This window comes from Vulpes lagopus, chromosome 14 (genome assembly GCF_018345385.1).
Source record: "Vulpes lagopus strain Blue_001 chromosome 14, ASM1834538v1, whole genome shotgun sequence".
Classification (NCBI taxonomy): Eukaryota; Metazoa; Chordata; class Mammalia; order Carnivora; family Canidae; genus Vulpes; species Vulpes lagopus.
The window spans coordinates 24976708-25046986 of NC_054837.1; the positions used below are offsets into that span (position 1 = coordinate 24976708).

At 51.0% G+C, this 70279-nt stretch overlaps 1 protein-coding gene across 2 annotated transcripts; it reads left to right on the top strand.

The window, feature by feature from the left end:
- Nucleotides 1-25572: 25572 nt before the first annotated feature.
- Nucleotides 25573-40246, top strand: TBX3 (T-box transcription factor 3). Of its 2 annotated transcripts, XM_041729001.1 has the most exons (8): nucleotides 25573-27321; nucleotides 28984-29251; nucleotides 30258-30317; nucleotides 30611-30757; nucleotides 32746-32822; nucleotides 33899-34056; nucleotides 35667-36340; nucleotides 38122-40246. In XM_041729001.1, the coding sequence occupies exons 1-8, from the start codon at nucleotides 26933-26935 to the stop codon at nucleotides 38560-38562; spliced, it is 2214 nt and encodes a 737-aa protein (XP_041584935.1). In that variant the 5' UTR covers nucleotides 25573-26932; the 3' UTR covers nucleotides 38563-40246. The 2 variants fall into 2 exon arrangements, with proteins under 2 accessions (XP_041584935.1, XP_041584936.1); XM_041729002.1 differs by lacking the exon at nucleotides 30258-30317 and having other exon boundaries at nucleotides 25580-27321.
- The last annotated feature ends 30033 nt before the right edge of the window (nucleotides 40247-70279 follow it).

Genomic DNA, 70279 nt, shown 5'->3' on the forward strand with positions numbered 1-70279 from the left:
CATAGGAAACCAGTATCTCCAGATAAATATTTATGTGATAATAACAGTTTGGATTGTCTCCCCACCCCCACCCCCTGCCAGAGCATGGGCATAGTGTGATCTTGGGAAATACAGTAATTAAACAGATTCATGAAAAGAGGTGTGCATGTGAGGTGGGGAGGAAGAGAAGAGAAGGAGCACATTATATTTTACCGTATACTTTAAATATTTCAAGGCCGTCCAGACCTGCAGAGGCGCACCCCGGGGACAGCCCCGCCCTCAGCACCCACCGGGCCCCTGCCCAGATCTGCTGGGATCTCCTCGCCCCTGCCCACCTCCCCGGGATCTGCCCCCACTGCACCGAAGTCTGGAGCCCAGGGCAAAGGCAAGCTGACCCCATCCCAGGAGAGTGGGGTGGGTGGGGGTGGGAAGGGATGGGGAGGATCCTCAGAAGGAGACCTCAGACTGAGCAGCCCACACTGTCCTCACGCTGTTGTGTTTTTGTCCTTCCCCCTCTATAAACAAGTGATTAATGCCTCGCAAAGAGCAAAGAGGCACAGACACCCCTCCCCCGCAGCAAGCGCGCCCTGCCAGATTCCCCAGCCTTAATTCCGCTGTTAACACTCAGGCAGAGGGGTGAAGAGTAAATCCCCTCCTTCCCGGAGCAGACCTGCGGGCAATGTGGTTTGTTTAAAGTCTCTCTGCTGAGCGATTGACCTGCCTCCTGTTTGCTCCGAGGGAGGGAAGATTTTAAAATTAAAAATTAAACACACACACACACACACACACCTTTCTCTAATGAGGTTCTCCAGTTTGTCAGTTTGTCAAGCCTAATTGCAGAGGGCCCCCCCCCCCCAAGATGGACCCAGCAAAATCTCCCTTTCATTCTCCCACCCAGCATCAAGGGACAGTGGGGAGACGGGAAAGATGAACACTGATGGAGTTTCCACAGGCTCCTTTCTCATTGGGCTTGCAAGAGATGCCCTGACTGATCTCAGAAAAGAATCCTTGGGAAAGCGGGGCACCCCCCTGAATTGGGCAGACACACAAGTGCCAAGAATTTCCATGCACAGCCAAGTTTTAAAGATATCTTTAATTTCCATTTTAGGGGATCCCTGGGTGGCTCAGCATGTTAGTGCCTGCCTTCTGCCCAGGGGGTAATCCTGGAGTCCCAGGATCAAGTCCTGCATCGGGTTCCCTGCATGGAGCCTGCTTCTCCCTCTGCCTGTGTCTCTGCCTCTCTCTCTGTGTCTCTCATGAATAAATAAATAAAATCTTTAAAAAAAATTTTTAAAAATTTCCATTTTAGTGCAGCTAACAATACAGAATATGTCAAGTCTGCAGAAGAGGTACATAAATTAGAAATTTGAGGATGCATAGATATTGGACGTTCTACTTTAAGATTTTATTTATTTGAGAGAGAGAGTGAGAGAGACAGCATGACTGGGAGAAGCAGACTGCCTGCTGAGCAGAGAGCCAGACATGGGACTTGATCCTGAGACTCCAGGATCATGACCTGAGCCAAAGGCAGATGCTCAACCGACCAAACTACCCAGATGCCCCTTAAATCTTAGTTTTTAATGATGCAGAGTCCTCCAAAGAGATTTGAAAGTATTCCATCAATAAATGAAGAAAAAAAGAAAGAAGCGAAATCTCACCATCTTGCAAACCCCTCATGACATAATGGGTCTATCTGGAAAAGGGTCTTCAGAAGCTGCTAATAAACCAAGAATGAGAAGTACAAGTATGCACCCCCTGATGTGAGCGTATGCTGCCATCTCTAAAGGGGGCTTGCCAAAAGAATCAATGCTGAATCCTCAAACATCTCTTTCTAACCACAGGTTGCAGGAAATATAAGGGACAGAAAACACCACCAATGGACACCACCTGGATGCAAACAGTAAGAGCCAGAATGATTCCATTATTTCAACTTAAAAATTTTTGAAGGGAAAAAAATAAGTGGAAGGTAGATGCATGAGATTCGTTACTCAAACACAGCGCTGACATCTTGTCCTCATTGTGACTGGAGCAAGCCAACGGTCACGAAATCATAAGAAGAGCGGAGACAATCAGGGAACATCGAGAACTAGCTGAATATTTCATAAGAGTGTGCAATCACGGTCCTTTGGGGTGTGTGTGTGTGTGTGGTTGTGGGTTTGTTAATTCATTGCTATCTCGTGGAGTTACATACTGAAGTATTTACAAGTGAAATGATAGGGTGTCTGGACTTGCATTAAAACAATCCACTGTAGGGGTCTATGACACAAGATTGGCCCTGAGTTGATGATCATTGAAGCTAGGTGGTGGGCCTATGGAAGTGAACGTTGCCAGTCTCTCTACTTTTTTAATGTTGGAAATGCTTCATTAAACAAAAAAAAGGAAAGTGGAGCGCCTGGATGGTTCAGTTGGTTGAGCATCCATCTCTTGATTTTGGCTCATGCCATGATCTTGGGGTCATGAGATCAAGCCCCATGTTGGGCTATGCACTCAGTGCAGAGTCTGCTTGTCCCTCTCCTTCTGCTCCTTCCCCCTACCCTCAAGTAAATAAATAAATAAATAATTAAAAAAAAAAAAAGGCTTTGAGACCATTAGCATAGACCATGAAAATCAGCAGATACTTCACCTCCACTCTGGACCAAATGCTGCCAAGTAGCAGGTTGGCTGAGGAGGAATGAAGAAATCTATTTCTTGGGCACTAACTCTGTGCCAAGCATTAGCATAAATTCTCTTTCATGAGTAAGTTGTCTTTCCTGTTCGGCAATTGTGGAAAATTAATATGATTGGTTTGATCATTATATGACCATTTTATAGATAAGGAATCTGAGGCTTGAGGAACTAAAGCAACTTGCCATATGATGCCAAGATTTAAAAAAAAAGAAGAAGAAAAGAAAAGAGCCACTGATAGGCTAGGGCGCCTAGCTATTAAGTTTTTCTCTGTGACCTTAAGCAGGTATTTGTCCTCTCAGGCCTCTGTTTCCCTGGCTTAAGACTGGGCTAACGACTCATAAAAGTAAATTTTACTCTTATGTTTTCTTTTGCCATTCTTCCATTCCCTTCTCATTTCTTCTGTCTTCCCAGGAAAGTGTCCCAGGCAGCCTGGAATAGAAGAAAGAGAAACTGGGTCCTGGGTTCAAATTCTTGTTCTGCTTTATGATATTAGAATGACACTCAACCGACTGAGCTACTCAGCAAGTCGCTTAACCTCTCTGACCCTCAACTATCCCAACAATAAAATAGGGAAGAAAACAGTATCTACCTGTGAGCACCGCTAGAATGATCAAGACAGCAGGTAGAGGGGCTCCAGGGTGGCTCAGTGAATGAGTGTCTGCCTTTAGCTCAGGGCCTGATTCCAGGGTCCTGGGATTGAGTCCCACATCCAGCTCCCCACAGGGAGCCTGCTTCTCCCTCTGCCTATGTCTCTGCCTCTCTCTGTGTGTCTCTCATGAATAAATAAATAAAATCTTAAAAAAAAAAAAAAAAGCAGATAGAGAGTGCCCAGCTCAGAGTCCAGTTCAGAGCAGCTGTTCCAGTAAGGATGGGTGTCTTGCACCTGCCTCCTCTCTTAACGCTTCCCTAGTCATCCCTAGGGCTTAGTCCCACCTCCCCAACCCAAGGGGGTTGGCTGAAAGGTCACCTTCTCAGTGAGGCCTTCTCTGACCACCCCTTAAAATGAAACCCCACCAGCCCCACTCATAACTCCCTTTCCTGATTTACTGTTTTCCATATGACCCACCACCATCAAACATTTATTTTACCTGTTTGTTAGCATTCTGTCCCCCACTCAGAGGTCTTTGCAGACAATCATTTTTGTGTTTGGCTCGCTGGTATCTCCTTAGCCTGAGACACACAGTAGGCCCTTGGTAAACATTTGTTGAATGAATAAATGCATACATGAATGCATGAATATAAGATCTGGCAGTGGTACCTTGAAGAGAAGCGAATAACAAAGCGTAGGTCTTACACAAAGTGGCTGATCCATAAATTCTTTTGTGCTCATTTTGTTGGAACCTTGGAATCCATTGAGGTTATTCTGTTCACTTTAAGCAACACCCAGTTCGCTTGAGGGAGTTCTAACAAGTTTCCAGCTTTCTTCATTCTGGCTTTCCCTTAAATCGTCCTCCAAGTACCTGTCCCAGTAGCTCAGAGGTCTTGAAACTGTATTTCACCAAGGACAGTGAGTGCCACTGTCCTGGGGCCATTTGCAACTTCCCTTGCCTGAGCACAGATGTTTGACTAAGTGCTTTGTTTAAAGGCAGATAAATGTATCAGCTCCCCGACTTAATCTTTATGAAGGGATTGCCCAATGCTGATGTAGGACTTGTCCACAGATCCTTTGAGGGGAAAAGAGCTGCAAATGTATGTGGTATGGTCAGAGAGACGGAGGCAGGCAAAGATCCTTCATCCAGGTGAAGCTCTGAAACTGAGCTTTCAGAGGGGCCAGAGTTGCACAGAATGTGCCCCCAGGGGAGGAGTGTGGGTGAGTGTGGGTATGTTGGGATGGGGGTATTGATGGATACTTTCAGGAGAAGCTTCCCTACCCAGGCACTCTCTCTGAGCCAAAACTGCCCCAGGCCAGACCTCACTCCTTCGTGGGCCCATTGAGAAATATCCCTTGAAATGTGGATCTTGACTTTCCTCTCTTCCCTGCTTGGAGTACCAGCAGGTTGTGCCAGCTTTCAAAGCTGAGCTTGTTTCTCCTGGGAACCTTCCTCTGTCCCTACAGAACCCAAGAGCCCAATTCATTGCCTCTATATCTCAGGGATTCTTGTCCACGTGTCCTTAAAGCAGACTCCTACAGGAGCACGGGAGCCCATGGATCAGAATCAGGGGTCTGTGAACTTGGGATTTCATTCAACTTTCATGTTTCTTCAACTCAAGTGAAATTAGGATTTTCTTCCATTATCAGTGCAGGTGACCACACCCAGGAGGATTCGCAGTCACTGCAACTTGGTCGCCAGTGAAACAACAGGTGTTTATTCTTATATTGCATTACAGGTGTGATGAGAAACGCTGCTTGCTCATCCCGACTTCAAAAGTAAGACACTAGAGGGATACCTGGGTGGCTCAGCGGCTGCGCGGCTGCCTTTGGCCCAGGGCATGATCCTGGAGTCCTGCTTCTCCCTCTGCCTGTGTCTCTGCCTTCCTCTCTCTGTGTCTCTCATGAATAAATAAATAAATAAAATCTTCAAACAACAACAAAAGCGAAGATACTAGAACCGTTGCTAGAATGTGTTATTGAATGCACTCATGAGGAGCACGTTACTATACTTTGATGTTTAATACCACTTTTATTTTAAAATTGTAATGCTTTCTATGCCTTTAAAAAATTATTATGCATGGCACCTGGGTGGCTCAGTGTTTAAGCATCTCTGCCTTTGGCTCAGGTCATGATCCAAGGGTCCTGGGATCCAGTTCCCCATTAGGCTCTCCACAGGGAGCCCAATTCTCCCTCCACCTATGTCTCTGCCTCTCTCTCTGTGTCTCTCATGAATAAACAAAATATTTTTAAAAAATCTTTTGCTGGGGAGGCATCTCTAGGCTTCACCAGGTTGCCCAAGGGGTCTGTGGCCCCACAAAGTGGTGAAGTTCTTCCTGGTGATGGAATAATTGAAGCAAAGCCTTGACCATGGTCGAGAGGAAGACAGGAACTGAGCCCAGAAACTCGAAATGACCATTAATGCTACTATATTATTAAAACGCTCCAAGAAGGCACATTGAGCGGTGCTCCCCAAAATGTCCAAAGGGGTACACATGTAGGAGCAGAACATGGCTTTGTATGGCTCTGAATCACGGAAAACAAGTTCCCTCTCAATCTTTTCCCAGAGTTTCCCATTAAGTCCAGTCTGGGGGGGGGGGGGGCGGTGCTAGCCCAGCTTGAATGTCCTTCTAACAGCAGACCTGCATTATCATTATCAAGGAGAGAGTGGGCCCCCAGCTCAGAGCCCTTAGCATTGCTTTGTTTTCGCTGCTCATCACATTCTGGTTCCTTCCACTTCTGGACAGTGAGGTGGGAGTTCAGTTACACTACCTAGGTAAAGATTGCATTTTCAACAAACCGGGTGTTTTGAAAAAGTGAGTGGATTATAAAAATACATATTAAGGAAATAGTTGTGAATTGGCACCAAGATCTGTAAAATGTGAGTGTGCTATGTCTCAATGCCCCCTCCCACCCTCAGTTTGACCAGGAAGGGAACTGAGGGCAGAGACGGGCCCAGGGCCTGTTCATTCCTCAGCAGAGCACAGGGCCTTTCCCCGTGGCTTTCTCTGGCAGCTGGTGGCCTGCCGTCTGCCCCTTCTCCGCCTCCTAGACCTCTGCAGGGCCCCGGGGTAGGAAGCCAGGGACTCCGAGTTCCCAGAATGGGTGTCAAACATGCCTTCTGAGTGTCCTGGCTCCAGGGTCCCCCGTCCTGAAGGGCCCAGTTGAGTGGGGCTTTCATCAGCCTCTGAGAGGTGGCAACAAGTTTCAGGGCAGGATGTCTGCTGCCCATTGCCCCCACTTCTGCAGGCCAGGCAGAGTGCTGGGAAGACTGGGAGCAAGATTCCAGAGGCATCTGGGTATCATCAGTCACTCAACTGCCTGGCCAGTGGGGCAGGGTGGGGCTGGTGGCAGGGGGCAGGAGCTGGCCGGAGGGTGGAGTTAGAAATCCCACACAGATTCCTGGAGCTGGACCCAGCTCCTGGGACGAGGGAGGGGGGAGGAGGGTGGCTGTGGATGCGTTGGCTACAAATCCTGCACCCTGCCCAGCCCTCATTAGGCGGCAGGACCAAAGGCAGCTGAGAGTCAATGATGTATTTGTCTGACAGAGGAAATGAGGAGGGAGGGGCTGCTGGGCAGAGAGGGATGAGAGAGGCAGCCAGACTCCTCCACTGGGCAGCACTTGAGGACAGCAACAGGGTGGTGGGGAGGGGAGAGGGGAAGGGGGGGGAGTGGCAAAGCTTGCCCTGGGTCCACTTGAGGATTCCTGCTTCAAAACTAACCCTGATGGCTTCCAGACAAGTCGGCACCAAGGGTCACTTCTGGAGGCTGTAAGTGTTGTTGATGGCAGCTGTAGGGACAGGTGTAAATCTGTCCATGCATTCTTTCCCAATACCCCTCCCATCTTTCTGCACCTGAAGCAGGTCCCATTTATTACTGCAAGCCTGCTCAAGAGGCCTAAACACACACACACACACACACACACACGTACATGCATGCTCACAGTTAATGCTTGGCCTGCCCTGTGGGTACATTTTTTTTAGCTCCCTTAAAGCAAACTCTATCAGCTGTTTGTTAAAGCAAAGCAAACACAAGCCTTTGCAGGAAGAAAAAAAAAAAAGAAAGAAAGAAAGAAAAAGAAAAGGAGGGGAAAGAAAAAGAAATCCCTTTATTTGCTACCATTAAAATGTTCTTTTAAAATACCTTTCTGGGCAGACTGGGAGGCCAGTTGGGGAGGAGGTAGGGTTACAGGGAAGAGGAGCTGTGGTTTATTTGCACCACTTGGAGGGATGAGTCTGGGAGGGGGGCCTCGCACTTCCTCAGCCTCCTCCTCAAGTCTCACAGCCCTTCCCCACCCCAGGAGCAACAATCGGCCTTCCCAGGAGTAGTGGCGGCTCCTCCCCACCCTGCTCACCCCATCCCTCTCCAAAGAGAGTCTCTAGGAAATTGCACTGCTTGTCTCCATCCCTTCAAATGCACTCTGGGAATCTGGAGGCCTCCAGAGGAATACCTCCTCCTTTTGGCCAACTGGACCCCACCAACCAAACCCTCTTTGTGGGTTCCCATAAGCTATGCGCTGGGGGAGGAGCCAGCTGGCTGAGAGGAGAGCCAGTGGCTTCCCCCAGCCCACTTGCTGGCTCCCCACCCCCCACACACCCCCAAGGCCTCATAGGGGGTCCCTAGAAACCCCTAATGAATGATAACCTATCTGCTAATGTTGCTGGTATCTGATGCTTTATATGGTTTTGAAAACCATATTCCCTGAGGGCTGGAGGCTACTTCGGGAACTGGTCAGTTGGAGCAGCTCAATCATGATTTAATGGAGGCATTTATACGGTGCTAGATAATCTCCGAATGTTAAGTAATACAGCAGGAGGGTGGCCAGGCTGTGGCGGGCTGTGGGCTCCCCAGCCACATCTGGTGTCTTCCTCTCCCCGTGGCCCTGCCTCCCCACCTTCACCTTCCTTGGCTCCCATGCACCTTCTCCCTCTCTCTCTCTGCCTCTCCTGGCTTCTGTGTCCCTGTCCCTGGTCCCTGTTGTCTGTGTCCCCCCTGAGCTTCCCTCTATCTCTGCATGCAGTTCTCTCTCTCCCCCAAAGACCCCAACCCTGCCTGTCTCCTGTCCTTCTGCCCCGCACCGCCTCCCTTCTCTTCCCTGGCTCGCCTCCAGGTCCCTCCAGGTGTATAAGAGACTCTGTCTCTGGTGTCTGCCTGTCTTTCTCTGTTCTCTCCTTCTCCCTCTCTCCCCAAGCATCCCTTCTCTCCTTCTCTTCCCGCTCTCCTTGTCCAGTCCTCCATCTCTCCATCCTGCTTTCTCTCCTCTCTTCTCTTTCCTCCCCCACTGCCCTTCCCCACCCAGAGTCCTCAGGCAGGTTTGCAGCCCCCGCCATGGTTTACAGGGCCCCAGAGCACTGGGGAAGAGAACTAGATGGTGGGCTCCCATAGCTGATGACAAGTCTGGGCCTGGGAGTGGGGAACCAACAGTGCCCCACCCGGAGCCTAAAATGCCTTCACAGGCAGCCTGCCTCACCGAGGGAATGCAAGGCACCCAAAAACGTTCCTTCGTCCTCCACAAACTCTTTTTCTTGGACAGATAGGAGAAATATTCCCTCACCCCAGGGGGCTGGAGAAGCCCTGGGGCCTGGGGCAGGGACTGCGGTGGTGGCAAAGGCCTTGGATTTGAATTCAGGTCATCTGGTCTTTAAGCCCAGCTGGGACCGGGACCCTCACTCCCCGGCCAGGGGAGGAAGGAAGCTGTCTATCTTTGGGATCCCTTGCAGTTTTGAGATCCCAGGATTTGAGAAGGGGGCCCATGGGGGCATTAAGCTTTGAATGGGAAGCTTGTGAAAGCATCTCACTGCAGTATCTACCTGGGAGGAGAGCAAGAAATGCAGCTTTGGGCAGAGCTGGGAACAGAACTGGGCAGGAGTAATACAAATAGAGACACAGCTTAATACACGCTAGGTAGTCTTCTAAGATTGTACAGATAAATACTTCTGAGTACTTTAAATATATATGGTACATATATAAGTACACGTATATGATTTATACTAAGTATATACTAAGAGTCGATGAGGCAAATAGATCAGACACAGAGAATTTAGGGCGTCCAAACAGCTAATGTTTAATGAGCACTTACTATATGCCAGAGTGTGGCCAAGTAATGTACACACTTGATGTCCTTTACCCCCTGCCATGTCCTCTGTGGCAAGACCTGTTATCCTGGTTTTTGGAGGGGGTAACTGAGGCTTAGAAGGGCTAATGGACTCATCTGAAGTTCTGCGGTTCTGATAGGCCACCTCTGGAAGCTCAGGAGAAGATGTGTCAATACAGCCCCAGTGAACCACAGTTACGTCTGCAAATGTCTCAAGGCCAGTAGCAGCAGCCCCAGCAGAGCAGGCAACCACACAAGAAACCTGCTCTCTGCACACACACACACACACACACACACACACACACCAGCGTGCACCTGCTAGCTGGGACCAGGCTTGTCCTCGCCTCGGGCCTGGCACACCCACACTGCCAACTGAGCTCAGGCAGGCTGTGGGCAGCCCTTAGGGAAGACTGGGGTCGTGGCGTTGGTGGGCTCCATTCCTAAGGTGGGAAATGAGACCACAGCAGCGATTCATCTCCTCTTCTGTGCTTGGAAGTGGTATAGTAAAAGTCCGCAGTGAAGGGGAGCGGTAAAGGAAGCATGCTTCGTCTTGACCTCCCTTCGCACACAGCAACCCTGCTCCACCAATGGATCCATTCGCCATTCCTCCTCCTCCAATGGCATGACTGTCACTTCTCCAACCTCAAAGGACTGGGGAAACTGAGGCCCAGGTCAGTCAGAGCCCAGCACCGGCAGGAAGCTCGCCAACCCATGGCGTGCGTGCCAGGCAGGGAAGTGGCGAGCAGAAACCACAGTCCTGGTGGTTGCGGACTCGGCCTCCTGCGAGAGATGCGGGAGCCAAGCCAAGCAGGCGGCGCAGGCACTTCTGCGCCTTGAGTGGATCCAAAGTCGGCCAAGTCCGCAAAACAAGGAAGAAAAAATGCAGTCGGGGCTGCAGTCAGGACGGCGCGCACTGGCCACAGTCGGGCCGCCTGAAGCCAGGACCTGGGGGAAGCAGGCGGTGTGGGGAGGGCCTGCGGTGGGCACAGCAGGGAGGGCGTGGGCTGCACTCGGGTTTGCTTCTGCAGCTTGGATCCTGGAGGGAGGCAGCGGATGGATGCTCGGACCTGACTGCAGAGTCCGGTTTCCACGTGCAATTGAGGGAGTGAGAGACGAAAGCAGACACAGAGCTAGAGAGACAGAAGGACGAGAGGCAAATACAGAGAGAGCCCGAGAGAGATTTGGGCCCTTAGCACCAAGCTGGAGGAGGCAAGATGATCGCCTTAACGACCCTTGTCCTGCCCAGAAACATTCCCAGCCAGGCCAGGCCAGGCAGACAAAAGATCCGGACACCCAGTGCCTCCCTAGGGGGTGGAACCCTCAGCCTCGCCTCCCCTTGGCCGGGTGCCTCCAGGAAAACCACTTCAACTGCTCTGACTTCCATATCTCCATACCTTTAGTTTGGGAAGCTGGCACGGGGCGCAAAAAGACCTTGAAATAATTAGGTTTATGGTTTGTGCCTCCCCCCTTCCCTTCCCTCCAACAGAACTGCTTTTGAGGAAAGCAATCTGGTTTTCCCTGCCTGGGTTGACAGGGAATGACTAGAGATGCTGGAGGAGGAATGTAAACAGCAGGTGCCCAATCATTGCTCACGGGTTGCAAGTCTGCCTTAATTCTAAGTCCCCATCTTATGGAGACACAGATGAGCATTACCAAGCCCTTTCTTTCTTTTCTTTTTTAAAGGTTTTATGTATTTATTCATGAGAGACAGAGAGAGAGAGAGAGAGAGAGGCAGAGACACAGGCAGAGGGAGGAGCAGGCTCCATGCAAGGAGCCCGATGCGGGACTCCATCTGGGGATCCCGGGATTACGCCATGAGCCAAAGGCAGACGCTCAACTGCTGAGCCACCCAGGTGTCCCACCAAGCCCTTTCAAAGCCACCCTGAGGGCTCCCCTAACCACCTGTAAAGAGCCCCCACCCAAGGTGCCCAAGGATGAAGAGTAGTGCCCACGGGAACACACCGCAGGCCTCAGGGATGCAAAGCCAGTGCTCATTTCCACCCGTTCTCCCTAAGTCAGGGATCCTCAGCATCCAGCGCTGTCCCCAAACCACCCAGCTCCAGATCATACTAGGCTGAGGCTGGGACTTTAGAGAGAGACCTCGGGTCCCGGTCCCAGGCGGAGAACCCCGGAGGAGCGACCCTCGAAGGGAGAGGGGAGGCGAGAGCAAGGGTGGGAAGCCCAAGTAAAAATCTGGGAGCTGGAGACAACCGGAGGCAGCAACGGCGCAGAAGGAAACGGGGGACGGAGTCGCGAGAGGGGAGACACTGAAGCAGAGGACGGAAGCGGGAGCCCGGGGGAGCGCGCGAACCCGCTCCGGGCGCAAGGCGCCGGGGCGCACGGGGCCAGAGGCGCCCGGCTCTGTTCCCCACCGCGCCGTCCCGGCCCAAGGGGAGCGCCCCACCGACCAATTTGGCTTCCACAAAACCCGCGCCCCAGGGGCCTTGGCCAGGCCGCTGGGGCTTGATTCATTTCTTGACTAATTAACTGGAAGCTACGTCGCCCCTTCTTTCAGGGCCCAATTAATTCGCCGCGGGCGGTGGGGCGGGGGCCGTGAAGCCGAGGCGCCCGCCTGGAGCCCCTTTGTGAAGGGCTGTCTGGACCATATTGATTCCACACACACACACACACACACACACACACACACACACGCATGCACGCACCCTCCTTCCTTCGTACCCAAAAAAAAGAAAACTCTTGAAAGCCCTGGATTGCCAGAGTTTAAGAAGGATTGTCAGACTCACACTCTCTCTTCCCTCCTCCCCCACCCCCCACCGCCGGACCAATTGCATTTGCTTCCAGAAGGAGAGGACCCACCGGCCAACGCAGTTTTCAGATAAGCCCTGGAAAGAGTTAAATGCAATTTCTCCCCCATAAAGTGCAAAGAAGTAAAGGAGACAGGTGGCCACTGTGTGCCTACTGTGTGTGTGCGGGGCGCCTCCTGTCTCGCCTTTATTTTTTTTTTATTTTTTATTTACTTATGATAGTCACAGAGAGAGAGAGAGAGAGAGAGAGGCAGAGAGAGAAGCAGGCTCCATGCACCGGGAGCCCAACGTGGGACTCGATCCCAGGTCTCCAGGGAGGCAGGCGCCAAACCGCTGCGCCACCCAGGGATCCCCTGTCTCGCCTTTAAAAGCCAGACAATGTAATAGTCCCCGTGGAATCCCAGCTCCGTAAGAGCCTAAATAGCTGTGGGACCACCGGCCAGTCTTTGTATCTCTCTGCATGACTCAGTTTCCTCATCTGGAGAATGGAACTCATTGAGAAGGCTCTTCCCTCCTTGGATTGTTGTATTTGATGAGCTGATGGGTGGGAAAGTTCTTAGAGCATTATCAGCCACCTGAGCGTTTCACAAATGTTGTCTTCAATAGCGTTTCATAAAAACCCCCGTTTCGCAGCCGAGGAAGCCAGGGCTAGGGAGCGCAGACCTGCTGCGCAAAGCCCCTGGTGCTCGATTCCAAGGCCAAGGCGCTCCAGAACGAAATCCACCAGCGGGCTTGTCGGAGGGGGGCTCTGCTGGCGGGTGCGAGTGGGGAGTGCCCTCCCCGCCCAGTGGACTCAGAGGCTTACTCCGATGGGCTAGAGCCTTCTTCCCACCCACCCACCTGCCCCCATCCTCCCTCCAGTTCAATACTGACTGCCGAGATCGAGAAACTCCAAATCCTGAAAGCTTCTGGTTGGAACCCAGCGCGCCGCAGCAACGGTGATTTCCCAGCGGTTGTGGGGGACCTCATTGATTGTACTGACCTCAGGGTGGGTCAACTTGTCTCCTTCATCGATCAACTGAACGAAGTCTAGGACTAAAATATAGATGCAAGGAAATCACAGCCGTCTTTGTAAAGGCAATGGGAAGTGGCCCTGCAGCACCAGAAGGAGCGGGTGACTCAAGGCGGCCCCACCCCCAGGCAGCGCTTGGGGACACTGAGCTTCTCACCTCACTCCCCTTTATTGGATCACTGTTTCATTTTTTAGTTCTGTTCTATATTTAAAACAAACAAGGATTAGTTTATCCAATCAACAAACAATTGATGAACGCATTCAAACGTGCCGGACTGCGCTGCTCAGTGCGGCTCTGATGAGGGAGGGCGTCTGCACAGAAACATAAAATCCTGGCGGGAAGCGGGTTGTAAAGGCTTCTTTGCTGTCACTTTTTAACAACGCGACCTTGGGTGAGACTCCCTAGCTGTCCGTCCCACAGTTCTCTGTCCGTGAAGGGCAAGAGCACGGTCCAGTCCTAGGCAAGGTGTAGACGCTGCCTGGAAGAAACGGATGGGAGAGTCTAGAGGTTACATCCTTCTGCACAGCCCCGGGCTCGGAGCTGAGGTGAGCAGATCTGGACAATCCTTTGCCAAACCTCCACAGGGTGTAGACTCCTAACTGCTGAAAATTGCCAGGCACCTTCGATGATCTGGAAGGTCATTGGGATTTTCAGGGTTCCCAGTCGCTGTTGCGTCTTCTCAGGAATAAAAAATCCACCCGGTTCTACCTCCCCTAGCAGGCAGAAACACTGAGGCTGGACTGTGTTTGGCCTTTCTATCTGAGACCTTGGATGGAAGCCGCCTTCCACCCAACCCTTCCTGGGCCTCGACTTTCCTCATCTTTAAAATGGAAAGTTATCTATATCATCGCAGTGAATAGGGCTCAACACAATGAGCCATCAAGCCAGCCAGGATCCAGTGTCTCCAGTGCTTAGCAGAGTAACCAGACAGAGAAGCTGTCAGTATTTGTGGAATGACTTAGTGGATGTTTCTAGCCATTATTCCACACTTCTCTTTCCACTGCCATACTTTCACTGTTTCACTTTACATATCAGAATCTGTTTGGGGAGCAACTAATAAGTCTGATACAAGCTTTCTAAGAATGCACTTTGGGAGCCGTCATTTGTTTCCAAATGCACGGAGAAGCCCCTTTAGTCTTTCTCCCCTTCTTCGTTGACTTTTATTCCTTTGTAGAAAGATTATTTACTGACTACCTACCAATTGCCAAGCGCTGTGGTGGTAGCTGGAGATAGGATGAGTCAGTCCTCTCCTTCCAGGAGCTCACAAAATAGAGACCTAATATTAGACTCTCCTAACTGGACCATGTGGTCAATAAACCTCTTTGGTTATGGCTGATTTTTTTTTTCTTTTTCCTTTCTAGCTCTTGAAGTAACTTTTGACCAGATCATCAAGCCTAACGCAGTGCCTGGTACACAGTAAAGCTCAACAAGTGCTGGATGAATTTATTCTTCCCAATACTGGAGCCACAGCTCCTCCTTTGGCTGCGCAAGGGGTCTTCCGCGCCTTCAGAGACGCTTCCAAATGAGGGCTCCATTAGATCGGGGTGCAGCTCCAACCCTGACATTCCCAATCCCAGGGACCATTCAGCCCCTCTGATTTCAGGCGAGCATGTCCGGGCGGGGGCTGCGCACCGGATTGGCCTTTGCCAAAGGGGGCGCGCGGGACTGTGAGGTTCTGCAAACAGTGCACGCGTTTTGCATCTCCACACCTTTCCGGCCGTCCTCCTTTCCAGACGCCCGCTCCCCCATACACACACACACACACACACACACACACACACACACACACCTTTCCCGTTCAACAAGAGCTGGTACGTCTGTGGCGCCTAAGAAATGAGGCGCTAGTTTGCTCCAAGAGCCCCCTTCCCCGCCCTCCCGGTTCCTGCCTGGCCTCTCTGGATCCAACCTCCAGGTTTGGCCGACTGGGAGTGACCCTCTCCCGCCCCGGCCTCCAGGCACAGCTTCGGCCTCCTGGTGCATCCGGAACCGCCACTGCGGAAGCTCCAAGCCGAGGTCCCAACCCCGCGCGCGTCAGCGGAGACGGGCTCTGGCCCTGCGGGGCCCTCGGAGGATGGCTGCGCGCGTCTCCCCCGAGCGCCATCCAGCGGCCACACGCAGGGGCACCCTCCGCGGAGGACCCCGGGCGAGCTTCTCCAGGAGCGCGGGGCGAGCGCAGGCTTCCAGGCGGGAAGCAGTCAGTCCCTGCCCCCCCATCCCGCCCCCCGACATTAGGGCACATCTATCTCCTCTGCCTCCCCACGTCCTTCCCGCGCTGCTTCAGGCTGATTCGGGTTCACCCGGCGTTCAACACCGCCCTCCCCCTTTTATTTATGCCCAACATATGCACTGGACAGGCAACGTTTTAAAGGCGAGCAGAAAAAAAAGGAGGAAGGAGAAAAAAAATGGAAAAGGCGTTTGCACCGCCATTGCCTGGAAACTTCCCTGTGGCGGCTCGGGGGGTTTCATCACGGGCTGGGTGACGCTTGCTCTGCCTTCGCTGCGAACGAACGGACGTGTTAAGTCCTGCCTCCCTAATTCTACACCTATGACCTTATCCCGGTTGGAGGCAGGCGCTTTGACTCCCTGCCCTTGCAGGCAACTGAACCTGGAAAACCTCCTCCCCCGCATTCCCCGTGGGCGTCCGTCGCCCCCCATCGCCCGGAGATGGGTGCCCAGGGTGACAATTTAGCGCGCACCGAATCCTAAATGCAGAGGTAGAAAAACACCGTTCTTTATACACCCGGAATGTTATCGCTAATTTTTTGGAAAAGTGCCTGTGTACACACATATTACATATATTATTGAGCGGGTTAGTGCAAGACTAAGAATACCGAACAACAGTGTGTGTGTGTGGGGGGGCATATTCTCCAATTCCTTGGTAATTTGTAACAGACAGACTTTATTGCTCGGAGAGAAAAGGAGTAGCTGCGTAGCTGCAAAACAAATTTAACTCTGTCTATATTGATCAAATGGGAGTCTGCCCGTGGGGTGTGATTGCAATGCATTTTTAAATCTGAGATTTAATTTCATATTTGGGGCTACTTGGAATGTCCATATGTACACACTTGTACCCACATAGGACGTTTTAGAACCACACAAGCATATTCTATTACGTTTCGATAATGTAATGGAATATAGCCTTAGAGTTGGGCCCATACATGGCTCAGCAAGTTCCCCCAAACATTAGGGAAATCTACAGTAAAGCCCTAGAAAGGGTGGTGGCTCTGTTCTCAGAAAGCCAGGGCCTCCTCTCCACCAGATTCAGTTTGGGGCAATCTTCTGATATCTCAACTAAAGGGGGTTTCTTTCACCCCCTTACCCCTTCTTCACCTAACAACTAAAAAATTTATAATAATTCAACGCCAATATCCCTGTTATTGAAATCTGTCTCATTCCCTAAAAATAATAAAAAAGAAATCATAACCCATACTCAAAAGGCCTTTCAGTGACTCCAACAACTCTCACAATGTAGATGGAGAAATGACATAGGGGAGTTGCCCTGGTTATTCACGACATTAATACACGGATATAAAAGTGAATGCAACATATTTTACTTGTCTAATAGAAAAATCTTAACTCTGTCCCAGTATTTTTCCTCTTCCCCACTTTTCTCTGAAGGACTAGAATCTTGGAGGGGTGGGAGTTGACGGTGGGGGGGGGTGGTGGTGAAATGAAGTCGCTTGGAAAGGGGGAAAAAAAAGCAGCAAGGCATTATTTACACCTGCAGACTTGGATGGCTGTATTCGGCCCCAATTGGCTTAATTGTAAATCTTTTCCTCATGGCCCCAATTCCTGGACGGAGCGTCTGGGTTTAATAATGCACCCCAGCAGGGCCGGGCTGAAAAGAGAGAGAATCCCCCCCCCCGCCCACCCCCACTCAGCGTAGAGGTAATTAGAGCAGCCCCCCCCCAAACCCTGCTTGAGGTACCAGAAGACCAGAGTCAGACATGTGGGGAGCTCATATTTTACCGTCTGAAGACAAGAGGAGCTATTTCAAAAGCAACTGTACCCTCCAAGTCAGAAGTGGGAGGTAGCGCTCCCCCCCCCCCACTCCCCGCCCGGGTCCCCAGCGCGTTTGGCTTGTAGGGGGGCGAGCGGGGAAGCCAGGCGTCTGCACTCGTAGCCAGACGCAGCCTCCAACTCCCTCGGCTGGCAGTGTAGGGCTGACCTGTTTATAGAACTTGCTGTTAAGAAAACATGTAAAAACACACCCCAGCGGTGGGAGAGTAGAACGCTCCCTCGCACCCCACCCTCCCTTTGTACGCGAAGATTCTCTCCGGACTCGGCGAGGTTGCCTTGTTTTTCTCCCCAGGAGGCTATCTCCTTGCAATGGTTTTTCCAGCCAGGGAGGGCTACATTTCTCCCCCTACGCGCCCCCCCCCCACCGCCCCGCACCCCCTGCGCTGAAGGTCTATACTGTCCACTCCGGATTTGCCCTTTGCCAGCAGGGTGGAGGGGGAGGTAGGAATCCCTGCTGTAAAAAGACAACTCCGAGGCTGGGTGTTGGGGGAGGGGGTGCTCCTCGCCGAACCCCCGCAGCCCCGGTTTGAGCGCTCCGAAAGCAAAGGCCTGCGTTGCGCGCACCGGGCCGGTGCGCTCCGAGCCTTCGCGCCGGGACCCCGCTCCCCCCGCCCCGCCCCGCCCCGGTGGCTGCGGAGGGAGAGCAGGTAACCCGCGCGGGGAGCCGACGCGCGCGGACCGGGGGTGCCCGGGCGACCGGGCCCGTGCGGGGCCCCTTTGCCACCCCGCGGGCCGGCGCGGCGGGCCCGGGCCAGACCCGAGCCTGGACCCCCGCACCGCCGGGCGCGGGTATACTCCGGGGCGGCGAGCGTCTCCGCGGTTCCGCGCTGGGCCAGGCCTGGAGCCGCACGGAACGCGTCCAGCTTCCGTATTTGGAACCCGGGTAAGGCGGGTGCGGCGGTAGGGGAAGCACCCCGGGGCGGAATCCACCCCCAGAGGACCCGATGGGGCGCTCTGCGCTGTGGCCTCACACTCCTTCCTTACAGCGGGAGGGGAGCCCCCGCAAGGGTTCCTTTTCCAAGGGAAAGTTGGAAAGGACATTGCCAGGAAGGCTTCCGAGATCTGGAAGGCCGCTCCTCTCTGCCCTCCCGCCTGCCTGCCAGAAGGATTTTTAATATTTGGCTTGGAGATGAAATGAACTGAGGTCTGGGCGCCAGCAAAAGCAACTCTTTTAGGAAAAACGCTTTGACGACTTCGAACATTCCCTCTTTCTATGTATGTGTGTGTCTCTGCCTCTCTCTCTTCTTCCTCTTAAGAATAAATAAAAATTTAAGAAGAAAACAGAGAGGGAGACTTCTCTAGCCTTCAGGTATTCAAACCCCAAGCTGGCAACTTTTAAAGGCTTCTGTGGGGTCGCTAAGGTCACAGTGTCACCCAAACCTGGAACTCAGGTTGGGGGACAGAGGAGTCCCTCCAGCTCCACCCTTGCCCCCATGGATCTCTGGACATTCTACAAGACTCATCCAGGATTTGTTGTGTACTATTTGGAGACAGGGGTGATTAGTTTGGGAGCAAGGCATCTCAGACTTAAAGACACATTATTGAGGCCTCACGTTTCTTTTACCCACATGGAGGAGGAGAGGCTACCCAGATGGCCAGGTAATGAAGACTGACGCTGGGGTTCAGTGACATCCACCCGCCCCCCCAAAGCACACTTGTTTTCTAAGTGGCTGAGGTCCAGGGTCAGTGATCACAGAAGATGGAGCGGTGGAGGGGCTGGGACTCCTTTCCAGATTGTGAGGAGCCAGTTTGCCCAGAGAGTTTCCCTGGGCGTTGGGCAGCCACTTAAGGACAGACCAAGGCCTGGAGTCAGGATCCTAAATCTAGGGCTCCCACCATAGCCTTAAGGACAGGTTTCTGAATCCCCTACCTGCCCAGCACGCCCCCGAGAAGCAAGTGAAATCACTCACCACCACCCTGTGCTCTACCACAAAAAAGTTCAATATTCCATAAGATTGTAGAAGAGAGAAGGGGTTTGAGTGGCTTTCAATGTGACAGTGAGACTTGGAACCATAAATGCTCAGACCCCTCCAGTCCTTGAAACCCACCGCGCACTTAGGGAAGGCAAATCCCTCCTCCAAGCCACAGCTCCCCCCAGGGACAGCTACATCCTGGGGGCTTCGCTGAACAGGGAAGAACCTCTGGGTGCATTATCTGCTACTGGGTTAGGGAGACATGAAAACATTACTTTGGGAACACAGGCCGTCTGTATGGCTGGCAAGGAGAGCCACACACGCACACACACTTCTGTGTCCACTGTTCTTTTTCATTTATCTCCTGCCTCCCCTCTCTGCTCTCACCCTCTTTAATTGAAACCCAGTACGGGAAATAGTAATGGATATTGTGCTCCGATTGAGAAAACGTGTCTGTGGCTATGAGGGGACAGTTAGTTCAGCAGATTTGGAAGAGCCGATCTCTCTTGGCCCTGTCAACCTTCCTGACGGTAGCGGAATGTCATTAGCCATGCCCCCGTTGCTTACACATCTCCCGGTTCCCTGGGCCCCCTCTGCTGTCAGAGGGCAAGACCCGACTGCCCCCACGCTGCTGGCACCCAGCAACACTACCAGTACTTGATCATGGGGAGGAGCATGAGTGGAGAACCGCGGGGCAGATGGAAGCTCTCCCGTTCAGAGGAAACCCCCAATGTGCATTGGAGATTGTACCATAATAGTATTTTCCTCCACTTTTAAAAAGTATTCTGTCCCTTAGATGCCCCCCCTCAAAGCCAAATTCCTGGCACAAATGGCTAAGGGACGATTTACACCCTTACCTGTCTCCACTTAAAATCTGGAAAGAGGATGTTGCATAAAGAAAGGTGTTGGGTGGTCAAAAGTGCCTGAGGCCCAAGCCAGCTCTGGCCTGCATCTTGCTGATTCTGGGTCAGATAAGACTGGAGGAGAAATTCCCCAGCCTCTTGCTCGGGAATTCATTTCTGCTGGACTAAGAAATGTCCATGCATTATCTTTTTTTTTTTTTTTAAGTCACTGGGTAAAACACAGAGAACATTGAAGATGCAGACTGGTTTGAAATTAGGAAACCACAAGTAGTTCCTTTTCCTGAGAGAGAGAGACAGAGAACTCTTCACAGATGTATAAAAGGCACTTTCCCCAGACACACACACACACACACACACACACACACACACACACACTTCATTTCCACCCCCCACCCTTGTTTCCCTTCCAACTTATCTAAATCACTAGCCATGTACAAATTTGCCATTTTCCAGGGCGACTGGCTTTGATGAAAGGTAGGTGCTAATAAGAATAATGCAGAGGGTGAAATCTTTCCATTTTTGTTTCTGCCAAAACTATATTTACATTAAAAGGAGGTACGATAAGCATGGATTAAGCGAATAACGGATGATGCTCTAGAAACAGCATAAACCAACTGGCGCCAAAGTGAGCCTCCGTGTACTAAAAATACTGCTTTCCCAAGCTAGACAACTTCGACAATCTCTCTCTCTCTCTCTCTCTCTCTCTCTCTCTCTCTCTCACACACACACACACACACATATACACACACACACACACAGGCTTCAGACTCTTGTACTGAATCGCCCTGATCAATAATTTAGAGGGCTGTCAGAGGACAGGGAAATGTGCCTTACAGGAAAGCTGTGTGCTGGCTCCAGGGTAGATGTGCCTCCTCTCACCCAGGGCTCCTGCCTTCGAAAGGGAGGGGGAAAAGACTGATTTTGGGGATCCAGATGGAGAAGGTGATACTTCTCACCTACACAAATGGGCCCAAACCCATTTCTCTCTCTCAGGACACCTTATCTTCTTCCTAGCCAAGGGCGTGAGGGGGAGGTGCTGGCTTGCACCCCAAGAAGAGGTAGCTCCAGCCCATCTTGGGTTACTGGCAAAGATGCAGGGGAAGGAATACAGAGGCGATCCAGAAATACAGAGAAAATCAGGAGAGAATTCAGAGAGGGCCAAGAAAGCCAGAGAAACCAGAAAGGGAGAGAGAGAGAGAGAAGAGGCAGAAAGAGTGGGAAAGACAGTAAATCAGAAACAGAAGGAACAAGAGAAGTTAAAGGCTGAGGGGGTAGAGACAGACGAGAAGGGGAAACAGAACAAGACAGATGCAAGGGAGAGAAGAGAAAGTTCAAGGAAACAGGCAAAAAAGATCATACCTATCTATGGTCACAGGGACCTGAAAGATGCATGGAGAGACAGGGACACCAACAAACAGAAAAGAGAAGAAACAGAAGATAGGTGATCTGTCTGGTCCAACCAAGAGGCTTGTATCTGCCCCCAGAGGGAGGAAAGATAGGGAGCTAATTCTCCATCAGACTGAATGATCCTGCAGCCTCCTGGCCAGGGAGGAACGGATCTCTTAAAACAAAGTTTGGGGGGGGGGGGGGTGGCCGGGGGAGGTGTGCAGTGCATGTAAAGCTCCAAGAGGAAAATCTAGCTTCCCTGGTCTCTGTAGAGGTCCTCCACTGGGTTCAGAGCTGCATACAGCAGAGTCGAGGTTTGGGGTCACATCGGAGTGCTAACGTGGGGAGGAGGGTGCTAGCAGTATTTTGCAGGAGGGATCACAAACAGTAAGCCAGGCACCCCCCGGGGCGGGGGTGAGGTGGGTGGGTAGCAGATTCCCTGGGATCCCCCGTTAAGAAAATGAAGTCTCTGAGGAGGATGGGAGCCCTAAGGCAGACACTTAGTTTCAAAGCCGGTCAATTAAAAAAAAAAAAAAAAAAAAAAAAAAGGCCTAGATCCAAAGGTTGGGGGAGGGGTGGGCAGGAATGGGACCCATCGCTACACTGCCAAGCAACCAAAGAACTCCTCCCCAGTAAAAGTTTATGTATGGACCGACCACCGTAGGAAACTTCTTAATTAGGCCTCAGACCCCTGGAGAAACACGGATGTCCTTATGTCAACAGAGTTTCCAATTTAGCAACACCTCGGACTGGAAAAAGCTCCGCGGCAAACGGGGGTGAAAGTTTAAGAGGGAATAAGCGTGTAATAGTCCCTCGCCAGACCTCACACATGCTGCAGAGAATATTTACAGCAAACTTGCCAAAATAAACCACCCCGCCTGCCCACCATCCTTTTCCCCTCCCCCCCCCTTTTTTGTAAACTGCAGATAAACACCATTCGGTCACCAAAGGGTCGCTTGGTCCCCTTTAGAGTTTGAGACAGGCAGTGACATAGGGAGAAGCAGGATAGAGCAGAGGCTTCCCCGCGGATTCTTTGGCAAGCCTAGCTTCTCGGCTACATCCTTGGCCTGGGCGGGGTGGCTTGGTTTCGCATTTGTGTGTGTGTACGAAATTTGTTCTGAGGCTCCTCTGCTCCCTCCCCAGTTTACCATTTGCCGGGACACACACACACACACAGACACACACATACGGCTTGGCCTTAAACACTGCAGGCATTACAGATACGCAGAGGTGGGTTATTTAACAACAACAAAAAAATCAGGCCTGCAAAGAAGTGAAAACTCTTTGCAAAAAGGTGCAGGAATATCTGAGGGACGGCAGAAGTTCTGTGCGTCCTCTGCGATCCAAACTTTGCCCCCCTCCCACTGCTCTCTTCTCCCGCCCTTAAAGCAGGGCTCCCCAGACCCCGCCAAGGGGCAGGCTCATTCTGTGTTTCCCCGAATGTCTTTTGTTGAGCGCAGCGGAGGGCAAAGAGACACTATCGAGGGGGGTCTGCAAACAGAGAGAAAGCCGCGTAGACTCTGCGCCTGGAGCCTAAAGCCGCGGGCCTGGGGGGTGTGGGGGGTGCCGCTGGCCTCGGCGGTTCCCCCCGGGCAGCCGGGCCTGGCACAAGTCTTCAGAACGCGCTGGCCAACGTTTCACCCGAATGCGATGGCCACCAGGCCGCTTTTGTTTGTTCGCAAATTAATCACCCAGCGCACGGCCGGCGCCAGAGTGGGTTTATCACCCACCAGGAGGGGGGCGCGACGGCCCAGCAGAGACAAAGAGGAGTTCGCACCTTCTCGCTTTTGATCCCAAGTCACCGTGGCCTCCCTGCAGAATACGAGCCTCCTGGGGCCGAATCTGGGAGGTCAGTCATAATTGGCGGAAGTTTGCAGACCATTAGCAAGACGTCCACATTTCTGAATCAGAACCCCACAAACTTTCCTCTATCCCCCCCCACCCCACCCTTTGTGCGCAAGAACGGGAGTGGGGCTCTGGAGTGGCAACGGGGCTGACCCCGGGGTTAAGTCGCAGCCACGGGGCGAAAAGAGGCATTTGAGGGAGGGGGCAGCCAGTGTGGGGACCAGAGATCCCGCTAGGTCCGCTGGGCGGCCAAAGGCAAGTCGAGGTATTTTACAAGTGAAATTAGCAAGCTCCCCTCCCACGTCCAAGACGTACGGACTCGGTGAAAACGTCTCTTTGCCGAGCATCTGGACGCTTGGGGCACCGAGACAGTGAGGAGGGGGATCAGTCACATAGCGGCAGCAGAACTCCCTTCCCTCCACCCTTTGCCGCGCGCTGGGGCCGAGATGGGCTGGCGAGTGCAGGCACAGCCAGCTCGCGGGGATGGGGGGACGCTCCTGAGAGCGCCGCGGAGCAGCCCGGGGCTCAAGCTGCGAGCGCTGGGGGGGAGGGGGTGGGTTTGAGCCTCCAGAGACTTGGGAAACCCTGCGGTGACCTCGGTGGAGGAGGGCGGAAGGCCTGGCCTCTCGCACCCTCCGGGATCGGGCCGCTGGGGACACGGGAGGGGGCGTGTGAGCCGACCCCCTGGGCCCCGGTGGCCTCTTCCTTTTCTTCCCCTCTTCTAACCACGGGGCAGAGAGACCCCGAGAGGACGCCAGAGAAAGGCCGAAAGGGAAAGAAAGGGGCGAGAGGGCGAGCCAGACGGGAGTTCGAAGAACCACTCCATTCTCTCTGGTGACTTCAGGGAATTCGCAGCGCTGGCGCCAAGCGCTCTTAGCCATGTGCGTCAAAAATGCGAGGCTGGAAAAGCTCGTCGCCTCAAAAGTTCCGCCCCTATCTCGAGGCGGTTGGCCCACAAAAGAAGTGCATTTTCACCCTCCACTTGCTCACACTTCGGAGGCTGGAGGCTGGGGGCTTGGAGGTACACAGGGCAAACTCAGGACGGTTCTGGCGTCCCCGGCGCGCACGCACGCACGCGTACACATCCCAAGCCTTGGGTTTCTTAACCCCCTAGGCCCCGAAACCAGCATTTTCTCCTTTCCTTTCCACTCGAGGAAGCTCTCAACCCAGGAAGGGCAAAAGAACATTCTCCCCAAGATTTTCCCCCCATCTAAACAGGGGCAGCCCAACTCACTGCCTGCAGCTCCCCGCCCCCCCCCCAAAATAAACCTCCACCCAGAAGCGAGAAATGTGGGTTTGGTGAAACCTCTGACCCAGACGGGGACCTGCGGTAACAGAGATCATTTCGGCGACATGTCTGATTCGTAAGACACCTCCCTCCCCTTCACCCTCGCTGAGGCCCCCACCCTACCTGTACTGGAACCAGTCACCTCGCCTCTGGGGTGGGGGCGTATCACGGTTTGTTTTACAAATTCACCCCCGGACTTCTGGTGAGGTAAGTCCCCGGGTGCACGGAGAGATAAGTGCGATGCCTGGAGAAGATACCAGGAGGGCGCACCTCCCCCTACCAGCGCGCCCACGGCCTGGGGGGTGAGGGCAGCGGCTCGGCGGGGGCAGGCCCAGAACCTGGTCCCTCGCGGCGCTCATTCTGTCCCGATCTCCATTCTCTGCTCTACACTCACGCACACATTCAGGTGGAAGTCGGGGAGCCCGGATTCAGATAGAAGATGAGACCTAAAAGGGCTGGTAAATGCATTTCAAAAATAAAAAAAAAAAATAAAAAATCCCCGAGTCCGCCTCCCCGGGTGAGCGCAGCTGGGGCCGGCGGCGCAGGCTGTGTACGTGTTTGCGTGTACGTGTTTTCCCGCGGGTGGCCGGGTCCCAGGGCGCTGGCACGTGTCCGCGCGCCCGCGTGCCAGGGTGTTTGGGTCTCCGCCCACAGTTCCGGGTGGGGCCCGGCGGATAGGGAGCCCCCCGCACGCGGGTGCCGCGGAGCCCACGAGCCCAGGTGCCGGGAGCCCGGCGCCGAGAGCCACCCGAGCTCGGGAGCCCTTTCGCGGCGGCCGGGCGGAGCTTGGCTCCACGTGGGGCTGGAGAGCGCGCAAGCCGGGAGCCCCGGCGCTTGCCTCCCCGGCCGCCGCCGCCTTTTGTTGCGTCCGGAGGAGGGCTCGGCCGCCCGCCCGGCTCTCCCGGGGCCGCGGCGAGAGGCTGAGCCGCAGGAGAATCGGCCGCGGCGGGCCGGGGAGGAGAGGCGAGCCGCGCGCGCGAGAGGCGAGCGCCCCTGCCCGGCGCCCGGCGCGCTCTCCGCCTTCCTGGCCCGGCTGGCTCGCTCGCTCCCTCCTCCTCCTCCCCCTTCCTCCCGGGCCCAGCCTCCTCCCAGGATCCCGGGCTGGATGACTGAGGCATTTCAGACGTGGGCTGAGCCAGCGCAGGCGAGCGAGCTCAGGGGCTGCAGCGATCTCTCGATAAGCCACCTAGAGGCGACTCTGCGCGCGCTCCCCAGTGGCTCCCCGCCCTCCCTCTGATCATGTTGACATATTCACAGGACAGGCAGTAGTACTGATGCGGCGCTGCGACGTTACAGTTTCCGACACCTTCTTTTTATAACTCGGCTCTATCCCCCAGCACTCGACCTGTGAAAACCACGCCTATGCAGCCACACAATTGGTCCGAAAGCGTCAAAGAGCCAATCAAGAGGCCTCCGGCTCCCCGCAGCCCACAGCAGAGCCCGACCTTCTAGAGCCGCCGAGCAGACGCCCGGGGAATTCTAGAGGCGGAGGAGGGTGGCGCGGAGCTCTCGCTCGCTCCTCTCGCTCCCTCCCTCTCCGACTCCGTCTCTCTCTCTCTCTCCCTCTCTCTCTCTCCTCTCTCTCCCTCTCCTCTCTGTCTCTCTCCCTCTCTCCCTCCACCTCTCCCCTTTTCATTCCCTCCCCACTAAATCCTCCCTGCCCTGCGCGTCTGGACGCAGATTTAGGAAGCGATTTCGCTCACGTTTTAGGACAAGGAAGACAGGCGCGGGAGGAGAGCTCGGGCAAGACTCGGATTGCAACCCAGACACCCTCCGGAGGCTCGGAGCGGAGGAAGGAGGAGGAGGAGGAGGGCGAACGGAAGCCAGTGTGCAGTTCAAGTTTTGATAGCGCTGCTAGAAGAGGGCTTAAATCAGAGAGATTTTTTTTTTTTTTTTTTTAAGGCGAGAGACTTTTTTCCGCTTCTCTCGCTCGCTGGGGAAGCCGGGTCGAGCGCAACTGCAGACGCCTCCAGCGAGAAAGAGGGAGAGAGGAAGACAGACAGGGGGGCGGGGAAGAAGAAGGAGAAGGAAAGGTAAAAAGTCTCCGAGCGGAGCCGTCCGCCTTTCCAACAAAGAACTGGGGGCTGGGGAGCTCTTCCCAGGACCCGGGGCTGCGGTGTCCATTTCGGCGAAGCGGCGGGGGCCCGGGCGCGGGGGAGGACCCTGCTCGCTCCTCTCGCCTCCGCCGGTGAAACCGACTTCCAGGAGCGGCTTTTTAAAACACGCAAGGCGCAAGGACAGTCACCCGAGCGGCTATGTCTCCTGATTTCTCGCCTTGCCCTCTTTAAAAGCGGCATTCCCGCCCCCCCCCAAAAAAAGACACTTTACTCCCCCTGCCCCTAGGGTGCTTTACTTGTGATTTTGTTCCCCCCCCCTTTTTTTTCTTTTTTCTTTTTTTTTTTTTCCTTTTTCAAACTATGTGCTGCTGTTAAAAAAAAAAACCCAAAACAAAACCAGACAGCAGCTGCGGACTTGTCCCCGGCTGGAGCCCAGCGCCCCGCCTGGAGTGGATGAGCCTCTCCATGAGAGATCCGGTCATTCCTGGGACAAGCATGGCCTACCATCCGTTCCTACCTCACCGGGCGCCGGACTTCGCCATGAGCGCGGTGCTGGGTCACCAGCCGCCCTTCTTCCCCGCGCTGACGCTGCCTCCCAACGGCGCGGCGGCGCTCTCGCTGCCCGGCGCCCTGGCCAAGCCGATCATGGATCAATTGGTGGGGGCGGCCGAGACCGGCATCCCTTTCTCTTCCCTGGGGCCCCAGGCGCATCTGAGGCCTCTGAAGACCATGGAGCCCGAAGAAGAGGTGGAGGATGACCCCAAGGTGCACCTCGAGGCCAAAGAACTTTGGGATCAGTTCCACAAGCGGGGCACCGAGATGGTCATTACCAAGTCGGGAAGGTAAGTGAGGAGCAGGGCCCCCTCCCTTGAAGCTACTGGAGGATTTTTTTTTTTCCACCACCACCCCCCCACACCTCCCTTTATCTCTCTTTTCCCAGAACAGTCGCTTTGCCAGTTAATTTGGGCTTAGGAAAAAAACTTAGTTCCCCTGAACCTGGGTACAGACATTCCTGGGCCCTGCTCCTGTGGCAGGGAATTTCAGCTTACCTGGGCGTCTGCAGGGGGTTAGCTTCTCCTACCTAGGTCTGCAACCTGGAATCCCTACTGGCCAGATAGAATTTTTCCAGGGAGCACAGACACCTCTGCAGGAAGAAAGAAAACCACCCCACTGCAGGAAGTTCACTGTTCAAACCTTTTCATCCTTACGCCTTTGTTGATGTGCTGTGGTGTTTGTTTCATTTTTGTTTCCAGAGAGAAAAACTTGAACGCCCTCTTCTTTTGTGTGGTGGTGGGAGACCTGACACTAGCTCTCCACTTGCCCTTTCTGCCTTCCAGCCTAGCCTCTGGTCCTGCAGGGGGGCCTGAGCTTGCCTCTGGCAGGGTCACAGAGATACGGAAGGGCACTTGGGTTTGTCCACACCACTTCACGTGTCTGTATCGGAGGGAGAGTTGAGGCAGTTTTGGATGATTAAGATTATGTTTGCATTTCCAAGTAGCCGGCGGAGAGACACATGCTGCTTTTTTATGCGTGAATATTATCAAGCGTATTTCATATAACTTTTAAAAGGTCCTTGCCTGGCCAAAACCTGCCTGTCACTTAAAATCACCGATTTTTATTTTATGGCATTGAAGTCTATCAAGGCATAACATTGGAATGATAAAAAAAATAAAATCCCTCTCCTGATGTCTTGAGCTTTCTGTGTCTCTCCTGGCTAAATGAGGCCAAAGTTTGGCATAAAACCCTCAGACCCAGAAGACATTTCCTCCGTTTCACGGTGAAGTGCTTCCTTTTAAGTCAAGGCTGGAGAATGCCAACACTTCTGGGAAATAAAAAAAAGCAGTTTGGTGGTACAGTCTTGCAGTTTGAGATTGGCCTGAGCAATGGGAGAAATGTGGTTAGCAGCATGCTAGGCAGATTGGTGATCAGGCCCAGGAGTCCAGTCCAAACTGAAAAATTCGTTTTGAGAACTCACTGAGGGCCGGTTTCATTTCGCCAGCGGCGGGATTCCTGTTCCCTCGGAGGGAGGGTGGAGGTTTATTTCCTTGATAAGTTTAACATTTTTCTCATCAATGGAATGGTGGAAAATTCTAGCCTTGACCGACTCCACTTTACTCAAATCCTACCCCGAGCTGTTTAGAAGTAGACAACTCACAGGGAAGGGTAGAGGCAAGAATTTCTCTGTAAAGAGGGCCATCTACGAAGTCCTACAAGAGGAAAAAATTGTGGAGAAAGTATTAGACGCTGCTGAGAAATGTAGTGCCACAATTCACTTGTTTTGAGCCTTGGGACATTTCCCGATAGAGGAACTGTATATGTAACACTTGTATTGGGGAAGAATACAATTTTGCACTCAGTGGCCCTCCTGACACCGAAGCTCCACAGTCAATCACAATACAAAGTCTTAAATTTGATTTAAATATTTCGGAGTAAATAGGTGATCAAACCCAGGAGTCTGAGTGATTTCTTTTTCTTTCTTCTTTTCTCTTCCCTCCCAACTGTAGGCGAATGTTTCCTCCATTTAAAGTAAGATGTTCTGGGCTGGATAAAAAAGCCAAATATATTTTGTTGATGGACATTATAGCTGCTGATGACTGTCGATATAAATTTCATAATTCTCGGTGGATGGTGGCGGGTAAGGCTGACCCTGAAATGCCAAAGAGAATGTACATTCACCCAGACAGCCCTGCTACGGGGGAACAATGGATGTCAAAAGTTGTCACTTTCCACAAACTGAAACTCACCAACAACATTTCGGACAAACACGGATTTGTAAGTTTCAGCGCTCCCGTCAGTAAAATCTTCTCTCTTCACCCTAGCGAAGGCAGTGCGTCCCCTCTCCTTGAAAAATCACAAGTTTCTGCTCAGACTTCTCCCTAGCTCTCTGTTGCTAAGCGTAGTGGCAAAGTTGTTCGATCCAAAGCAGAGCCAGAGAGAGGATTCCGGGGTGTTTCTCTTCGGATAATGGAAGGCCTGGCGTTCTGAAAAACAAAAAGCAAAATAAGAATAATAATCAAAATAAATAAATGCAAATCGAGGGCAAGAACACTAACTGCTCACGTTCTGTGGCGATCCCAGGTCTTGGTAAATGCCTGACAGTGAAGTTAAACACCAATCGCTAAGATACAAAATCAATTTGAAAGTTACTGTGTGCGCCAGGGATTTGTTCTGAGCTATCACACTTCTGTTTTGAAACCAGCCATATTCTTTTCTTGCGGGAGTTCTGAGGTTCAGAGCCTTGGCTACGTTTGGTTAAAGGGTCTGAAGGCGTCTTTTGAAAGATTCTTTTTTTTTCTTTTGTGAAGAAAGAATATCGGACTTAGGAGAAAGTCAAGTTTACTAGAAATGAGGCTGAACTCTCCAGGATAAAAATTGTGTGTGTGTGTGTGTGTGTGTGTGTGTGTGTATTGGGAGTGTATATATGGATTCAGTGGGAGAGTCCTTAGAAACTTTTAGGAGACCAGAATTGCTTGTAAAAGTCAAGCAAAACACCTTTTGCCCCCTGCCCCTACCCCTCCCCAGCATTTCAATAAAATAAGCCGAGTGATAAGCGAGGAATAAGCAGAAAGATTAGGCCCAGGAAGACGTGAATGGCACGGAAGTATCTTCAGCCGGCAAGGATTGCCTTTGAAGCTCTTGATTTGATTAAGGCATAAATATTCCTCTCTAGAGTTCAACCTTTCAGGGCTTTAAGTGGATTGGGCTCGTCAATTAGTGGGCGCTTAAAGGACTGAATCATTTTGTAAATTAAAATGCATGTTTTTCTCTATCTTTTAAGACTTTGGCCTTCCCAAGTGATCACGCAACGTGGCAGGGGAATTATAGTTTTGGTACTCAGGTAGGCTAGGGTTCAAGGTACGCACGGACCTTAGGTGGTGAGGGTGGGGGGGACCCTTTGGAAATTGAGGAGCAATTTGGATTCTCCAGAAGAGGATATGATATCTTTGGAGCGGAGTGTACCCGAAGAGGTACTCCGAGACTCCCAAGGAGGTGGGCTCGGCATAAGCAGCGTGGTACCCGTCGGTGGGGTAGAAGTCAGCCTGGCAGGGGTCCTGAGGTCCCGCTGGTCCCACTAAATCTTTGTTTTATGTGTCTCCCCCTCCTCCCTGCCCCCTACCCCCCACCCCGCAGACTATATTGAACTCCATGCACAAATACCAGCCCCGGTTCCACATTGTGAGAGCCAATGACATCTTGAAACTTCCCTATAGTACATTTCGGACGTACTTGTTCCCGGAGACCGAATTCATCGCAGTGACGGCATACCAGAATGATAAGGTAACCAAAGGCGCGTTGCTTTTTCATGGCGATCCTTTTCCCTCCCACCTTTAAGCCACTCTGGGTGAGGTAGAGAAAGTTATAAAACAATAAGGATTAAGGGACGGGAGTCTGAGTTTTCTTCTGTGATCTGACCTTCCGTGGAGCTTTTGGGGGAAAGAGGCTCTAGCACATCACCGAGGCGGGGCGGGGGGGGGGGGGGGGGGGACCCAGAACAAAGCAAAACAAAAACTCAACCAGCGAGGAATCCAACGCTGAACGAAAAGATGCAGACTAACTTTGCCTCCTATAACTTGTGCTGTCATCCGCTCCCCCACTCCCCCGCTCCCAGGCTTTCTCTTTCTTGCTTGTTTTGAGGCTAAACCTCTTCTCCAGAAAGAAGGATCAAAAATCAGGTTCCATGTTCTAAAGGAACCCACTAAAAATTGAAGGCAGAAGCCATTTGGGATCCTGGGAGGAGAATCCCATTGGAGAGAGCAGCTTTTCTCCCCTAGCCAGAAATCCCGAGTAGCTGGTCTGGTTTTTATTACCTTTTATGCTGCTGTGTTTTTTATGGTGTGGTGTGTGTGTGTGTGTGTGTGTGTGTGTGTGTGTGTTTGGAAAAACCTTCTGTGATCACAGGGTCATGCTAATCGAGTTGTCTGAGGCTTTTGAGATGAGATGACCAAAGTCATCACCTCATTTGAAGGTTTTTCCTCCCTTGGGCCTGAGGCCCAGGATTAGGAGTACCCCCAAATGGAACAGCAGGCAGCACCTGGTATATAAAGTTATGGTGTCCTGAAGGTCATGGGCATGTGCACAGAGACAAAGTGGCTTTTGCTGATTCACCGGTTCCCAGCTTGGCTGTTAGCAGGCAGTTATGGGGGTGAGGGCCACTGAGGACCTCTGCTCTTCTTACCTCCGTGAGAGTCCAGTTTTCCTGACAACACCTTGCATTTTGAGTTCACTGTCACTGTGGGTGGGTCCTCTGGCTCACTGACGGGGGTGTTCCAGGTCTGTCTCCTTTATCTGGAGAACCTCCTTTCCTGCAATCTTGCATATGGGAGTTTATTCCAAAAGACAAGAATCCAACCAAGGGTCCCTTCCCACCTCTGGGGAACTCTCTCTATATATATCAATGTGTTTTCCCTCAAAGGGAAGGGATTTGAAAGATTACATACTATGGCATTTTGCCCCAGCATGCAAAATGCATGCTCCCTCTAGACCCAGAATCCTGTGACTCTAACTTGTTAATGTAATAATAAAATGTATGTAGCATTTTTGATTAGACGAAGAGGCCACAGGCCTTCTTCTCCAGCCTAATGGCAGTGGCAGAGCATATAAATGAAAACAAATGTTTCCAGTGGTCATTCAGTTCTTTGACATCTGTAATTGTCAATATTGTAATTCCTTAGCGCCCCCCCTCCCAACAAAACCCAGCAAAAAAAAAAATCAAACCCACTCTGGCACAAGGGTAGCGAAAACCTCATAAATCATTTCATTAGATTCACAGAGAAGGTTGGAGTGTATGCTGTGTGTGTGTGTGTGTGTGTGTGTGTGTGTGTGTGTGTGTTTGGGGGCAGGAAATATGCCATAACATATTTTATGATTAACTGCACTATATAAAAAAAATGAAAGCCCAATTTTAAGATCTACAGGTTGTCCCTTTTGACAGCTTCGACAGTCTTTCCATTTCTAAACCCAAGCTCTCAAGGCCGCCTACAGAACAGAATGAGGCATTTCCCAGACAGTATAATTTCAGTCTGGAATCCCTGGTTTGGCTTCCTATGGGAGATGTAAGCCATGGTACGGTTCTTTGATTTTCCTCTCTGTCCCCTCTGAAGACACTATGAGATCCTCTCCCTTTCCCTTTAACCTGGCGTATCCAAATGACTTCTTGTGGCAGTCAGAGTTCTCGTAGACGGAGCTGGGGGTAGGGGAGAAGCACCCCTAAAACATTCTATAAATTGAGACCAATATGTCTTTCTTGCTTGTGTCTCCTCCTCTAGATAACTCAGCTAAAAATAGACAACAACCCTTTTGCAAAAGGTTTCCGGGACACTGGAAATGGCAGGAGAGAAAAAAGGTGAGCGGAGACACTTAGTATTATTGTCTCCGATAATTTGGAGAATCACTTTTCTAGGGCCCAGATCTCAACTGTTAGAAGTGGAATCTGGGCCCTTCTAGTAAGGAGATGGGGGGAGAGGGTGGAAATAATGTACTGCCGCTCTGCCACCTGCTTGTAGACTTCAGGACACTACTTTTCTACCTCCCACGAGTTACCTTAGAGGAGATGAACTAGGCCACACCATTTTTTCCCTGGAAGAAAAGTGTCAGGGATAACAGATGATAGACAGACGCCTATTAATTCCTAATTAATTTAAGTTCATCCTGGGCAGGTCCCAGGAAAGGACTAAACTCATTCACAAAATGCTTTGGAATTTTTGCAATCTTGTCTTGCAAATACCATCAGACAGAACTGAGGCCCCTTGAGAAATCTGGGGCTCCCTCCTTCATGGCTATAGGTATCATTTTGCATTAAGCAGACAGCTGGATGGTATATGGAAGAAACACTCCCCTCCCCCCAGCGACTTTCAAAGAATTTCTAAAATCCAGAAAATCAGTCCAAATTTTTAACCTACCCCCTTGCGGGGTGGGGGTGAGCATTATAACATAATTTCTAACCTCTAATAGATTTTTTGTTTTTACTCCGGCTATGATTCATGGGTTGCTAAAGCAATTAAAAGTGCACCATGAAATAAGCACTTCTCCCAGTCTGAGCAACCAGTTGGGAGTGCGTGGGCTGTTTGTGTTCACCAGTTTGGGCCACGGAGGTCCCTCTCCTTCTCAAGGCCTGCCCAGGCCCTTTCTCTGGTGAACCCCTGATCCCTAAGCCATCTTACTTCAACACCCCACCCCCATGCCACACTCTTTAGCTTAGTTACAGGGTCAAGAATAATGCTTGGGTCTCTGAGGCTGCCTTGTGGCAGGCGGGTTTCAGAGAACTCCTGTTGTCCTTGGGTGGCGGTGGGGTGGCGGTGGGCAGGGGGAGGTGGGAGGGGTGTGTGTGCACCAGTGTGCCATCTTTGGAGAGGGTGAGGCACACAGAGAGGGGAGCTGTGTGCCCAGTTCTGCAACACTGGGTGTGGGCTTCTGCTGCAGAAAACAGCTCACCCTGCAGTCCATGCGGGTGTTCGATGACAGACACAAAAAGGAGAATGGGACCTCAGATGAGTCCTCAAGCGAACAGGCCGCCTTCAACTGCTTTGCTCAGTCCTCGTCTCCAGCTGTCTCCACTGTAGGGACATCGAACCTCAAAGGTAGGCCTAGTCGCCTCTGCTCCTCTCCCAAGTCTCTGGATGTGGATGAGGGTGGGTGTGTGTGTGTGCCAGCACGCGCGTGTGCTGGGAGAGTTGGGAGTGGGGCACCCATCAGGCAACCTACCCTTTAAAAACTTCAGATGCTTCTAGAAGCCCCTATGCAAGAGCCTGAGTTCAAAAACAAGTGGCCAGGTGTGTCCCTCTCTGGACTTTGTATAAAGGAGAGCTCGGGACCCGGCCCCCCAAACCTTGACTTGGCTGCCGTTGGGGTGTCTCCATGTTCCTTCTCAGTGGAGTACATCTCTGTCCCTGTCCCTCTGCAACCAAGCAGCTGCTGACTTTCCACTATCTTCGAGCTCCAGATTAAAATGTGTTGGAAGGGGGAGGTGGGGGGAGGCAAGGGATCCTCTGCCACCTGGAACAGAGAAGGTGGCTGAGAAAACATCCAGCCATACAGCAACAATGAGCACTGGGGCTCTGAGTGGAGAGGGTGGGGGAGTGGGAGGGGACGAGATGGTTCAAATCCCCAGTTAGTTTCCTGTGTTTAAAGAGCAAGAACTATTTATTTGGAAAGACACATTCTCTCTGTCTGTTTCTCAACGGGGAGAAACCTGTTTTTAAGTGAATTAAAAAGAAAGTCCATTATGACTTCAAATCCCTTTAAACTTGAAACAAAATAGGATCCCTTTTTCTTCTTTTCTGGTAGGACACCCACAGAGGGTGTGGTGACAGCAAAAGAGAATCTGTGATTGTCTCTGGGCAGTGAGCACGCTGCTCCCATCCCTGTGCAGGCACAGGGGCACACAGAAGGCCCCCGTTGACTGTGTCTGCATGTGTGTGCGTGTTGGGGGAAGGTGTTCCTTTCTGCCAGGACCAATACGGATGCCAGGGTTCAAACAAATCCTCCTGAAAGAATCCACAAATTTGTGGAAGGTGCTCATCTTGGTCACTCACTGAACAAAGACACTGGAAAGTAGGTGTTCCCAGAGTGAGTTTTAGGATAAGTTTAATTTTGCTTGAAATAAAAAAACAGTCAGTGCAGTGGAGGGGTGGGGGGAGGAAGGTGAATAAAGGCTTTGTCTGACACAGCGGGAGCTCAATGAATGGTTGTAAAAAATTGGAAAATCCACTAGTGATTTGGGATGGGGGGGGGGCTATAGGAGAACGGGTTCAGTTCTATCCAAATATTTTATTTTTATTATTTTTTAGAGATTTTATTTATTCATTCATGAGACCCAGAAAGAGAGGCCTAGATAGGCAGAGGGAGAAGCAGGCTCCCTGCGGTGAGCCGGATGCAGGACTCAGTCCCAGGACCCTGGGATGGGGCCCTGAGCCAAAGGCAGATGCTCAACCACTGAGCCACCCAGGCGCCCTCTGTCCAGATATCTTAGATGCGCTGTTAGCCTATTGAAACGTCTCCCTGAAGTGGCCAGGTGTCCTCACACCCACTTTGCAGATGAGAAAACCGAGGCCCAGAGAGGCTAAGGGGCGGGCCGGGGACCACCCAGCTTGTAAGTGGCCAAGCGGGGATTCAGACCGGGAACTGGCCTTCCACTGGCCGGGACTGGAGCTCACGCCCTTGCCTGGCCCCTGTGCCCCTCCTACGGCAGACCTGTGTCCCAGCGAGGGGGAGAGCGACGCCGAGGCCGACAGCAAAGAGGAGCACGGCCCCGAGGCCTGCGACGCGGCCAAGATCTCCACCACCACGTCGGAGGAGCCGAGCCGCGACAAGGGCAGCCCCGCGCTCAAGGCGCACCTCTTCGCGGCCGAGCCCGGCGGCAGGCCCCGCGACGGAGGGCGGCCGGACAAGGCGTCGCCCGACTCGCGCCACAGCCCGGCCACCATCTCGTCCAGCACCCGCGGCCTGGGCGCCGACGAGCGCCGCAGCCCGGGCCGCGAGGGCGCGGCCCCGTCCAAGGCGGAGGAGGCGCGCGCGCTGCCGGGCAAGGAGGCCTTCGCGCCGCTCACGGTGCAGACGGACGCGGCCGCCCACCTGGGCCAGGGCCCCCTGCCCGGCCTCGGCTTCGCCCCCGGCCTGGCCGGCCAGCAGTTCTTCAACGGGCACCCGCTCTTCCTGCACCCCGGCCAGTTCGCCATGGGGGGCGCCTTCTCGGGCATGGCAGCGGGCATGGGGCCCCTGCTGGCCACCGTGTCCGGGGCCTCCACCGGCGTCTCGGGCCTGGATTCCACCGCCATGGCCTCGGCCGCCGCGGCGCAGGGACTGTCCGGGGCGTCGGCGGCCACCCTGCCCTTCCACCTGCAGCAGCACGTCCTGGCCTCCCAGGTAAGGAGGGGCCCCCTGCCTGCCCTGGGGTCGCAGACCCTCGCCCGTGCGCCCCTCTCCAGGGAGCTCTGCGTAGGAAGAGAAGTCGCCGTAGGGTAACGGCGAGGTCCAGCCTTCTCGGGGACTCCGCAGAAGCTCACATCCCTCCCCAAAGCTTGAATTTCTTTCTTGTCTCAGTTAAAGGCCCTTTCTAGTAGAGTAGGTAGGAGGCAGTGATAACAACAGTCAAGCCACCCCTAGCACTTGGGTCGCACTTGGTCTGTCCTGACTCCGGGAGCACTATGGTTACTTGCACTTTATAGATGAAGTGGCCCCGGCGCAGAGATGTTGAGTAACTTACCCCGAGTCACACAGCTGGGAAGTGGTGGAGCAAAGACTCTATCTACTCCAGATTGTCTGACTCCTGGGCCTTGTTAGGGTCTCTGGTTTTAGCTTCGGAGTGGAAATGTCTCTTAAATGGCTTCTAGCCAGCCGGCCACCAGGAATCAGCCGAGGGGGAGACCCTGGCCTGGGGCTGCGCCTCCTTGGGTGGGAGCTAGGTCTTGAACCTTTCCTCCCAGTGGGAAGCTTGTCCCCTGTCCCCCAAAGGGTTAACAGTGTGCCCGGGTGGGAAATGTCAGAGGATTGGGGCAGGCTTCGGCTGTGGCAGGCCTGGCAGCCTCTGCGTGCTTCAGACAGCTGTGCCGGGGTACAGGGCAGCTGGGGAGAAGTCTCAGGCCGCTGGAATTGATCTGAACCCAGGGAAGAGGTTCTGTGGGGTTTCCTGCAGGCCCTTGCCTTTGTTTTGTCTGAGCACATTCGTCTCCCTTCTCCCAGCCAAGAAGCAGGGTTGTCCTCCCCCCAGGGTTGGGGGAGGAGGAGGAAACTGAGTAGGCTTCTGGCTTTCCCCATTGCTCTCCTCTCCGTGCCAGAGCCCCTCCTGGAGACCTCGTCCTCGGTGGGCAGCAGGGGGTAGGTGGACGAAGGCTGTCCCCCCCCCCAACAAAAGTATTAATGATACCCCCAACGCAGGGGACAGTGAGAACTAGGCCAGGCTGGAGTGCCTGTGTTTTAAATTCTGCTTCTGCCATTTGCAAGCCAAGTGCCTTCCTGCACCCCTGCGGCCTTCCTCAGTTTCCCCACCTGGAATACCAGTGTATCAGGCTAGATGATTTCTGTCTCTGTTCAGAGCAAATGCCTTTTGCTCCCCACCCCCACCCCCAATTACCTTTAGCCTAAAGATCTTCTCCTGGACTTTTTTTTTTTTTTCTTCGTTTGAGAAACTTCTGGAATCAGAGTGGGAGGACTATGATTAGGGGGGGGCAGGGAGGACGAACGAAAGAAACGTATTTTCCATAATTTCCATCCGGTGGTTTCCACTTAACGACCTTTGCGGCTGGACTAGACTGCAGCCCCATTTAACAGGTGCAACGACTGACCCCAGGGCCAGAATTTCTAGCAGTTCTCTTCGCCAGGTGCCCTGTGTAGCCTACCGCGGGCGTTAGGTCGTTTAATAGCCAAAGTCCCAGTAAGTGTAGGAACTATGTAGTATTTCCCCGGATTTTTTTTTTTTCCGCCCCATAAGAAAGCCGAGGCACAGGGAGTCAAGTGGACCTGGAGAAGGAAGCCTGAGCTGTCCCCTTCCCCAAGAGATTAATGACTTGCCCGAGGTGGAGGTGGAGGTGGAGGTGGAGGGGTGGGTGGGGTGGGTGGGGAGGGGAGGCCGCGGGGCGAGCCGGGCTCCTCCCCAGCGCGGCCCCCGCCCGGCTGATGCGCCGCGCGCCTTTCTCTCCCCGCCGCAGGGCCTGGCCATGTCGCCCTTCGGGAGCCTGTTCCCCTACCCCTACACCTACATGGCAGCGGCGGCGGCGGCGTCGTCGGCCGCGGCGTCCAGCTCGGTGCACCGCCACCCGTTCCTCAACCTGAACAGCATGCGCCCGCGGCTGCGCTACAGCCCCTACTCCATCCCCGTGCCGCTCCCGGACAGCAGCAGCCTGCTCAGCACCGCGCTGCCGCCCATGGCCGGGGCCGCGGGGCCCCTGGACGGCAAGGCCGCCTCGGTGGCCGTGGACTCGGGCTCGGAACTCAACAGCCGCTCGTCCACGCTCTCCTCCAGCTCCGTGTCCCTGTCGCCCAAACTCTGCCCGGAGAAAGAGGCGGCCACCAGCGAACTGCAGAGCATCCAGCGGTTGGTCAGCGGCTTGGAAGCCAAGCCCGACAGGTCCCGCAGCGGGTCCCCATAGAGCCCTCCCTAGGAAAATCTCTTCATTCCAGTCCAGTCCAGTCTGCAGTGCACTTTGTTGGATATAAAATAAACCACGGGCGTGCAGTGGGGGTTGGCCCTTTGTGCAGTCCTGTCTGGAAAGGGGTGCCGGACTCCCTCTAGAGAATGTGCTAGAAACAGGCCCTGTCTTCTTGGCGTGGTTTATGTATCCGGGATCTGGCTCAGATTCTGGGGCTCAGAGATGTCTGTTGCATTGAGCTATTGGGGGTGGGAGGGGAAACATTCACCACGGCCAGAGGCCAGAGCACCTTCAGCCAGGCTGGTCTGGGAGCTGTGGGAAGAAAAAGGTAGCCAGGCCCACCAGGAGGGGGGAGGTGTTGAAAGGCTTCTCCTCCAGTGCAGATTTATATATTTTTTCCTTCACCGTGTCGAGTAGAAACAAAAATAAAATTAAAAAAATATATATATATATACTGGGGACAAATGGATACATTAACACGATTCTGTTTGTGAAGATTAAAAACTTTATAGTGACTTGCCTATCAGTTCTAAATAAATTACTGAACAGCATTGTTTGGGGAGGGAAGTCGTTCCCATCCTTGTTTGGTCTCTATTAAGGAAATCTGTGTCTTTTTAATATTCTTGTGATGTTTTAAGAGCCACTATAGGTCTCTTCTTGCATGTTCCACGGTAATGTATTTGTGGTTTTTTTTTTTTTTATTTCGAATGCTTGCTTTTAGAGAGAAAAGAACATGACCCCACACCTCCCCCCACCCATTCTCTACCCTCCAATCGGCAACCCCAAGGGGGAGGATTTAAAGGGAAGGGGTGGGGAAAACACACAAAAAAAATGAATTTATTTTATCTAAGCTCTGTAGCAGGATTTATGTCCTTCTTTGACAGTTCTTTCTCTTTCGTGTATATGCAATAACAAGGTTTTAAGAAAAATAATAAAGAAGAAGCGAGACTATTAGACAAAGTATTTATGTAATTATTTGATAACTCCTGTAAATAGGTGGAATATGAATGCTCGGAAAATTAAACTTTAATTTATTGACGTTGTACATAGCTCTATGTAAATAGGATCGCAGCTGTCAGGTTTTGTGTTCTTGTTTTCCTTTTGTCAGTTTTATTTCAAGGTCACAGGATCGCTTTTAAAACTAGAAAACACACTTTCTGCACCAACACCAACACACTTTCAAGAGTTGTCTGCAAAAAAAAAAAAAAAAAAAAAACTTTTCCCTTTTTTTAGCGTCCAAGAGTGGAAGGAAAGTGCCATTGCCTATTTCACCCCAAACTGGGGAGGTGATGCCACTTCCCAGCTCACCTGAAATTCCCTAAAATAGAACACCCCAAGTGTGGTTCTGAGATTGCTTGGGAGGGGTGTGGTGGGGGTGGCGGGGAGTGCAGAGGCTGTGGTTTGACTTTCTAATTTTTCTTTTGTATTTGTATTTGCTAGTCTGATTTCTTCAAAACGAAGGTGGAATTGACTACTGTCTTCAATATTGATGGTGTTTTGAATTGGTGCCTAGAGAGATATATTCCCAGTTCACAAGTCAGGTCCTGAGAGATGGTTTAAAGACAAAAAATTCATGAAGGTATATTTTGTGTTCTAATTGTTGATGAGTTCTTTGGTTTTCTGTATTTCTTCCCCTTCTCTTTCAAACATCATCGAAATTTCAATAAATTTTTATTGAAATGTCTTTGGGCCTGGCGTTAAGTGCTTTTCTTTAGAAAGCTTCCCTGCGAGGGGGAGTCTCTATCCTGGCTGTTCCCCTCAATCCCCTTCCCTTCGCCTTTAAGTAATTAAGACCGCCTCCACGGAACCCAAATGAGCTGTCACTCAAGTTACAAAGCTAAAAACAAAAGTCCCTGACTGGGGCGAAGGGAGCCGCCTCAATCTGAAATTACTTTTTCCTTTAAATTAGGGAGCAAAACAGAGGACGGGAAGAGGGCTGATTAGAATTGGGTAGCATAGTAATTTCAGATACTTAAGTTTTAATGGAAAAAGAATGCTCCGCTCCCCCAAGTCCGTGGTTCCCACACGAGTCCGACCAAAAAAATACATTGCGAGGGCTGCGAACGTTTTCGTTTTAGGCTCGCTCTCCCTTTTCACGTCCGTATGGGAAATGCAAGTCAAAACTATCTTTTTGCACCAGTGTGCAAAAAAAAAAAAAAAAAAAAAGGACGGATCTCCTCCCCGCCAGACCCGGCTTGGCAAGGCAGCGACCCTCCGGGTGGCGGGGAAGCAGCCCCCCCCCCTCGCGGTGTCTCCGCCTGGACCCTCGCTGACCCCGGGCGCCCCGGCCGGCGTGCGGAGCGCAGCCCCCTCCGCGCACACTTAGCTGTGTCACGCGAGGGAGCAGGCAGGTCCCCCCTACCCTGCAAGGGAAAGGTAACTCCTGGGCGTGTGGTTGACCCCCTCCCAGGGAAAGTCGCCCAGGAGGCTGACACCCTCCTCCAGCCAGCCCCCAGGCTGTTTGGGGAGTTGCCTTTTGAAGCTCAATTTATTTTTGAAACGTTCAATAAAAAAAAGAGTAAGGCCGGGACAGTCTTTTGGTCTCCTAGCGTCCCCACCCCCAGAGGAGGTATATTCGCGCGGCGGGGAGGGGGGTGGCGGGGAGCCGGGGCAGGGGAAGGTTCTCGAGGCCTTTTCTTGCCCTGGGGGCCGGGACGCAGGGACCCAGCCGGAGCCTGCCCGGCAGCTGCCTCCCTCCCTCCCACCCCCCTCCTTGGAGCCCGCCAGCCGGGCCCCAAGTCCCTGTCACCTTCGGGCCTCTTGAATGGCCGGCGAGGAGGATCCCCCTCCCCTCCCTGATCCCGCACTTGGAAGGGGAGCGAGGTCGGGACCTTTTGGAGAGGGGGGCCGAGCCCCTTGCGTCTGCGGCCGGGCTCGTGGGGAGCCCCGCACCCTCTCCAGTGCTGTCTCCCCGGGTGAGAAGGCGAACAAGCAGGGGCGGAGGTGGATGGGGCGGCTTGCAGGGCCGGGGGACCTTTGGGGCGCTAGGTCCCCTGAGGCCGGGGAGAACCACAGGGCGCGCGCCCACTGGGACCGGCTCCGCGGAGGCTGGCGCGCCGAGCCCCGGCCCTGGAAGGTGGCGGTGGGCAGGGTGCGCCCGGCGCGCTCCCCCTCTCGAGCGGGGGAGCAGAGCCCCGGCCTCGGAGACGGAAGGGAGAGCTTTTCTTTCTCAGCCCACATCTGCTCCCCCCGCCCCCCAAATTCTCGGACAGGGCTCAGACGCGCGGCCGGCCTCTCCCACGGCCTGCCCCCTCCCTTTAATCTCCCGTGTATCTTATTTGTATGTAGTGATGTTAATGAGTAACTCTGGTGGCGCTGATGGACGGGGGGTGAACCGCTCGCAATCTCTCTGGATTTCGTTGCCTATTACTCACCTGGCGCCGGTCGCAATCTCGCCGCGGGCTTTATGGTGGCGGCGGCCGCCGCGGAGGCCACTCGGGGCCGGCGCCTTCGGCTTTTTTTCCGGGCTTCGAGTGCCACCTATCTGTCTGGCCCACGAATGCGCCCGGGTGGCCGCCGCGGGCTCGGCATCCCAGCGCCAGCCGGTCCCGGACCTTGGGCGCTTCACCTTTGCCCCTTCCCATCCTCGCCGCCCCAGCCGGCGCCCCCTCCTTCTCGGGCCCCCTCCCCCCCACCCACTCCCACCCCCAGCATCGGAAGAGGCAGTGGTCTCTTTCCTGGATATCACTTTCACTCCTCTTTGGGCCTCAGATGAGAAAAACAGTCCTTCCCGTCTTTGGGTTTCCAAAGAGAGTAAGGAAATTCCGGGAGGGGACCCTCTCGTCGTTTGCTGGCCACGCACCCCGCTGCTCGGCCTAGAAATCCCCAGCCGGTCCCCCCGCGACCCAGCCGGGCTGGGTGGGGATAACCTGAGTTCTTGGTGGGCAGAGGAACGAGGAAGGATTCCCTCCTCCCCCGAAATGACATAACTCAAACTCTATCCTGGATGCGGCTTCCCTTTGCCTGGATGCGCTCTTTCTTTCTTACTTTAGAACTCTGGAATGTTTCGGTTTTTACCGTGGCCGCGTCTACAGGGCCCAAGGCCGCGGCTCCGGGGAGCAGCAGTCCGTAAGGGCCCCCGCGGGGCCAGCTCTGGCAGCTTGCAGGGCCGGGCGACCCCGTGATTTGTAGATTTAAGGTGACAAATGCGGGTGCCGGCCGGAGCCCTCGGCCCCCGCCCCTCGGGGAGGTCGGCTCCGAGCCCGGCTGCGCCCTGGCGTCTGAGGCCGGCGGAGGGGCGGGGGTGGGGTCGCCGTTCTCGGGGCTTTGAGCCGCGGGGAGAGGCGTCCGGGTTCCTGCTGACCTCCCGGCGCTAATTGCAGGGGCCGAAGGGCGCGCTCCGGCAGAGGCAGGGTCACGACCCTGTGCGCTCCCTCCTCCCGGGTCGGGCGGCCGGTAGGAGCGGGGTGTGTGCACGCGGGCGTGCGGGTGGATGCGCGCGCGCAGAGCCTCCCTCCGGGTCTGCACGGTCCCGGGACCCACTCTTTATTTCTGGGGAAAGTTCTCGGCGTGTAGGTCCTCAAAAAAAAAAAAAAAAAAATTCCATCCGAGAAGGAAAACCCTTGTTCTGACCTTTCCCCTAAGCCAGCAGACAGGCAGCCGCCTTCGGGCGCTGCAAGAGGCTTGACACGCTTGGCGTCCGCGCTCTTTCTGCCTCGCTGGTTTCCAAATTCGACCTCGCGGCAACCAGCCAAGAGAGAGGCTGCTGGGTGTGGGTGCCAGGCCGCGTGGGCTCTATTACACGGAGCCGTAGATGTGCAAACCTGTGAGGAGCTCTTAGGGTGTTGGCCATGCGGGGCTGGGACCTGCAGGTGTCAGGAGGAGATGCGTGTGTGGGTGCCTGTACGTGTGCGTGCTCCATCTGCAGACGTCTCTTCCAATTTAGGTTTAGAAGTGCATGCGCAAGACAGTTCCGGATGTAGATGCATTTGGTTGTTTTACAATCAAGATGCGTATAATCAAGATGTATATGTTGCAGATGTCGGCATTCAAAGTACACGTAACAACAATCGTAAAAATAGCTGGCAAAGGAGAGGCACGTGCCCGTGCCAGGCACTTGGTTAAGCACCTCACAAAAATGACCTCTTGCAGTGTTCACAGTTCACGCCGGGAGGGTGGGTAGGACCTTCATCCCTGTTTGATGGGGGAGGAAACTGAGGCACAGATTCATTAAGGCACTTAATCAAGATCACCCCAGAGCCAGAATTCCCGAGGAAGTGGCCTCCAGAATCCACTTTGATCGCCATACCTACTTCAGGTGTACATACCTGTAACACATCTGTCCCGGATGTAGAGAAATCTACCGGTGTGGCCTGGGTTTTGGCGTGTGGCTGGCTCACTCTTCATAGGAGAACACTTTAACATCTCGGGCACCAGCCGTGCGGTGGGAAAGGGAAGCTCCTATTTTGGCATTCCATTCCCGGGCCCTTTCTCCCCCCCCCCCCCCAAGGACCCATGGAGCAAAGACCCCAGGCTTGGGGGCCTCTGTTCCTTGGCAGATGAAGGGAGAGGTGGACCGGGGACAGAACTCTGGGTAAAAATGCCTGCAGCCGGGCACGGGAGCAGATACCCAGTTCTCCTCTGGGTCTGAGTCAGCAGCGCGAGGGAATGACAGCAGTGCTGGCGGGTGCCAGGGTGGGCAGGGCGACCCCGCTAATTCCAAGAGTGTCCCTTTCCCACGGGGTGGGAGAGCGACACTCTGGCTTCTCCCCCCTCCCCGTGCCCCCCCATCCTCCCCCGTGTCCCTACATTTGCCGCGTTCCATCTGTCCAGGAGCAAAGGCCAGGGACTGCAGGTGGGGAAGGACCATTCGTCCCTTCTTGCTACGACCCTGCCCAGCTTCCAGGAACCTATGCAAACCTATTCCTCCTGCCCTCTTCCTCTCAACTCTTTGGCCTCAGCTGGGAGCTTGTAGGGAGCCAGATTCTGCTGTGAAGCGGGCGACGGGGCGTGGAGAGGAGAACTCTGCGTAGGAAAAGGGGTGCCTGGTTGCAGAGCACAGCCCAGTTTCCTGTGGCCTGGGCAACTGTAGGCCCGCGACCTGGAGAGCCCTGGCCAGGTGGGGCAGCAGGGGCAGGGGTGACACACCTTGCTGCCTGGTGGGGAGCAGGGACCCCTCCTCTCTGCCCCAAGACGCAGAGCGCTTTCTGCCCCGCAGCTAAGATGCAGCCTGGCGGCCTTTGCGCTGCCCGGAGCGCTCAGCTTGGGTGCGGTCCCGGGAATGGGGGGCGGGTGGGGGTTTAGCGAGGGTCCGTGGGTACCATCCTGGCTGTCTGGTTCTTCTCCACCCCCCACCCCCCACCCTCGCCCAGTCCAACGTCCCGAGTCAGCCAGTCTATTTGAGCTTTTGAAATGCGATCCCGAGCCACTTGGGCTTCCCGCTAATGACCGGGGCTCTGGTTTCGGGTTGGGGAGTTGCACCGGCCGCAGAGGACTGCTTCCCCACGCCGCGCCAGCCAGCTCTGGCCTAGGCGCTCCTCCCGCCAGTGCCGTGGGCACGGGAGGGTGCGCCCCCCCTTCCCAAGCGTCACGGACACCCAAGCACAGAACTGACACTCGTTCTGAGACTTCCTTTCTGCCACTTTTGCCAGGCGGTTCGCCCCAGTCCCTGGCGTGGGCATCTTTAACTGTCTTTGGCGGTAGCTCCAGGAGGGTGCCAGCTGTCTCAGGGGTGCTGCTTTGGTCACCCCCATGACCCAGTCGTCCCAACTGCAGGCAAAGAATCGAGGTGTGAGCCTGTTAAGGGAGCCAGCTGAACAGCATACCCATCATCCCCGTCACTGCCCGGCCTTCCCCGGGCCTCTCCAGTCCCCCGCAAGACAAGCAGGGGTAGCTACTTGGGTATTCTCTGGGGTGGGTGCTCCTGATGGAGGCCAGAGTTGCTGACTTCAGTGAATCCGCAGGAATCCTACATAGGGAGTTTGCTGCTGGGTATATTCGGATTTGGGGCCAGGGGGGACCCTACGATGATACTCAGATTTTCAGAGATGTGTGAGCCTAACCAGATTAGGATCCTCTCTCTGCTCTGGGGACAAAAAGAAATAACAGGAAGTTTTAGGGTGGATTCCGGAGACTCTTGTCTTGGCCAGCTCTAATTTAGCTTTAGAGACAGACTATCCCCATCTCTCTCACCTTCTAGAAGAACACAATTTCCTTGCTGTTCTGAAGCTAAGCCTCCAGACCCCAAGGGCTCCAGCCAGGCATTGTCTAATTAGTTGACTAATTAATGATATTAACTCATCAACCCAATGATTATGAACAATCATTATCACCCCTAATGAATTCTGTGTTAATCTCCCGTTGCTAGGCTTACCCCCACTCCACTCTTACAGGCTATAAAAGGAAACCACTTTTCATAAAACAATTAGTTTTTACTACATTCCTCCCACCTCAAGACCTAGGGTGAGGGGAGCTGTAGGGGAGTCCCCTTTGTGGAGAGACTGCTGGGGTCTGGGTTAGGGGCTCCCTGACCTCTATACCCCTTCACTGGCCGCCTCCACACACATCACAGTGAGAGGGTGATATCTGTGGTCAGGTTTCATCTTTGTTCGAATCTTTAGAAGGATTTACTTAGTGTTTTCATTAAAGTCACATCTGGTAGTAGAATCGGAGGCTTGAATTTTGGAATATAGATGTGCGTGTGTTGATGGAGGGGGATCCTTTGGGGTCTGAAGGTCGCCTGAACTCCACACCCCCCCCCCCCCGCGCTGTTTTTTTTCAAGGCAAAAAATTAACAAGGTGAAGGCTGAGACCTCGTTGAATGCTGAGAATTCTTTTTACCATTGCTGCCCAGCACCGCCTAGAAGCCTAGAACTACGGAGACATCTACGCAAATCGTGTGCATGGGCCAAGTCTAAACCTGCTCAGGGACCCCACTAGCTTGGAAGGTAGAGGTGATAGTGGATACATTTTTGAGAGCCCCCTGCCTCTCAAACACCCCCCCCCCCCCAGCACAGGAACATCCTAGACATTGCAGAATATTCAATGATCCTCCTTCGTCTCCTCTGATAAAATAGGATCCCCAGGGGAAGCCCCCCATCACCCCAAGCCCTGCCTAAATAAATCCTCTTGGTCGTCCTCGGCCACTTAGGGATGGATTTCTTCCTGGCGTCAAGACAAGATTGATTTCAAACAAGCTGTTGTAAGCTGAGGCTCCCTACTTCTCTCCGCCGCCGCCACCATCTCAGCCCCCAATTCAGCAGCTCCTCCGCCAGCCTCTACCCCCCACCCCTGCCTCCACCGCCCCCCACCCCCAGGCCCTCCGCAGGCCCATCCCAAGAAGTGGGGATGAGGAGGCCGCTGTCTGACCACAACCTGTGTCTGTCTCGGGGAGCCGAGGTCGTGGCGCTTTTTTTCTCTGTTTGTTGATAAAGGGCCCATTTCTGCGCTGGTTTTATTTGACATGAAAGCCCTTCTTGCGTTATTTCCCGGATTTCTTGATCCATCCTGGTCTCTGAGCAGAGATCTGAGGTGAGAGAGCGTAAACAGGAAGGGGGAGCTGCAGTCCGTCTGCACTAACGCCGGGTTCCTCGCGGGCGTGGGGGGTGGGGTGGGGAGCGAGGAACCAAGCTACCTGTTTTGCAGAGCTCGGGGAGGGAGGATCCGTCCTGGGCCGCGGACTCCAACGTCCTCCCGCGCCTTCGCTTGGCCGTGCCTTTGCCGCCATCTGCTGGTGCCAGCGGGGAGTGCGTGCGCTCGCCGAGGCCGCCCGCCCGGAGCCCGGCTGGCTCTTTTTTTTCTTTTTTTTTCTTTTTCTTTTTCTTTTTCTTTTTCTTTTTCTTTTTCTTTTTCTTTTTCTTTTTCTTTTTCTTTTTCTTTTTCTTTTTCTTTTTCTTTTTCTTTTTCTTTTTCTTTTTCTTTTTCTCTTTCTTTTTCTTTTTCTCTTTCTCTTTCTCTTTCTCTTTCTTCTTCTTCTTCTTCTTCTTCTTTTTCTTTTCTTTTTCTTTTTCTTTTCTCTTTCTTTTCTTCCTTCCTTCCTTCCCTCCCTCCCTCCCTCTCTCCCTCTCTCCCTCCCTCCCTCCTTCCTTCCTTCCTTCCTTCCTTCCTTCCTTCCTTTCCCCTTTCTTCCTTTCTTGTTTTTCTTTCTCTCTCCTTTTTCTTTCTCTTTCTCTCCTTCTCTTTCTTTCTTTTCCTTCTCTTTCTTTCTTCTTTCCTTCTTTCTCTCTCTCTCTTTCTTTCCTTCCTTCTTTCTCTCTCTCTTTCCTTCTTTCTTTTCTTTCTCTTTCTTTCTTTTCTTTCTTTCTTTCTTTCTTTCTTTCTTTCTTTCTTTCTTTCTTTCTTTCTTTTTCTTTCCTTCCTTCCTTCCTTCCGTCCTTCCTTCCTTCCTTTCCCCTTTCTTCCTTTCTTCTTTTTCTTTCTTTCTCTCCTTCTCTTTCTTTCTTTTCCTTCTCTTTCTTTCTTCTTTGCTTCTTTCTCTCTCTCTCTTTCTTTCCTTCCTTCTTTCTCTCTGTCTTTCCTTCTTTCTCTTTCTTTCTTTCTTTCTTTCTTTCTTCTTTCTTTTCTTTCTTTTTCCTTCCTTCCTTCCTTCCTTCCTTCCTTCCTTCCTTCCTTCCTTCCTTCTTAAGATTTTATGTATTTATTCATGAGAGACACAGAGAGAGAGGCAGAGACACCGGCAGAGGGAGAAACAGGCTCCCTATAGGGAGCCAGATTCAGGACATGATGTAGCTCATCATGGAACTCAACCACTGAGCCACCCAGGCTTGCTTTCTCTCTCTCTCTCTCTCTCTCTCTACCTCCCCCCATCCCTCTCTCCCTTCCTTTCTTTCTTCATTCAGCAAATAATCTTGGCTGACACAGGATCTCAGTTCTCATGAGATTTGCATTCCAGTAAAGCAAGCTTCATGGCTATCCTTCGAAAGTAAGATACAGAGGGGAGCAAGGTGTCAGAGACAAGAACTGGAATTTAGAGGCAGAGAAGTGGTACTAGAGGGACACCTGGGTGGCTCAGCGGTTGAGCATCTGCCTTCGGCTCAGAGCCTGATCCCAGGATCTGGGATCAAGTCCCAAAACTGGTCCCCTGTGAGGAGCCTGCTTCTCCCTTTTCCTATGTTTCTGTCTCTCTCTGTGTCTCTCATAAATAAATAAATAAATAAATAAATAAATAAATAAATAAATATTAAAAAAAAAAAAAGAAGTGGGACTAGAATGCTGAATTTGCCATGTATTCACTGGGTGTCTTTTGACCACGTGGCTTATCTTTTCTTGGTCTCAATTTCTCAAAGTAAAACTGGAATAATGTTAAGTGCAGTGCAGATTAAAGGACAGATAACATTTGCAAAGCACGTGTTCCACCAATATTCCCATCATCTTCCCTTTTTCGAATCATGTGACTCAATATCATCAAAAGCAGAGTTTATTTAGGTAAGTAGCTTTTTTTTCCTTCTGGATTGTTCTGGAATACTGCTTCCTTCAACTCTACAAGCAATGGGATTCAACCAATATTTATTGAGCGGGGATTCAGGGGGTGGGTTTAGAAGAACAAAATGAGGGAAACCTTCCAGCTCCCCATTCTCTTCCTGGCCCTCCTGCCAGTCACACAGGTATGGAGAGCAGTCCCAAGGAATTATGCCGGTCCCAGCTAGTATGACCTTCGTTTCTCACCTGTGCTAATCCTGTTCTTATGGGGCTCCCCAGCTCTGCTTCTGCCCGCATCCCCTCAGATCCACTGGCCACATGGCAGCAGGACTCATGCCATGATCCTCACCAGCTTCAGTGACTCCCACAGCCTGGCCCCTAGCATCAAGATGCATGTTTGCTCTGATCCCTACTCATCTCTCTAACATCACTTTGCCCTGTTCCTTAAAATCAAGCTCCGTGGGCCAAGTCATTCTACTCCTTCTACCCAAGTCAATGTCTTTTACATATGCTATTCCTGAATAGTGAATTATCTAGCTCACTACTGATGTTTTGAACTAGATAATTGTGGTCAGGGGTGGGGGGTGAGCTGTCCTCCGCGTCGTGGGATGTTTAGCAGCACCCCTGGTCTCTATCCACTAGATGCTAATAGCATGTCCTATAGTTGTAACAGTCAAAAATGTCTCCAGGTACTGCTGAGTGTCCTGGGGGTAAGGGTGGCGGTGGGGATGGTAGGGTTGAAGTCGGCCTTCATTGAAAACCACTGCTTAGCCTGAAAGTCTTTACCATCTTTCTCCTTGGTCTCTTTTTGATGCTTATAGCAGTGCCGCTTCTTCCATGAAGCCTTTCCTGACCTCCCAGACCAGATGAGGTGCCCCGTCCTAGGAGCTCAGAGCCCATAATACCTCTTCCATTTGGCAGAAAACAGTCATATGGAGATAACTGATTCTGTCTCCCCTAACGGAATGTAAGCCACCAGAGGGGATCCCAGTAGGTCTCATTCACTGAGCTTCTCAGCAGAGGAGGCCTTGCAAATAATAGGCAATTAATAAAGGCTTCTGATACGATGATGTACTACTGATTAAGACTCACCTCAAAGTTTTGGTTTTTTTCTTGTTTTTTTTAAGATTTTATTTATTCATGACAGGCACACAGAGAGAGGCAGAGACACAGGCAGAGGGAGAAGTAGGTTCCCTGTGGGGAGCCCGATGTGGGACTCCATCCTAGGACCCTGGGATCACGCCCTGAGCTGAAGGCAGACGCCCAACCACTGAGCCACCCAGGTGCCCCTTGAAGTTTTATTTTAACTGCGTTTCATTCTTAGGGCAATTACTACCTTTTCCACTTGTCACTCCAGCCTCTCTCTGATGTCTTTCAAGGCTTTAATGGTCCAAAGCTGATGTTAACAATGTCCACAGAGTAGGGCCTACCACCTGTCTTCACATGGCCTGTGAGCGTGGAAAGGTATTTTATTACATTTTTTTTAAAAGATTTTATTTATTCATTCATGAGAGACACAGAGAGAGAAGCAGAGACACAGGCAAAGGGAGAAGCAGCCCAGTGTGGGACCCGAGATCACGACCAGAGTCAAAGGAAGACTCTCAACCACTGAGCCACCCAGGTGCCCGGTTTTTTAATATTTTTAAATGGTTGGGGGGAAAAAATCAAAGGAGGTATATGACATGTGAAAACGACTTGCTATTCAAATATCAGCATTCATAAATAAAGTTTTATTGGAATACAGCCACACACATCCACATACATACTAGCCATGCCTGCCTTCTCTCTGCAGTGCCAGTATGAATGATATGACCTGCAGAATCCGAGATATTTGCTGTCTGTCCTTTTATGGAACACATTTTGCGACCCCAAGTCTAAAGGAAGGCACGGCCACTGCATCCAGTTTTCCAAATGAGAAACAGCCACAAATCCCAAGAAAGTCCAGAGTTCAGTTTTTGTTACATCGAGGGGATGTAACAAAAACTGAACAGAAAGTGCAGATCAGGGGCCCAGTTACTTGAAGGCTGGACTCCAGATGATTTACGTGAAGCTAATAATAATTTAAAAGTTGCCCCAGGGGGGTGGCTCAGTGGTTGAGCGTCTGCCTTCAGCTCAGGATGTGATCTGGGGTCCTGGGATCGAGTCCCCCATTGAGCTCCCCGCAGGGAGCCTGCTCCTCCCTCTGCCTATGTCTCTGCCTCTCTCTGTGTGTCTCTCATGAATAAATAAATAAAATCTTTAAAAAAGAAAGTTGCCCTGAAATGCAAACAGGTTCCAGCGCGGGAAGACATCCCGCACTTAGTAGGGCCTCAATAAAATAGCTGTTCATTCAACGAAAGTTTGCCTCGAAGGGCAGGAGCCCAGGATCTTGGAGAAAAGGCCAGACAGAGGCAGTTTCAGTTGAAAATGCCTCCACCAGAGGTTCAAAAAAAAAAAAAAAAAAAAAAACAGACTGCAGGAGTGGGAGGACAGAGAATGGGGGTGGTTTGTGCAGACACAAGGTAGGTGAAAGCTGCTTTGCCTTGGATCCCACTCTCAACAAAGTAAAACCAGGCACGAAGCTGCAAGACAAAAGCCGAGCCGCCAGGGATGACATTTTTGGGATTTGCTTTTCTTGTCGCTGAAAGGAGGAGACATAAAGTCATGTTTATGCCTTTATTGGTACTTTAGCCATTCAAAGAGAAAAGAAGCTACAGCAATTTTCTTTAAAAAATTTTTTTCTCTCCCTTTCTCCCCAGAGTCCCTCCTTTCTTTCCTCTCTCTCTCTCTGGCTCTGCTCTTTCTTCCCTCTTTTCTTTCTTTCCTCTCTTTCCTTCCTTCTTTCCTTTCTTTTCTTTCTTTCTTCTCTCTTCTTTCTTTCTTTCTTTCTCTTTCTTTCTTTCTTTCTTTCTTTCTTTCTTTCTTTCTTTCTTTCTTTCTTTCTTTCTCTTTCTCCCCTCCCTATCTATTCCAGATAAGCCTTCCCTCCGAGGGGCAGAGGAGGACATGGGAACATGGGGAACAGAAGAGATTTGCCCCCAGTTCTGCGTCCGAGGCATGGCTGAGTCACAAAGCTGGGGCTTCCCCTTCTGTGTCCTTTCCATAATGATGCCTGGCCTTCCTCTATGCTTCAACCTACACGAGAGTCTCCTTCTTTATCATTTGAAGCCCTAAGATTTACAGAGCCCAAATCCAAGCTGAAAATGCAAGCAATTACCCAGATAATTTAGGTAAACGTTGGGGTTGTGTAGTGAGTGTTTTAACATCCACGTCTGAATTATTGGAGTAATTGTTTCCACTCCTACTTCTCATTGTGAGGTTGAAGAGGCAATTCTCCCCCGACAACCCCTGTTTGTTTTGTCCAAGTTGAACAAGGCCGGTAGCTAAGGAGAGAGAACAAAACTCCAGGGGAGACGGGCCGCTGGGCGAACTCCAGAGGGCAGAGCCAATTTGTGTTTGAGGTCAATAACCTTTGTGTTTCCATAAAAACCCCATCCAGGAGGCACACTCAATCCCTACCAGTTCTACTCCAGAAACACGCTCCCAGCGTAGGAAACATCAAAGAAGCAATGGCGTGTGTGTACACATGTGTGTTTGTGTTAAAAAAAAAAAAGAAAATTAAGCCACTAAAGGAGAGCTTTTTTAAACAAAAATGAAATTAAGTCTTCCATAATTTCTTAGAAAAAGAGAGCAATGAATTTTGGATCAGATATTTATGATTCCCCTCACCCCCACCCCACCCCCGACACCCAGGCTTCCAATGCCCTTATGGGTTACGTGACCCCGAGAAAAGCATAAGCCCCTGGAGCCTTCACTTCCCTCCTCTTAAAACAGGGCTGATAATGACCCTTGCTTTATAGGGTTGTTGGAAGATAATACAGATCCAGCCTAGAGCCTGGGCCTGGCACACGGGAAGTCTCATGTATGCCTGCCTGCTCTTATTGCGGATGGGGTCTGAGGTCCCATCTGCTAAAGTGAGTGGAATCACATGCATTTCCAGAAACAAGGCAACCACCCCCGGACCTCCCAGCCAGTTTCTTTCCTGGTCAGCACACCATGATGAAACAGGAAGGCTTGTGCCCCATGGACACCCGAACAATGGGAAATCCGTGCATTAAAGTTTTATAGACTGCAGTAGCCTAGTTCAAACGAAACAGGCTCCGGAGAAAAGCAAACTGGTGTCCAATGACATCAAGTAGAACCAGGAGCCCAGAGTACATAAGCTTCTTGCCTCTGTTTTTATTTATTGCTGCTGCTCACGCCAGTCAGGCAGCAGAGGGGGTCGGCAGGCTCGCTCGTGGTGAGGGATAAGGAAATGAAGACCCGCAGGGTCAAGACTTCGTGTCAGGACCAGAGAACCGGGCATTCAGTAAAAACAAGGCCAAGTTAGGGAGCAAAAGGGATTATGAAAATGTTGAGCGAGATTAAAAACATTTTTGCCATAAAAATCGGACAGGTGTCTCCCATCCTTTTGTGGCCATGCCAACCTGCATTCAGAATGTGGACACTGTTATGCCACTTGTACTTTAGGGAGCTTTTGGAGGATCTACCCCAGGCTGGCTGCATCAGGGTTTGGGGAAGAAGCCCCGGCCTCCGTATTTTTCTTTTTTAATCCCTCTGCAAGGGATTCCAAAAAACAACTAAACCATTTGGAGCTAGTGGTGATCCCTGTAGGGTATTTGTAATCTCTAGGAAGTCATGTTTAGGAGTGAAAAACAGAAAATTGATCTTTTCTGCTTTTCGAGTCAAAAGATGCTTTGAAGAGAATAGGAAAAGGGGCACCTGGTTGGCTCAGTTGGTTAATTAAGTGTCTGCCTTTGGCTCAGGTTGTGATCTCACAGCTCCCTGCTCAATGGGAATCTGCTTCTCCCTCTGCCTCTGTGCTCTCTCTATCTTTCAAACAAATAAATAAATTTTTTTTTTAAAAAAAAAGAAAGAACAAGAAAGAAGATTTGAACCTCTAGCCCTAATATTTATTAGTTTTCTTCCTCTGGGGTCTATCTTTTGTGGGTCCATGGTGCTCTGGAGTTGTATGCAGTTTACTGACAATGCAGAGATGTACATTCTTCTGAAAAGATAATCCAGGGTTTTTATCGAATGCTATATTGTAAGGGCTTCTCTGAAAGAAGAGCATGAGTTTCCAGGTAAAGGCACAATAGACTGATTCACAATCCCACCTGGGACAAACGTGTTCATGAGAAATCCAAGAGTAATATGGACATCCCAGGAGGATGTGGGAAGGTTTCCTCAAGAAGTCATTTGGGGACACCCGGGTGGCTCAGTCGGTTAAGCATCTGATTTCTGTTCAGGTCATGATCTCAGGGTTGTGAGATCAAATTTTTTTAAATATTTTATTTCTTTATTCATGAGAGACACACAGAGAGAGGCAGAGACACAGGAAGAGGGAGAAGTAGACTCCCTGCAAGGAGCCTGATGTAGGACTCCATCCTGGACCCTGGGATCACACCTTGAGCCAAAGGCAGATGCTAACTGCTGAGCCACCCAGATGTCCCCAATAAATCTTTTTTTTAAAAAAGAATGGAATTAAGGTCATTTGTTTATTGGTTCAGCAAGCATTTATTGGGCGTTTTCTATATGCCTTGTCCTATCCAATGATGACCAGATCCCACACTGATGGAACTCATTGCTTCTTCTTCGGTTCCTGCTTAAGGGAAGGAATGTTAGCCCCTGGAAATTCTTAACCTTTTTATTTTTTTTTAAATTTTATTTATTTATATATTTATGAAAGACAGAGAGAGAGAGAGAGGGAGGCAGAGACACAGACAGAAGGAGAAGCAGGCTCCATGCAGGGAGCCTGATGTGGGACTCAATCCCGGGTCTCCAGGATCATGCCTGGGCTGAAGGCTGCGCTAAACCGCTGAGCCACCCAGGCTGCCCAACCTTTTTAAAGTCGTAAACACATTGGGTAAATTGGTGAAATTGAAGAACCCCTTCTCAGATGGATGCTTTTAAGTGAATAAAATGAAATACATATGATTTCAAAGGAAATCAAATACTTGATTAAGTATATTGAAATTCACTTCTTAAGAGCTTCATTATTTGGACTTAGGGATATCTCCAAGGTGAAGGCGATGACCCAGGCCTTCACCTCTGTGAGCCGTGATCTTGTCTAAACTCATCCACCTGACTGACTCCATGCGTGGTTACCGGACAACTCTATTCGTTTAACTTGCTAATTGGCTTCCACCTCCCCCCATGAGTTTTTTTCAAGAAGAGGATGCTTTGGTCAGGGCACCTGAGAAATTTCTTTCTTTGGTAGCTGTGAGTCTCCTCGTGGGTTTATAATTTGGATTTCTGACGGACATGTCTGATTTCAGTGGGGGTTGTGAGTCAGTTCATTCTACATAGATAGGTTGCCCACTACAAAATGCTCATTCCAAAATGCTCGTTCAAAGCCCCTGACCCAGCATTTCTTTGCAGGAATCCTGAGGACCTGAATTTTATTTTATTTTATTTTTAATTTTATTTTTGAGATTTTATTTATTTATTTACTCATGAGAGACACACAGAGAGAGGCAGAGACACAGGCAGAGGGAGAAGCAGGCTCCCTGCAGGGACCCTGATGGGGGACTCGATCCCAGGACCCTGGGATCATGACCTGAGCCAAAGGCAGACGCTCAACCACTGAGCCACCCAGGTGTCCCCTTAGGACCTGAGCCATCCAGGTGTCCCTGAGGACCTGAAGTTTAAATTAGTGCCTGTGGTGAGTCTCTAAATCAGTGGTCTGCAAACGTTTTCTGCAAATGTCCAGATAGATGATACATATTTCAGGCTTTGTGGATCACATAGCTGGTGACATGACCACTCCATAATGCTGTTGCAAAAGTGGGGCATTAGACAGCATGTAAATGAACAGATGTGACCGGATCCCCCCAAAATTTTATTTATAGATGCTTAAATTTAAATTACATATAATTTTTACATGACATGAAATATTACTCTTCTTTTGACTTTTCCCAACCGTTAAAAAAAATGTAAAGACCATTCTCAGCTTTGGGTCATAGCAAAATCGGTGCATACTGCCTATTTTAGTTTGACAATCTTTGTTCTAGGAGAATCCACATTTATGGATGAAATTAGCTCTTTTCTGATCACATTTCAAAAGCATGACTACATCTCGGAGTGACAGCTTTACGGTACTGTGATTTGGGGGTATCTCAAGAATTATTGAATTAGGGGCACTTGGGTGGCTCAGTTGGTTGAACCCCAGCCTCTTGATTTCAGCTGAGGTCTTGACCTTAGGGTTGTGGGTTTGGGGCCCCAAGTCGGGCTCCATGCTGGGCATGGAAATTGCCTGAAAAAAAAAAAGAATTATTGAATTATACATATTTCTGGGTGTTATAGGCTGAACTGTGTCCCCTTAACATTTGATGTCAAAGCCCTACCCCTAGTACCTGAGACTGTGACTACATTTGGAGAATGGACTTTAATAAATGTGACTATATAGGGCCTATAAAGAGGTGACTGACTGATAATAAGTTATTGGGACAGGTCCTACTCCAGTAAGGTTACTGTTCTCGTTCGAAGAGATTAGAACACAGACAGCAAGACGTGAGGACACTAGCACATGAGGACACAAGAAAGTGGGCATCTGGTAGCCAAGGAGAGAGGCCTCAGAAGAAACCGATGCTGCCAATTCCTTGATCTTGGACTTCCAGTCAACCGAGCTGTGAGATGATAGACTCCTGTAGCTGAAGCCACCCAGTCTGACGGCACCTTGTGAAGGCAGCCCTGAACACGTGACCGAACACGCTAGGTGTTGGGTGCACCTGTCACACAATGCCACACTCAGCCTTCCCAATGACTCTGGGAAGTAGGTCTGACAGTTCTCTTATCTACATGGGAAGAGGGAAATTGGGAGAGCTAGGTCAATTGTCCAAAGTCACACGGTTCCAAAGCAGCTTAAAATTCAGAGCTGCTGCTCTACCCTGCATCCCTGTGGGTCACCATCCCCATCAGAAAGATTGCCTGATTTTTTCTTCACAGAGAAAGTGAAGTCGACAGAGAGCTTTGGGTAGAAGAAGCCGAAGCAGACGTTGTACATTAGGAGACCAGAATCTTCCAAGTGTGAGCTATGGGAGGCAGCTTCAAGGAAACCCTTCCTCTCCCTGGTGCCTTGGTGTCTGTCCCTGTGAAATTGAAATGGGCACACAGGCCCAGTGGGATTCCCAAAGCTCTTGGCGGCAGCTTCGCGGCAAGATTCAAGGTCAAGTGTCTTGCCCACGTCAGTTAGCTGCTTCTTCTAGAAGATTTGTTATATTTAGCCCCAAACTCTGGTCTCACCATTGGAGCTCCATGCTTCATTGGCTGCCCGCCATGAGAGCTTGGACAGAAAAAAGGAAGGCCCTCATTTATAGCCAAGGAACCCCGTAACTATCGTGTGTTCTTTCCTCTTGACTTCAAAAACACCCCCGTGCCATTTCCTTTGGGCGCAGCATTCAATATTTTACGAGCTCAGCAAGGACTACGAATGTCCCCTCCCTCACCAGGAATGCCAGGCCCCGCTTTGTTGTTGAATGGAGGGATTGGCGCCCGCGGATGGGGGCGTCTTTGGCAGGAGGTTTAATGAGTTTTCCGTCTTCGGGGTGGTGGGCGCTTCCTTGATTCCACACCCTCTCTCTCCCAGGCTTGGATTGTGTGCTCTGCCGCCAGGCGGGCCGAGAACAATCCAGCCTTTCTGAATTGACATCAGTAAATGGGAGTGGGGAGGAAGTGCCCGAGAGCCGGGAGGGGGCGGGGGCAGATCCTGCTGACACTCCGAAGGCCACAGAGGCTGGCATTGCAATGTCACCCCCCCCCCCCCACAAGGGGTTTGTGTTCAGTCCCTTTTCTGAGGGTCAGGAGAGAGTGCTGGCCGGGCGGAAATGGGGTAAGAATGCAGGGCCTTTGTCGTGCTGGGGATGCACAAGTGGGCCCCCCTGGAGCCCCCCACAAGGCTCTTGACAAGCCTTTCAGACAGACCCTGGAGTCTTCAGAGATTAATGAAAGGCAAGTGGGACGTGGGGTGGGAGCTCTGCACCCCTCCTCAGGGCTCCTGAGGAGTTTAGGGCATGCAGTTTTGACTGGGAATCAAGACGTATCCACACTGTTCACTCTCTTTTTAAAAACTGAGCACCCTTCCCCACCCTTGAAATCTCAAGATGGGAGGTGTTTGGGCCGAGGGACAGACTCCGAAATGACAGATCAGTGGCTGGCATAAGGGACAAAGTCCATTTTCAGAAATGGTTCAGCCTTTAGTTAAGCCTTTAGCTAAGTATGGTCTGTCTGTTTTGGGGGGGGTGGTGGCAGCCACAATGTTCCCCCTTCCCACTCCCCGCCAACCAGCGTAAGAACAAGAGTGAAGGCAGTGAGCTCCTGGCTGGGGGGTGGAGGTGGTGGTGGTTTAGAACATATACTCAGTAGGAGTGTCAAGACCGATTGATTCTGGGGGGTGGGAGGAGGGTGTGGAGCAAAGATCTTATGTATAAAGCCCAAATCTGCATCCAGTACCAAGCACAATATCCATGATGCACATGCTCAGTACCTTGGAAATGTTGCTGTGGAAGCTCCAGCACTTTTTGTCAGGGGGACGCCCTTCCTTGCTGGACACAGGCCTGGTAAGGGAGGCAGTGGCCGCCCATGGGCTCTCAACTAGTCCCAGCCAATGTGATTTGAACCCAGATTTCCCTGATTCCTGGGCTCATTACATGATGGTATCTTGCACAGACAGGCTCCGAATGTGACAGTATAACAAAAATGACAATAATTCCTTTGTAGCGACTCAGGAGGCTCCTGACAACAACACACAGACCCCCCCATCCCACCCCAGGGTCTTCAGACATTACGTCCTGCTGGAGACAGTGCTGGACACCAGGGAGCACTGTGGTATTTAACTGCCACAGTGAGCCGTTGGTTTTCATTTTTCAGCTGGAGAAACTGAGGCTGAGGTAGATTAAAGTCATTCGCCGACGATGACACAGTAATGGGGAAGCAGGAAAGATGGGGTTTGAGTCCAGGCTGGGCACCTGAGTCCATACTCCTGACAGCTTCCCTCTGTTTGTCCCTTCACTTGTTCATTTTCCCTTCAAGCAAATCTGCACTGAGCATTTCATAGACTGTGAGCTTCCTACAGCTCTCTCCCTGAGACGCTTCTTTCTTGGCTCCTCATGGCCTCCCCACCCCTCCTCCATCCAGAATTGGCTGGAAAGTGAATGTCCTGTTGTATGGATCAGATGAGACGAAGGTTCTGGAAAAGCTGTCCCTTCCCTGCGCTTACCTGAGAGGCTGGCCAGGCCGTGAACTGGAACAAAACACTTTGCCCCTCTAGGTCTCTGTTTCCTTATCAGTTAAAAAAGGGATGATAATACTGGTCCCCAAGAGTCATCATGAAGGGTCAAAGGAGGCGGCATGTGCCAAGAATTCACGAGAGGTCCTTCCCTGGGGATAGAGATCCACTTCCACTGGCGTTACTCAGTCAGGGTCAGCTGAGAGGGTGGAGGGGTCTGGGGACGTTGCCTCTAGACTCTTGGGATGCTGCCCATCTGTCACTCGAGTTCTCACCATCACTGTAGATGGTGACCACGTCTGGGGAGTCCAGCGTTGCTGAGTCATGCACACAGGGTCTTTCCCACTGAAGTCAAATTTCCTGCCCTCACTCATATACTCAGTCATTCATGGATCCATCCTTTTTTTTTTTTTTTTTTTACAAAGATTTTATTTATTTATTCATGAGAGACACAGAGAAGCAGAGACACAGGTAGAGGGAGAAGCGGGCTCCCTCTGGGGAGCCCGATGTGGGACTCAATCCTAGGACCTGGGGATCAGGACCTGAGCCGAAGGCAGACGCTCAACCCCTGAGCCACCCAGGTGCCCCTCATCCACTTATTTATTCTACAACAGTTAATAAGCTGACTCTTCATCACATTCTACACTATGTATGGTTGCTCAGGACTTGCAGACCTGAACAGGATGGTCAAGGTCAGTGCTCACATTGCTAAGGGGGCAGGGAGAGTAAAACACCAAGTGGAAAATGCACGTGATAAACACAAATTGTGATAAGTGCTATGCAGAACATAAACACAGGAGAGTGACAGGGAGGGGCCAATCTTACAGGAGGGCCTCCAGGAGATGACATTGGAGGTGACATCTCACAACAAAAGATAATCAGGGGAAGGGCTCAGATCAAAATCAGAACACTCTGACCACCTGACTGATAACTTCCCTGCTTGTTGTCATTAAAATGTAATTCAGGATCTTTCTTTTTAATCTGAAAATAAAAGAAGATTTAACAAAATAATGCATCAGTAAGTGCTTAGTACAAGCCTGGCATAGTTTATTTTTAGTAAAGATATTATTGCTTTGCAATCAAAACTATTTTTTTTAAGTTTTTATTTATTTATTCCTGAGATACACACAGAGAGAGGCAGACACACAGGCAGAGGGAGAAGCAGTTTCCCTGTGGGGAGCCTGATGCAGGACTTGATCCCAGGACCCCGATCCCAGGATCTGCACATTCTGAGCCGAAGGTAGATGCTCAACCTCTGAGCTACCCAGGGGCCCCAAAACTATTTCTTTAGACTATTAAAAACATTTTTTTCCCAAGTCCACACCCGCAACACCCCTCTCCCTCCATCATTGCAAAGCCTGGCAAAATGCTGCTTTTTATTTCACCGTGATATTCCTACGAATAGGTATTTACTTGGCGAGTTAATTCATGAATTTTCCCTCTTGAAACCCCAGTAAGCTTCATCTTGGCAGTTCCACCTCAGGGATTCCTCCAGGATCAATTCCAAGAGGTGGGAGGGTAGGAGGTGAGATACAAGTTTTTTTTTTTTTTTTTTTTTTTTAAGGTTTATGACACATTTCACTGAACTGACCTTCCCAGGTTCACCTTCCCAAAGGAGAATGTCCAAAGAGACCTTTCTCCCTTCGTTGTTCCCTTTTTCTTAATAAGGAGAGGAGTGAAGACTTTCTTCTGATCCCAGTCTGTCCCCTGAGAAGGACTTAATTAGGGCTAATGATCTCTTCTCTTTGTGAGCACAGGCGACGCCACTGGGTCGGGAGTCCCAGCCTGTGCAGAGAGACCTTCCTCGACATTGAAATGCAACCACCAATCTTTGAAAACAAGGGTGGGATGGCTTTGTTACTCACTGACTGGGGACAGCAGCCCCAGAGTCTTAGAAAAACAAAGTAAGAGACTGCTGGAGCTAGGAGTTGCTTCTGGGGGCCCGTCCTGCCAAAAATCTACGGATTTATTCGTTTACCACCTCGTGCGTTCCGGAATTTAAAAGAGGAGAAAACAAATATTTGTTTATCCATTCTCGTCTTCTCTGATCTCAAACCCAAGCTTCTGTGGAGTCTAACGAGTGGAGGAATAGACTCACTAGAATATGAAATACATCAAACTCCATTGGGTGCCTGGGTGGCTCAGTGGTTAAGTGCCTACCTTTGGCTCAGGTTGCGATCCCGAGGTCCTGGGATCGAGTCCCGCATTGGCCATCCCCTGGGGAGCCTGCTTCTCCCTCTGCCTATGTCTCTACCTCTCTTCTGTGTTTCTCATGAATAAAGAAATAAAATCTTAAAAGACAAAACAAAACAAGGTCTCATAGAAAAATGAATCGGGAGAAAATGTGATTTGGGGGAAAAGGGCCCTTTAAAATTTTTTGAAAAGTCTGAAACACCCATATACAATGAACTCCCCGTGCCCAGCCACCAGTTCCACTAATGATCATAACCTTGGACAAAGACCTTTTTAGCGTTATGACTTTTGGGGGGCCTCACCCCATACCTTAAAATGCACCTGTGTTATAAAATAAATACAATTTTCTGTAGCTAATGGAGTTGAGCTTTGGTGAGTTGGCATCAGGTTCCGTTTTACCCAGACTTGAGCACTCGTTTTAATTCAGGAAAGTGTCCACGCTGTGTCCAGGGGGTGGTGAGACTGGTCCTGTTTCAGATAAGGCCAAACAACGCCAGGATCCCCCCAAAAGAGAGCAATTTCCCTAATTAAAAACCTCCCATGGGATCCCTGGGTGGCGCAGCGGTTTGGCGCCTGCCTTTGGCCCAGGGCGCGATCCTGGAGACCCGGGATCGAATCCCATGTCGGGCTCCCGGTGCATGGAGCCTGCTTCTCCCTCTGCCTGTGTCTCTGCCTCTCTCTCTATCTCTATGTGACTATCATAAATAAATAAACATTTAAAAAATAAAAAAAATAAAAAAAATAAAAAAATAAATAAAAACCTCCCATGACAGTGGGGCTTTCGGTCCAAGGGGCGTGTTAGAGGAATTGTCAAACATTCAGCCCAAACTTCCCATACTGATGAAAAACAAAAACATCAAAGAAGGGAAATTGTTGCCTCATTAATTTTGCTGTCCTGTCTTGAGTGCTCTGTGCCTTGGATTATGCTAAAGTCCCATTTATAAATGGGATGACAATTGCACCACACCTAGTGCTAGTGGATAGTATTCCTCTTCTTACTGTTTTAGTTGTGTTTTTTTTTTAAAGATTTTATTTATTTATTCATAGAGACACAGCTAGAGAGAGAGGGCAGAGACACAGGCAGAGGGAGAAGCAGGCACCATGCAGGGAGCCTGACGTGAGACTCGATCCCAGGTCTCCAGGATCACACACTGGGCTGCAGGCGGCACTAAACCGCTGTGCCACCGGGGCTGCCCTGTTTTAGTTGTTTTAATTAATGAGCCAGTCTCAACTGTTATTATTCACTTTCATAAGGAAATACAGGCTCACAGCGTTCATACAGGTGAGTGTAACCCATCTAAGTTTGCACAGCACCCGCCGGGGTCCGAATTCAAACTCTGGTCTGACCCACTTGCTGATAAGCTCTCATGTGATCTCTGCTGTCAAAAACCCAGCCCCTGGGGTCAGAATTTTGTCTCCTCTGCTTGCAGATAAACCTGTCATTCATCTTACCTTCTCTGAGTTTCTGTGTTCTTTTTGTGAAACAAAGATAAAAGCAGGACCTACTGGCCCACAGGCTTGCCACAGGTCAGGTCGTGTGCGAGGAAAGCCTTCGGAGTCAGCAGTGTCTCCCCGAGATGTTATTTATTCTTTGATCTTTGTAGCTATTTTCACAAGGAAGGCCAGAGATAGATGAGAAGGGCAGTAGAGCAAAGAGAGTACTGGATGCTAGCAGGTGAACCTCTGATGTCGCAGCATTGGGGCCCCAGCACCCTAGCACCCACTCTCTGTCTGGCACATAGTACGTGCTCAATGAATACTTACTGAGGAAAAAAATGAATTCCTAACTGTAAGCATGAGCCGCTCACCTGAGAGCCACTGAGGGGATCAATGGATGGGTTTGTGGGGGCAGGGAGAGGAGTCTGAATTCTTGGTGAATGGGAGGCCACCTGTCTTCTGGGCTCTGAGAATGAGCATTTTCCTGGGAGCAGAATAATAGGCCTTCTGGTGGTGGGGGCAGGGGGTGGTCTTCAAAGAGACTGTGACGCCCAAAATGAAGCCATTCCAGCAACAGGTTTCTACAGAATGTGCCTCCTGGCAAACTTGTTCTCGAAGCACAAAATGATAAGAGCAATTGAACAGGGTTTAAGAAATCAATATATATACGCGCGCGCGCACGCTGAGGTACGTAATTACAGAGCTGTACATACGTGTGTGTACACCTACAGATGTATCTGGTTGACTCTCAAACCTAGATGCATATCTAGATATTACACATCGGTTTCATTTCTTGTAAAAACAACTACCTAATAGCGATGTGAGACGTATTGGCCCACAATTTTACCAAAAATAGAGGGTTCACCTTCCCACTTTCTCTTTTGGTCCCTGCATTCAGAAATCCGAGCCTTCATCGACCAACAGTACAGAGTATTCTGATATTTACTATTTTTGTCATTTTACTCAATGTCTGTTTCCCAGGTGGCTAGATGGATTCCACATCCTTCAAGCCATCGTCTTCATCATGATGTCATAGTCTACCGCCCTATGTAATAACTCACTGAATGCACAGGTCATCGTGAGACTGGTTAAGAAGTGAACCTGGAACAGGGTCTGGCACGTGCTAACCGCCCCCTACATACGGTCATCTTAATTTCATCCTCATGACAAGTTTATAAGGTAGGTGTTATTATTGCATTTTACAAGAGGAGAAACCTAAGGCACAGAGAAGTTAGTTAACTTGTCCCCGGTCACACAGCCAGTAAGGAGCAAAACCCAAGGAATCAGCCAGTGAACAATTTTTAAATTCCTGAATCTTCCTTCTGGCCCACCTCTCACCTTGGGGCAGAACTCCTGATAGTACAAAGAACCTCGCCTTTGATGTGCTAATCCCATTTGTTTGCATGGAGATCAGAAGGGGATACTTGGATTTATTTATATAGTCCCGACTCCAAAAGGCTTCTAGAGATTAGAGAGATTAGCTATTTAATTGTATCATTGGGTTAGATTATTGGCCTGCAAGGTCAAGACTCTCCTGCTCACCCTGATGCTTTTATGACATCAGGCAACAGATTTATTGAACTTTTTCCGTTTGAATCTCTGGTTCTTCTTCTCTAAAATGGGTACTTTTTGCCCAGAGGTGATGCACTGGCACCAACTACCTGACTCTGGACCCCCTTCATCCACCCAGCACCCCAAATTCAAATTAATAACCCAGAAACTCCATTCCTGCTTCCTTTTTTCCTTCCCTCCTTATAATGGCTTCCCACAATCACCATGAATAAATCCACTTTTCCTCATTTCTACGTTGAAGATATTAACATGCTCTGGGGCAGAGACTTTTTTTTTTTTTTTTTTAGATTTTATTTAGGGGTGCCTAAAAAAAGATTTTATTTATTTGACAGAGAGCACACAAGCAAGGGGAGCAAGAGAGGGAGAAGCAGGCTCCCCATAGAACAGGGAGCCCAATGCGGGGCTCTACCCCAGGACCCTGGGCTCATGACCTGAGCCAAAGGCAGATGACTGAGCCACCCAGGCACAGGGTGCAAGTTTTAATGAGGAAAAGTGATAACATATATGGAAAGCACAACGTGTTGCACACAATTACTACTCAATATAAATGTAATATTACCATTCTAGATTGGGAAGAATTTTCTGCTGAGTAAGGAAAAGGCAGTGGTGGGGGTGGTGGGGTGAGCAGGCCATCCAAAAGTCAAATTCTAAAGGAGACCACAAGATGGCTCTCCCGAGAGGCCTGGCTTCTCTAAAAGCCAGTGTTCACCCATGCTCTTCCTTCCCCAAGAAGTAACACCCTGCTTAAGATTCTGGGCCATAAAAAAAAAAAAAAAAAAAGATTCTGGGCCATTGCCCGCCCCCCCCACATGCCCCCAAGCCTCTCAGTGGCTCTGCCCTTCAGGACCGGGCATCTCTCAGGAAATGTTCCGGGGTTTCTTTGGTTTCTCTTGACTTCTCCCTGGATACACATATTCAGGGTCCTGACATCAGACTCTGATTTGGGTTGTTTTCTGAACTTCCAGTATGTGCCTATGCAGAGAAAGAGCTCCAGATAGCTAATCTGGCCTCTCACCACCCCTTTCCAAGACAGAAGCAAGATAGAATGCAGGAACCACCTAGCCATCCCAAGCCTCAAAAGCCAGTTTAAGCTCTGCCGGTGAAGACAAGCCTCAACTGGCTCTAATTTGGGTGTTCCCAGCATTCCGGCTGATAAGGGGCTGAGAAGCCTAAATGGCCTGCCCAGGAGGCAAAGTGGGTAGAAGGTGTAACAGTGATCACCTCTTTCAAGAGCAGGTACTAGGCATTTTCCAGAACTCACCAGCTTTCCTTGTCTCTTGATACTTTCACAACAGCCTGCCAGGGCTGACAATAGACCCTTTTGATAGGAGAAGATACTGAGGTTCGGGAGAGATTAACTAACATACCCAAGGTCACCTACGTGGTAGAACCAGGACGCATGCCCAGAACTTAACAAGTAGGTTCCAACTTCTGGTCCTTACTCTCTGTGTGGTCACAGCCCCTTCTCCCCAGTCCTCCAAATGTCCTATATTTAAAATCTGCTGTTGGAGGGATCCGGGTGGTTCAGTCGTTGAGCATCTGCCTTTGGCTCAGGTCGTGATCCTGGGGTCCTGGGATCGAGTCCTGCATCGGGCTCCCGGAAGGGAGCTTGCTTCTCCCTCTGCCTCTCTCATGAATAAAAAAATAAAATCTTAAAAAAAAAAAAAAGTTGAGTGCAGTCAACTTTGCCATGACCAAAGCTTGAATAAATGAGCCATGGATTCAGTGCCCAGCAGAGAAAAACCACAGAAGTATAGCTTCTTATTTTTCTTGGAAATAAGTTACAAGCAGCCATTAAAGTTAATATGTGTGCGCGTTGTCACTGAATGATTCTAAGATTGATTTCGTTAGCTGTGGCCAAAAGACGTTTTGAAAGATAAAGTAAATCATCTTTAGAGGTTTATTTATTTTATCTTTGTTCTGTATTTTATTTGTAATGCATTTTTTTGTTTTGCCATTTAAAGATTTTCCCCATAATTGGACAGTTTCCAAATCATGTTCTTTAACTGCAAAAGTGATGCCTGTCTTGTTGTTCATACCCTCCTTCCATACTCCAGTTTCCTAGGAGTAACAGGGGTGCATGTGTTGAAGAGGGTCTTTTTTTAATTTTTAATTTTTATTTATTTTTTTATTGGAGTTCAATTTGCCAACATATAGCATAACACCCAGTGCTCAGCCCATCAAGTGCCCCCCTCAGTGCCCGTTACCCAGTCACCCCCACCCCCCACCCACCTCCCTTTCTACCATCCCTTGTTCGTTTCGAAAAGGGTCTTTTTAAAATTGGGTGAATTCTCTTTTCAATGTAAAATTTTGTCAACATTCAAACGCTTTCAAGTCCCCAGATGGGCAAACAGAAGAGATATGTCTAGATTCTTCTCTGGGACACTTGAAGATCTCACTCTTATCTCTGCAATCTACATGTCCATTAACTTCTACTTTTTTTTTCTTTAACCCCTATCATTTATCAAGTGCCTACTGTGTGCTAGGCACTAAGTGCTTCTCCATGTAGTTCCTTCTTCCTGCAAGCCTAGGAAATAGGTACAGGTATTGTCTCCCATGGTATAGAGTGGGAAACAGATTTAAAGAAGTGAAGGTTTTCTCAGGATGCTTTAGTGACAGGGCACCTGGGTAGCTCAGTCAGTTAAGCATCTGGCTTCAGGTCAGGTCATGATCCCAGCAGAGTCTGCTTCTTCCTCTCTCTCTCCCTCTGCTCGTGCTGGTTGTCTCTCAAATAAATAAATAAAAGTCTTAAAAAAAAAAAAAAAAGATGTCTTGGCAACAACGTAGCCCATAACCTGGCCCAGCTTGGATCTGATCCTAGACATCCGCTCTTGGGAGCACCATCGCTTTGCCTCCTAACCTACCTCTCCAGACTCAGGTTTCTCTGTCTGGACACTCTCAGCATTTTGGACCAGTTCATTCTCTGTACGAGGACTGTCCTGTGCGCGGTAGGATGCTGAGCTGCGCCCATGGCCTCCGCTCGCCGGATGTCAGCACTAACACCCTCTCACCCTCATTTGTGAGAACCAAAAACATGTCCAGCCAAATGTCTCCCAGGGTGGCAGGGGTAGTGGTGGGATTCCCGCCCCCCCCCCAAAAAAAAAACCCCAGAATTGCTGCTCTAGGCTAAGATCTCGTTCCCAAGGTTCAGTGTGTGATCCGAACATTCTCGGTGGGGATGAACTGATGATTGATTGAATCTTGAGCTGGTTCCTGAGTCTGCCCCCCCATGAGGACCTTATTTTCCTTTCACCTTCTCCGGATACTCTGGATTTGCCAACGGGCTCCCTCTTAGCTATAGTGCAAGACATATTCATTTTATTTATTTTTCTCTCTCCCTTTTAAAAAATATTTTTTTAAAATTTATTTTGACAGAGAGAGAGCACGAGCAGAGGGATCAACAGGCAGAGGGAGAGCAAGAAGCAGGCTCCCTGCCGAGCAGGGAGCCCAATGTGGGGCTCGATCCCAGGACCCCAGGATCATGACCCGAGCCTAAAGCAGGTGCTTAGCTGACTAAGCCACCCAGGTGCTCCTTTTGTTTCATTTTTATCCTTGCTACACTTACTCCATGTTTCTGGGTTTAAGGGCATGTTGTAGCCTTGTCTAACCCTCCCCCCTTGGCAAGGCCTGATAGGCAAGGGCCCTGTGATTCTTACCTTCCTTACACATCTTTGATCCCAAAGTCAAGGGCAGGGTCTGGAACAGAACAGGTGTAAACACCTGTTTGGCAAATGGAGAGAAAGATACACAGGAGTAAGCCAATGAGGACATCTGAGGGTGGGGGTGATTAAGGAACAGTGAGTTTTCTCTTTCACCTGTATATTTTTGTGTATTCTTTGACTTGAAATAGAAACCAAGTATTTTTATAACATAAAAAACTCCAGTCATATTCAGTAAGGCTGAATACACAGCATGCTACCAAATTAATTTAAAAAAATATCTATACAAAGACACAGGTGGAAAATATCTATACAAAGACACAGGTGGGAAAATACAGCAAACTGTCACCCGGGGTTGTCCCCGGGTAGGGTTCATTTTCCTTTTACGCATTTCAGGGGTTCTCAGGAGATGCATTAGAGGTCCTTGCACCTGCTCGGGAATGGGGGGAGCCCAGCCTGGAATGCAGGCTCTGCTGCTCCCTCTGCTTTGTGACCTTGGGCAAAACAAGATCATCCTCTGAGCCTTGGTTGGTTCAACTGCCAAACAAGATGATAAAGCAGAGACCTCATCATGAGGATTTGGAATGATTAAAGGAGATTAAAAAAAAAAAAAAGTAAAAGAGCATGTTAATAAAAGCTCAACAAATGGCAGCAAGTGCTGTTATCTTTCACATTAAAAATGTATTATTTCTCAGGGGCTCCTGAGTGTCTAAGTCAGTGAAGCATCTGATTCCAGCTCAGGGCATGATCTCAGGGTTACGAGTTCGAGCCCTGTGTTGGGCTCCACGTGGCGCCTACTTTAAAAAAAGAAAAAAAAAAGTGGTGGTGGGGTGGGGGGAACGTATTCTATATCTCTTCTTAACAAGAAAAGCTCAAAGCTGTCTCCCATTCATCAACCCTGGTGGAGCCACTGGGACCGCCGGGAAGCAGCCGGGGATTGGGCATTTTGAGCAGATGAAACAAACACCAGAGCTCCTGTTGGTCAAGTCCTGATGGTCTTGCTTAACGGCCAGAGCAGCCCCAGTGAGATCTGTGCTTTTCACCCCCATTACTGGTGAGAACGCAGAAGATGAACTTGGCAGTGAGACGACCAAGGCCAGGAGCTGGTAGACAGAACCAGGGGTGTGAATCGAGTTTGGTTGTATGGGACACACCTTTGGGATACCTCGCACAGCCCGCCCCAGGTCTTGCAGAGCCTTGCTGCTACTCCAAGTGTAGTCCACGGAGCAGCAGGAGAGCTCCCCCACTGCGCTTGTGCGGAGTCTGTCAATGTGTCAACTCTCAACCTGCCTCCCATCCTGGATAGGAACTATGTTCAGGACTGGCTTCCTCTGCCATATCCCCTGCCTCCACCTCTACTCTCGTGGCTCTAGACCGGGCCTCCTTCATCTCTCCTCTGAATCACCCCACCAGCTCCCTCTTGCTCCCTAATCAATCTGACACCCCATTGCTCTATATCCTGCCATGGCTCCCCATTGCCTTTGCATTGAGCCCTTCCTGCTCTGGGCCTGTCCCCTGCACCTTCATCTCTCATGTCACTCCTCCACTACTACAGTCCACAGCTTGGGGGATCCAGCCTCATCACATGACCTGCCCTCCCTGCCTGGGGACATGGTACATTCCATTCTCCCTGCCTGCAGCATGTTCAGTTTTCTCTATCCCGGCATTCACAGCACTGGCTCTTCTGTTCCCACTCCCGGTGCCTCTTCTGCAAGGTAGTGAGCGTTCCAGCCCTTTGAACTTGCCCCATCATAAGTGTCCTCGGGTGACATACTGTGCCTTTCTGCTGACTTGTCCCTCCAGATGTTAAGCTCCTTGAGGACAGAGCTTGTGTCTTCCTCATTCGTGCAGCTTTAGCACCTTGCCCTGCCCTGGAGCACACTGCGTTCTCCAGGTGGCTGATTGAATTAACTTAAAGGAAGTCAGAAGTCCTGTCTCTGACAGCTGGCGATTAGCGGGAAAGCCCTATCTGCTGGGTGCTTTCTGAGGCTCCTTGGGGTGCTTTCAGCCTTTCATAACTGGCTTTGCCTTTGTGCTCATTCTGTGAAACATAACCTCATTGGATATACACAGCTTGGCTGATGCTTACCAAGTGAACACCTGTGTGAACAGCACTCAGGATACAGCACCCCAAATTTCCCCCAGTACCCCATCTTCCCTGACAAGTGATGACTACTCTGGCTTTTGGTTGGTAATCATTTTCTTCTCTTTAGAGCTTGAACTCCTATGTAAAAGT

Bases quoted from the DNA above. Each gene is read 5' to 3' on its own strand.
- TBX3 (XM_041729001.1), top strand. From the start codon at position 26,933: ATGAGCCTCTCCATGAGAGATCCGGTCATTCCTGGGACAAGCATGGCC. The intron at 29,252-30,257 runs GTAAGTTTCAGC...CTATCTTTTAAG, and splicing joins TTTCGGACAAACACGGATTT to ACTTTGGCCTTCCCAAGTGA. The intron at 36,341-38,121 runs GTAAGGAGGGGC...TCCCCGCCGCAG, and splicing joins AGCACGTCCTGGCCTCCCAG to GGCCTGGCCATGTCGCCCTT.